Source organism: Molothrus aeneus, chromosome 2 (genome assembly GCF_037042795.1).
Source record: "Molothrus aeneus isolate 106 chromosome 2, BPBGC_Maene_1.0, whole genome shotgun sequence".
Lineage (NCBI taxonomy): Eukaryota > Metazoa > Chordata > Aves > Passeriformes > Icteridae > Molothrus > Molothrus aeneus.
Window position 1 is genome coordinate 10331412 of NC_089647.1, and position 72089 is coordinate 10403500.

Genomic DNA, 72089 nt, shown 5'->3' on the forward strand with positions numbered 1-72089 from the left:
CCCATGGTTCATGCATGATGCTAATTCCAGCTGAATGAATAAATGTGTTTACCTAGGCATAACAGGACAAGTGCTGTTCATCAACTAAAGGATTCCCCAAGGAACGCCTTTATGTTTTTCCTGGACTTCCATCATTTTTCTGAACAGTTACAACTCTGCACCAATAGCCTGCATCATGGGGTTCTAAGACACTCTTGGATAGGATTGGAAATGTTGCTAGCTTTACATTCAAGGAGTCCAAACTCAATGCGGCTTATAAAAGGCACCAAGTTCTATAAATATTAATTACAAAAAGATTTTTCTTTTTAAAATTTTTCTATGTGAAGACTAGCAGGTCAAAAGACTAGCAACTCAAGTGGACTGAACCAGGAGAGCTTCAGAGCACAGCTGAATGATGCATTTACTACATGTGAGAATAAAATGAGCCTCCCCACATGTGGATGTGTGCCAACTCCTAAGTTACACCAAGAAGCAGCACAGGTAGGAATAGGACTCCATTTTTCAGTTTCTCCTCCCTGCAGAAGAGAAATTCTGCAACTAGGACACCAGGAAGTAATTAATCACTTTTAGTGTGTCTTTAGCTAATACATCTTCTAAACCAGCTTCTACCCAAAAGCACTATAGTCCTGCCTTGGCTGCACCTGTAGTTACAGTGACAAAGAGGGATCTCCAGTTTCTACCTTGGATACAAGAATTTTTCAAGTCTAGTCTCCTCCTGTATATTACATTCTGGTTTTTCATTGATTTTTATGCCAATATGTTTAAAGGCTCAGATTCACCATTAAGTTACACAGGAATGTATGGGAGCAGCCACATTGAGGTCTTTGGAAAAAGTAACATTGACAATCAGCATCAGCCAGGGAATTTGTCAGCATACTTCAATGTGGACATCAGATGCAGATAAATGATATTTAAATGCCTTTCACACTCCCAACACAAGTGACCCAAGGAGCTGAGCTAAGCAACTCTTCTGTTCTGTGAGGAAAAAGCAGGGTAAACACTATGCTGTGCTCTCTGAAGGCAAAATTCAGGTTAGTGTAAACCCTCTTCAGCTGATCTCATCTTAGACTTTGATTCTAACACAAGATCTAAACACAAGACTCCTTTTTTCAGGTTGGGCCTAAATTAACTTATTGAAAAAATAGCCCATGTCAGCATGCTGCTATTAGTGCTTTAAAAGTCAGTTCACCAAACCACTTTTTAATGAAGGCGAAGTGCATTCAAAGAAGTGCATAACAATTGGATATCAGGCATTCAAGAACAATTTCCTAATGCATAATAATTAATTTATTCAGGCTGCAATTTCAGTATAGTTACCTGAAAAATGAGTTCCAGACACTGGTGAATATTCCCTTGCTATACAAAGGGACACCACAAGCATTCAGGAAAAAACCAAATAGTCCAATAGTCTGTTTAGGAGACAGATCCCATTCCCAGTGAGCATGCTCTTTTCCAGACTCACATAAAGGGCCATGACACAGCAGCTTCTCATCTCTTCTTGTGTACCAGGCTGAGACTGCTCATGTGCCAAGAATAAATTTAGTTAAAACCCAGACCATTTTACATCTACTACACCATAGCTTTTAATACTCAGTCGTGCTTAAATACAAAAAAATCAATTAAAAAAAGAACAACAAATCAAAAAAGCAGGGATTTTTGTTGTTGTTTGTGTGGTTTGGGATTTTTTCCTGGTGGGAGTGTTTTTGCTTTTGTGTTTGGGTTTGTTTGTCTTCCTCCCAACCATATGAAATGTATGCTAGATCTCTGAATCCATCTTCACACACCTACTAACTACAACAGAACTAAGCTCCAAAACCAATGAAAGAAAGATTTAGAAGCAGGTATATCAGAAATAACTGTGGCTGGTGTTCTGGCCTCACTTTAGATAAATTCTTCTCTTTTTCTGGATAGCAGGCATGGCACTAGGATGCATCCAGTTATTATCAGCTTTTTCTGTGATCTGAACAGACCTCCTGGTATCACTCATTTGCCAGGCTATAAACCTCAAGGTTCTTTTAAAATGTTTCCTGCTAACATTTTGGAGAACTCTTCAGAGTTAGTTTCTTTTTCAAGTCATTTTTCCATCCTTTACTATTATATTTTTTAATTAAATGAATTATATTAATCAGAGCTATAAAGTGTTCTTTGAAGAGTTTTATGACCTCTTCAATCATCAAATTATGTCCTTCATTTAACAGCAAGGTTTCTCCCAACAGTCTTACATTTTTATATTGTTCTTACTATTTAAGTGTTTGCTAAACAATGTTTGCAGCCTATGTGCCCAAAATTTCTCTCAACAAAGCAGAGCCTAGGCTGCACCGATTGTTCTGTGCTTTTCTAGAAAACCCTTTTCCTTTTTATAACTTGAGGACCTAGGAGGGAGAAAGTGCCCAAGGTTTAAAATATGATTTTCCTTGCATCAAACCATTCATAACCCCACCCAGGAAGAACATGATGCAAATCTCTGTGGTACAAGAAGCAATTCCTCTGAACACTTTGCAACAGACCATTTCCCTGGGGTCTGTTTCAGAAGGCAAACCAAAACTTTCCTCCATGTCTCTAAAAGTCACCTTGAGCAGAGCTCAAGCTGGATAATAGCATTCCCCACTATTACCTGCTGCTCCTCCACTTTTCTTCAGCCCCCACTCCCACCTGCCTCTGCCAATACACCACTGAGATTTTGACTCATGCCATTTTTGTTCCCTCTTCCTACACATGGTCTTGATTTTTAAGTCACTTGCTTAATTTTCTAAGGCACTTCCAGATACATTTGATCTAGAAAACAGTAGTCATTAAGGGGTTTGATATTCTTGGTTTTTTTAGGGTTGAGGTTTTGTGGCTTTTTAAACTGGTTTTGGTAGGTTTTTCGTTTTCTGTGAGGTATTTTTTTGGAGATGGTTTTTTTGGTGGGGTTTTGTTGCTAGTATTGGTGCTTTTTAGCAGGTTAAGTTCCAAAACAGAAGGGTATTTCACCTGAGGCCTCAACAAACAGAAAAGCACAACAGTTGCCTGCTATCCATACAGGTCCATCTGTCTAAACAACCACCAAGAGAAGCTGCCTCCATTGCTTCCTGATGCACAAGTGTTGCAATCAAAACAATCCAAGCCCCATTCCTGTGACACAGTTGCCTAAAGAGTTATTTCCCATTTGATTTTCAAACAAGAGTCACGTGAAGTGACAGATAGTAAAACATAGTATGGTATCTTCACCTGGCCCCACTTTAAATTTTGAATCTACAGAGAATTAAGAATGAAATTTAGATGTCAAAGTATGTATCTTAGAAAACAAAAGGGTTTGTGAACTCCTGAAGACAGAAAACCCACTGAATATAAGGTATTTAAAAGAATTATTCACTTTATAAGTCTACATTTGGAAGTATAATTCAAGATGTAGAGGAAGCACTAAACAGAATATATCAAAATAATTCTAAAACACTTTAAAATTTCAGATATATTCTTTTTATTTACTTGAACTGTTTCCAAATGCCAAATGTTTGACAAACTTAAGGAAGTTTCACTATTCCTAAATCTAAAACTGAGCTTGCCCCTAGAAATCCTTACAAATTCTTCCAACTTCAAAAAACCTTCTTCTATCTTTCATGAGGAGCTTTGCAACAGGAAGGAATCTTGCACCAAGCCACTCTGGGATGGGTCAGAAGGGAGTATGACCCTGTATCTCAAATGACAAGTCATTTTTCCTTCACCAAGGCTGAAACAACACTTATCTGTTGGAGCAGCATGCACCATTCTGCCTCAGCCTGCCAGGTCTGAAAGGATTACCTTTAAATATAATTTTACATTCAGAAAGACTGAAATGCCATGGTTTTTGGGGCAATTGAAAGATTTCAACTTGGTTAACATCAGCTTAGATTTGAGTATGCTGTAACATCATTTCAGAATCACATACTATTATTTTATTCTTTTGGTAAGGACCTGAAAAATTTTACTAATTTTTAGATTTCCAAGTTACTCAGTTTCCCCAGAATACCACCTTTTTGGATGTCTGTCTCAGCACCCTGACACCGAGCACTTAAATACAAAGAAGCAATTGCACTCTCAGTAACAAGAAAATCTAAATCCCGTGAGAATGAGACTTCATCTTCTGCACAATTTACTTGTAACATGAAAAATGCAATAAAAAGAAGCAAAATTATTTTCAAGTCGAGTTACAACTGACTTCATATGACAGAAAAACACCATCAATAGTATTTCACAGAGCAGCAGAAAGTCTATTCCTTTCTATCTGAAGTACTAAATCATGAAAGCTAAGGTTTTGGTTTAAGACAATTTAAGAGGGACACTAAAATGAGTTACCTACCGTTTAGTTTAACCAATCCCTTTCTACCAAAATGGAAAAAAACCACAAGTAATGATAAGGGAAAAAATAGCAGTTTACAAAAAAAAAGTAAGTAATTTTTAGATTACTTTGGATTTTTAGACCAAGTTTTTAAATGTTATTAACTCCCTGGGGAAAAAAGGAAAAAACGGTGGGGAGTAAGTGAAGTTCCTCAGTCAAGGGCTCGAATTCCACTCGCTCTGCCCCGGTTCCATTTTCCAGCCACAAAGCCCTTAGGGAGAGAGCCACAGTTTGGAGCACAGACAGATATGGAATGCAACAACATTTTGGGGTACCCAGGATGGCAAACATCCCCTCAAGCCCACGTCTGCTGCTCCCCTGTGTCCGTGGAGCCTGTTGTTCCCCCAAAAAGGGCCCTGCTGTTCCACAGGCGTGGTGGAAGGCACAGTGTACTTGGCAATGAGGGTGCTGAGCAACAACACCTCCCAAATTTAGCTGTGCTAGTGGAAGACATTATCACATTATCGCCTTCAGCTGTCTTTTCTTGCCACCCTTCTGCAAGAGGTTGCTGCCCCCACAGCATAAGCCAGGGAAGGGAGCACGCTGCTCGCCTTGCCCACACACGGGTGCCAAACTGGAGCTGCTGCCAGCTCCCACTCATGGGTGTAGCCTCCAAAATCTGCACTGCAGCAGAAGAGGTGCAGCTCCAGATCCCCAAGAGGTTGGGGGTGCTGAGCTGTCCCTGTCAGTGCTGCTGGTGTGGCTGTCTCTACTCTGTGACAACTTGCAAGGGCAAAGAAGACAAGCTTTAACACGTCTTCCACCCGCAGACCTTCCTCATGAAACAGGAATCAAGGACTTTCTGTTTCTGTGAACATCCTCTAGCTAAACACTTCTTTTTCTAACTGGTCATGTCAACAAAAAGGCAAGATGGAGGGATTTTGAGGCTAGTAACTTTTTAGTGTAAGTTGGCATTTGTATGGGTATTTCCTTAGCACCAAATAAAGCCTAATGAAATCAGAGCTAATCAAATCTGAGTTTCATTTGTGATCCTCAAAACTCCAGTAGGCTTCCTCTATTGTATTACACAATGCAATACTATAACTATGATAAATTATATGCTCCTACAACAGTCCATACCTGATAAAAAGAAACATCTGTAAATATAGTAGAAATTTCTGTTTTTCTAATGCAAACTAAAACCTAAGTTTTCCCATTGATACTTAAATTTTAAAGACTTCTGTCCCTTTTCCTACTCAAATAGATTTTATTAAACTGGAGCAAGGTCAGCTGCTGCATGAAATACACAGTAGTGTTTCCTCTAAAATATGTATCACAAAAAGAAAACTCGAATGAAGACTTACTTAGAAGATATCTTGTCAGATATGCATGTTATATTAAAGAAGCACTGTAGCATAAACTTAATTAGTGACTGTTAAACAACAAACAGATATAGTCACTCCAATTTTGCAGGTGGGTTTTTCAGTAACTTTCCTCCTGAACGACCTGTGGTACCTGCCCTGTCCCCTACACACATAAATGGTATCAACAGCAGAGCAATGACTATGAGTTAGGTGGCTACTTATTTATTTTCCTTAACTACTCACAAATGCAGTAATGGCATGGAAAAATCAAATGAGAGTAAACCACACTTTTCATAAAAATCTGATTTTTGTCTCTTTAAAAATAGCCTCCCTCTCTTCCTGGAAGAACAAATTTGTAGATCAGTTTTTAATAAGACATTGTATCTAGTTGGTTGGATCCTGGAAGCAGCCAAAAGACTGCAGCTGTAAGAGATTCCCCTGAAGCTCATTTTGAAATTGAAAATATTTACCAGAGAATTGAAATAATATAATGGGGCTGAAAGAGATTTATCTATTATGTCTAAAGGATGCAATCCTAAGTAGACCTTTATTTATTTCCCATCAGTCATGTTGCTTTATCACTCTGAGAGACGCAGAATAAACTTATTTTTAAAAATCTCAGTCTCCCACCCTCCAACTATGCTTTCAAGAAAGCAGTCTAGTACATACATATTGATCAACTAAAATTGTATTGTTCTTGTCTAGCAAGTTTGAGACTGACTAGTCCCAAATTTTCATTTGGAGATGGAGGGATGAGTTTTTCCTGCTGTTCTCAGAGAGGAGACGGAGAAATGTACCACAAGTAACTAAAAAAGTTCCACCATGCTGTGTGAAAACCCAGATCTGCTAATAGGCAGGGAGAGGAAGGCATGACTGCCTTTTTCCAGGCTGTGATTCCCTGGCAGCCACAGGCAGGCTCCCAGCCACTACTGTGATCCTTTCTATCCCCAGCACTTATCTGCCAGGAGCTCTTTGAGTCTGCTAAGCCAAGCTCCTGACACAAAACCCTGAGTTCAGGTTTGCTTTCTGCTCACTCAGTGAACTGAAATGACTTATTCAGGGTCAAAGAGGACAGAGTGAAAGGAGCAGAGGCTGCATTAAAGGTCAGTGCTTATTCTTGGCTTGTGCCATTTGTGGGGTGATGGTCACATCCTAAGCGAGCACAGATAGCAAGGGGTGACACAGGATGGGGGAGCCCATGGCACAGCACACATGACATAATGCACCCCAACATTGCTGCTCCCCAGATATGCTTTTGTTCATATTTCTTGTTACGCTCTCTTGTTTTCTTTTAAACAAACAAAAAAACCCCAACAAAACAAACAAACAAACAAAAACCACAAAAAACGCAAGCAAAAATGGGGGGGGGAAAGAAAAAAATGTAGGTGCAAAAATTTCAGCAACACCCCTCACATCAGAATGTGATCTCCCAATCTGATGCTCAAGGCACAGCTCAATACATTTTTAAATAGTATGTAGCTAAGTGTAAGTACATGGTCCATGAGGTTACTACAAATGTGTCTTGGATTTTTTTATTTCCTCATTCTGTAAATGCCCTTTCCTTCCAGAACTGGTTGAACTTTTGCTAGGCATGAAGGAACACACACCTAAAAGAAATCAGTTGAAAGCATAGATGTCATCCCCCAGACTCCAGGGACGTTGTGTTGAACCTAACTCCCTACAGAGAGAGGTTACCAATAAATTCAGATATTGTGTTTGTGATGTATCCACACTGAGCAAGCTTCCTTCACCTCCACTACTAAAAACATTACTGCACTGCAGGAAAGATTATTTTGAAAATCTAAAAAAGGTTGTGCTGCTTTTGTCCTACCACGACTTCTGTTTGCAGACACTCCGGGTTACTCATGGCATCCCAACAGCAATCCCCAAAGGCTCAAAGCAAAATGCACTTGGGCCACACCCACAGGAACATGCATCCATGCTCTGCAGCCCCCTGCAGCATCTCTCGTGTCCCCTGCACTGAGGTCCCTGTCCCAAGGCACAGGAGCAGCAGCCAGGCTGGCCCCAGGCTGTGCCATCCCCCCAGGAATGCTCAGGCACCGCTGGGAAAGCATCCAATGGTTTGGTGTGGAGAGGACCTTAAAGCTCACCTAGTGCCAAGCCCATTGTGCCAAGGACAGGGACACCTTCCACAAGAGCTACTTCCAGCTTCATCTTGGACACTCCCAGGCATGGGGCTCAGACCAAAATCATGCCATGGATCATCCTCTCAGTTAATAAAGTGAACAAATCAAATGCCACTTCTCAAACTATAATTAAACCATATTTTTTTGCTAATAAAGACATATCTTGATGCCCACATAATAACAGCAAAGTCCACTTTGGTGAGTTAAGTTTGGGGTTTCTTTTTCCTTCTTGCTCCTCCTCTTAAGATTTAAAAATGCTTTTCCACATTTTAGCCATCTTCAAGGCCTGATAGTTAAAGGCAGAGATATCCCAGATATTTACAGCTGAAGAGCACCCAGTTAAGTTCCCTCCATATTTTATTTAATTCATTCCAGGTGAGTATGATTCAGACAGGGCAGGGAAAACAATAGGACTGAATCTGGTGCTTTTATCTGCAGCATAATTAGGGCTTTCATGGTACACAGGAGTGAAAAGCACTGATGTCTCACCAAAACCCTGCAAGCACTCAGCAGTCAATTCAGGAGCTGGTGCACTGGGTGGATTTTATTGCCAACAATTAAAAGCACACCAATAGCTACTTTCAAGTAGGTGCTTTGAAGAAACACACACGGGCCTCTCAACTATTGTTGGCTTTGATTCCCTGCTAGATACAGCCTTAACTCCCATGTGTGGAAATCTTAGAGCTTCCTTTGCTGAAAATGGAGATCAATATCAAACTACCACTTGAGAAGAGGGTTGCACTACAGATAATCATAGAGGAGAAACCAGGAGTTGCAAATGGAATTAAAACCAAGCATTTTACTAAAATGGCTACAGAAAAGTTACCAGTGGGCTACTGGGAGAAAACCATTAGGAATTTTTCATCTTAACTACTTACCCTTCCATTGTATTAAGATTGCCACTTATGGTCTTTGAGAAACTCCCTGCTCTTAAACAAGCTTGGTATTTCTCTTTTGATACCACCAACATACCCCAGAAATTTCAATAGACTGTTTGGAAAAATAATTTAAGATAGTGAGGAAAAAACAGGGGAAGATGAAGACTCTGCAATCTAGTAGCAGGTGTGCTACAAAATGGTATTACTTTCTTGGGGCAGCTCCAGGCTAAAACCCAACCCTCCCCACCTCCCCCTAACATTACTCAGCCCAACATCTTTTCCCTCATCAGGCTTATCCTTATCACCATCAATAATAATTTTCTGCACAGAAGAAGTATCACTAGGCTTGTAATCACTGCCAGGCTCCTCTGGCAGAAAAATCACGCTCTGACTCTAACAGCTTTAGAGAGGCTGTGACAAGCATGGCAGTGATATGTTGACAACCATTTTGAAATGTAAAGAGCTTGTTATGGACATACACTAAAAGAAAAAGCCATTTACTTTTCTGCTTTTCAAGAAATATTATTCCTAGTTAAGTCAGTTAAAAAAAAAAAAAAAGGCTTTCCATCTCTAGCAAAGGAGAGCAGTCACAGAAAATGATGAAATGTGCTGGTAGAGTAGTGTAAAATAATGTGCCTAGAACTAAATGATTTTGGCTACTGCACTGCAGGTCCAGGAGCCAACACAGATTTCAGGAAGGAACTGAGCAGCATCATAGGCTACAACAGTCACTGTTTCTCTGCATATTTCAGACAGAAAAGGCAAAATAAATATTAATTCTATCACAGAGTTGAAATATGGGCCACTACAACATTTTCAGAGTTTCAGAAGCAACACACATCAAGATATGAAGCCGGTATGTCCTTTCATATTTTGGCTAAGAAATCCTAAAAATCTGTCATTTCTTCCAAATGAAGTAAAAGAAAATTTTAAAGCTATACTGAGGCATAAGATCTTATTCTGTCCTGCATGTTGAACATTTAACAACACCAACCATGAGCCCATACCATCAAAACCCTTCAGTAACACTGCAGGTAATTATTTCTGATTTACCACAGTTGGCAGGTCCTTGCTGAGCACAGCAGAGTGTAACTTGGTTTTGGAGAATAATCACTGGGATAGTTATGGGCTTGGGCAGTGCAGAAAATGTGTAAAAACTGGGGAAAAGTATCAAAGGTCCATCAGAGGTGTAGCTATGGCAGAATTCATCTGCAGAGCCAAACACACAGAAGTCTCTTTGTATTTATGTATATTTTGAATAGAAGGCAGTCTACTACCCTTTGTAACTTTCCTTGCAAAATGTTCAGGAAAACAGATTTCCAAATTCTCCAAACATACCCAACCTAAACAATAACAACCTTAGCAAAAGATACTTCTAAAAAATCTGAAAACTATTCTTAAATTCCATTTTCCTTCATTTCAATGATACAACTAACACCAAGCCAGACAGTTTTGTTTTTTTTTCTTTCTTTCTTCTCATTTCTTAAATTTTGGTATCCCAGTGGAAATAGTATTGAACATGCAGAAACTCATTATACCACAATTAAAAAACACTTTCATTACCTATTTCTCGCCATATGTTCAAGTAATTACAATCAGTGTTAAAATCTTGTAATTATAGTTTGCAAAAAATTAACTCTATGACAGACACTTCTTTGCCTCATATTTTAGTAATGCTAGTTATTAATTATTTGCAATTCTGCAATGCCTAAAGGCCATTTCAGTAGGAAAATACATGTAGTAAAAAAGAGAGACCGTGAAGGATCTTTTTTAACAACTGGGCTGTATTTTTCCTAAATCCATCTCATCTAAGATCAGAGACATCAATTACCATAAAGCATTAGTAAAGGGTGAAGTTAGATTCTAATATTTCCACGCTTTGCCACATTTAGTTTGAATTAATTCTCAATTCTCTGACTTTAATACATGAAACATTACAAGGACTTATACCCTTAAGGCTACTTAAACTGCTACATTTCTCTCCTGGCCCTTAACTCTGTTGGGACCTTTTCTTCAAATTAAAGAAAAATGTCAGTTTTCTGCATACATTTCCTCATTTTTTTCTTCTGCTTCTTTAAATTCATATAGTATTTTGTAAGAGCTATAATAAATAGGGGAGGGAAAAAAGCCCAATCTCCTGAATTTGTACCACTTTAGAATCTCAAACAACTACACCTATTCATATATCTAGCACTGCACTATGCCGTATCAACAATTATTTATTATTCCATAAACAAATGGAATTAACTTTCACAGATTCCCTAGCAGAATCAAGAACTCAGTTATATTTTTGCATTCTAAATAGTGATTAAAGAAAAATCTTTAGTGAAGATAAAGCATCAGTGTTTGGTTCTAATGATCAGAGTTTTTACAGAGAAATCCTTGTGACATCTGGATTCATATTTCACTATCTTTGTTTTGTACAGATGTTAACTGGTAATTTTTCATGGTGGACAACATGATTTTTGCAACACAGCAAAAATTATGTCCTCAGAGTTTCTAATTTTCAGCATAGACAAATTGTTCAAGAGAATGAAATCCCCTTCTATTATGTCTGACAGTTTTTCTAATTCTTATCTAATATTTATTTAAAGTATCTGTATTCCCTCCCCCCACACCCTGCCAAAAAGTCAATTAGAAGACTTATTGGCAGGGTGTGGATGTTGTTGTAGTCTTAAATAACAAATGTCCAGGAAGACATTTCTTCTAACTTTTTTCTGAATTATTTAGTAAAATCATCTTAACACAAATGCATAAGAGGGTTAGCAAAAGTTACCATAACACCTCTGCAAGGACCAGATGAAATTTCTCTACAGTTCAAAAAATAAAGTAGCATTTTCCAATCTGCTTAGTCTTAGAAAATTTGTATCCTATGCATTGGCCACATATTGGCATATTCCTGAACACTCTTCTGCTAATTTTCACCACATTTCTAGCAGACATACTCTTAAAGCTGCACATTTACATATGTTAATGTAGTATATAAGGTCCAAACACAACAGAAACGACAATCACTTCAAAAATAAAACATCTTCCAAGTTTTCCATCCTGAAATGAAGAAGTTAACCAAAGCAATATAAATTCAGAAAGACACATTACTACCAAAACCTGTTCTTAATGATGTATGATAATTTTTAGTCATGACCTGATTCTGCAATCCTCCTGAACTCTGAACTCACAGCAGCTCTGGGAACCAATGTTCCTTTTCAGGCTTCACAAAAGATCCCTTGAAAACAGTTTAAAAATTGAAGATCATCAGCTAAAATTTAAATTCTACCCTACGTATCTGTTATCTATGCCTGAAGGGGAGGAAGCAAGATACTCAATCCTTAGCAGACACACCTTAAAGACAGTAAAGACAGCACATTTAAAAGGCACCAGAAATATTTTGTGCATTGCTTCCAAGATGCAGAATACATAAGCCTAGTCTTGTGGTTACCTTATAATGAACTCCAGTTTCACAGTGAAATTAATAATTATTCACTATACCATGCATTTAGGTTTAAAACCTTCACATGCATAAGATTTTACGTATTTCTTTATTAGGTCTAATTTTATTTTCCCTTAGGAGTTAACTTTAGAAGCAGTTATGAGTGTTCAACACCCCAAAATGGGACTCAGGGGACCCTCCTAAAGCAACAAGCTACACTAAAATGAGTACCAAAGAGGAGCAATATTCCAGGGAGGAAAAGAACAATGGTAGGGATACAGCATGGAACAGCACAGCATCACTGCATGGCTTTACTCTGAGATGATCTCCTGCCAGCATGGCCAGGGGTCCACTGCAGCTCTTGGACTGAAACCATTTACTGGGACATTCATTTCCTACAGAGAATTTCTCAAGCACCTCAGTGTCTAGGTTTTGACAGATGAAACTCAGTTCCTGAAGTCAAAGACATCTCTGGAAATTGAAGTCTAGCATAAACCTACCACTGCAGCTCCTGGCACTGCAGACGAAATAAAAATAGGGAGCTGCCTGAAGGTCCCTGTCAGATTCCATGGCTGCCAGGCTTGTCACCTTTAAAGAACAGAATCTGTGATGGGGAATACTGATATTTTGGGCTTTTCCATCTTCTTGCCCTAAGTAGAACTTGCCCTTCAGCTATTTGGTCCTCACCCTCTCAGACAGCAGCAGGATGGTTGGTGACTTTTGTAGATGATTATTGGGTTCTTACATAAGAAAAACTGCACAGACAATCAAAGTGAGAGCTCTGGAGGGCATTTGAATTGGTCCTCCACAGCCAGGTCACCCATTTCAGTGATACCGTAAGGCCAAGGTTAACTGGGCAACAGTGTCAGAAACACCAAATTTGGGTATGGATTTACTAAAACTGGCACCAGTGGGGGAACAGTAATTATGGATAGGTTAACTGGGTGAAAGACAAAGACAAGAAAATACAAACTTGCTGAAAAGAAGAGAAAATGTAAAAAAAAGAAGCAACAGTACAAATGTCCCTGGTAATTAGGGCTATCTGAGGATAAATGTGGCAGCCCTGTGATCCATCCCTGCAGATTTAATGAGCACAATAAACCAAACCTGCAGTTCTGATAATATCACAGGGGCTGAACCCACTTCTGCAGTCAGGAGGAGGATGAGCAGGGCAAGAGGAGATAGAGATACCTTCCCCTGCAAGCACAGGGCAAGCACTCCAGGGGCACTGATGCAGCAACCTGTTGTCCCCTCAAAAGGATCAGTACCCACAGAATCAACATCTTCTCAGCCATTTCCAATACACTGCTGTATCCTGTCCACTTTTATGTTCTATATCTGCTAAAAGTCACATTTCAGGAAGGAGAGTGGTATTACTGTAGTTAAAGCTGTTATGCTGTCACTATTAAAAAAAGTGTAATTAGATTTTCCATTTGACTTCCAGGTTGATTTGACATTCAGAGCATTTTCCTTGCTTTGGTTTATGATGGGATCACACTATATAGAATTGTCACTCAATGAATGACAGATTACTGATTTAGTTTCACGATCTTTTATTGGGTTATATAGTCAGGAACACAGCATGAATTTTATGGCAGCTAATGAACTATCTGGTCTATTAAACAAGATTTCAAATAGCATTTCCAATTATTTAAGACTACACACTTGAATTTACTTTCCATTTACTTTTTTAGTTTAGTCTGTAACTATGGCTACATCTATCTTAAATAGGTTATTCCTATATTTAATGGACAACACCTATGATCTGGACCCTACAGTTTGCATATTCTCCCTGATTAAGCATCCATAGATGTGAACAATCTTCTGACTCGTTTTGCTCAAGATGAAAGGGATTACTTTGTTTTCTGTTGTAGACACTCTCAGGATGACCCTTCCATTGTGGAGTTAACCTGTCTGAATTACCAGCCCATTAAATTAAATGAATTGTCAAAGCTGATTCTGACAATCCTGTACAAAAAGCTATTCATCAAGAGATTTGTAATGCAAGCGAACAATGAGAACTTAAAGTAGCAATATTAAGGTCTGTAAAAGCAGTGCCAATTAGTGCTGTAATATTTCTAATGTCATACTTTTGCAGCTCCTAATAGTGCCATTCATTTAACATGTTCCATAGGACATGGGCTTAACCTGAAAGCTTTATGGCAAACATCATGGGCTTTGATATACTTCAGACTGCAATTTTTCCAGTTTGTATTTTCAAAGATTAGCTAATCCTTCTATAAATTGCATGTTCAAAGATAGCCTCTTAAGTACATGGACAGCAAACTCCCACAGCTGAATTATCCTTCAATATCCAGCCATAATACATGTAATTCCCACACAGCTTTGCAGTAACTCCAGCAGCACATTAACTCTCCCTCTTACTGCCTCTCCCCAGAATGGTTCAGTTAATCCAAAGATGTCTCCAAGACCACTTTGTTTTGTTTGAAACGTGGAAGCTACAAACAAATGGAAGAGAACCCACACCTATATGGTTGCTCTTCACTTCTCTGCATTTCAGATACCAGAAGTAGCTCACCAGCTTACTCCTGATTTTGTTGCCAGCCTCATCCAAAGACTGTTCCTCAGTCCTCCAGGTGCTGGTCTGAAGTCCTCAGCACTCACACAGTGCATTCTGCTGGGAGTCAGCCCCAGCATCTTTAGGGTTTGGGCACCACAACCTTTCCACAAGGCCGTGGGCATGGTACCTGGGAACTGCCTCTCTAAACACCAGTATTCTCACCTTCAGTACTGCTTCCACATCTTTTTGTCCCTCAGGAAACTCAAAGCTCTAGATACCAAGTGTTAGAATACAGTTCTAGCTAACAAAGAATGAGGCTATAGCATTGAGTGCAGAAATCTCACTTCTGTTGATAACTCACTCTAAGACCATGGATGTTTCAAAGAGTTTCTTAAGAGGAACTGAACCACAAGAGAATGATCCTAACCATGCTCTGCATGTACCTGTGCATGGAAACAATGCTAGTGACACAAACTACAAAAAATTCTCACCCAACTTACTTGAGCAACAACAGTCTAAAACTTCCTAAAAAAGAAGTCAGCACAAGAATCAGTGGCCCTCTCTTGATGAACTTCAAGGATGATACACTGTGTGATTGAACACACAGGAACAGGAAAATGTTTAAGATTCAATCAGGCCACAGTTCCCTTCCTGAGATTGGTTTGTTAACCTCTGCATCTCTTCAAAGCCATCACAGCAGGATTTGTCTTCTCAGCTGTTTATTTTTTTAAAGACCAAAGAAAGATATAAATCATCATTTTCTTTTTCCCTCCTCCAAGTTTTCTAGAATATTTATAGGTTCTTCTAGATCAGGCAGTGTGTCCCATAATCACTGAAGATATGTAAACTAAAAATAAAGTCTTCCTATTAAACTTTTGCCTCTACACATCAGGAAGCTGCTTTGGTAAGATCAAAAGAAAACAAGATAAGAATAAAGTGCATTGGTCCATTATATAAACAACAGAAAACTTTGTTTCAAAAATTCTAAAAATTTCAGCAATATTTTTCAGGTTTTTCTTCTTTTTCATTCTGAGAAAGAAAAAACATTTAATTTTGTGTAAGAGAAAATAAAAAGATTCATAAAGAACTCATGAAAATACCAAATAGAAATTCCACAAAACTTTTTCTCTGCTGGGTTCCCCAAAGACTTAAACATAAGCTAATGGAATGATTAATAGAAATATTGAGTATGACTTTTTAAAAAAATCATCAGCAAAAGCAAACTTCCTCCTTTAATTCATATTACAGGAAACAGTATACTTATTTAGTGTTGCTATAATTTTTTGTCATTAAAAATTGCCATTTGATTTCCTCTATTTCTTGGTTTGTTTAGTGAACAAAAAAGAAATACAGAAATTATTTTTCATTTCAATAAATCAGCTAAAAACTTGCTGACTTTCTGCATAATTTAATATAGAATATTTATAGCTTCAAATGAATTAATCACACAGGCAAATTACAGACATCATTAGTCAATTATGCATACCACCACAGGGCGTGCAAATGCAAGACTCCATCATACAAGATGTCTTCAAGTGTTCCTGAAAACAGCATTAAAGCCATGGGCTAAAGTCATACTTGTCAAATATCTGAAATTCCTTGAAGTTTACAGTATTTCCCTCCAGTGGAATGAAACAATTTACCCACTTTACCTCTTAGCTTTTTGATAATTTCATTTCTAACCAATCTGATCTGTTTGTAGAACGTAAATACAATTAACTCCTCAAACACAGATTGTTTGGGGGGTTTGGGCACCAGAAGCTTTAGCTGCATATTTGATTAAATAATTATTTCCTTCACCTGCTGCACAGTGCAATGGCAGTTCTTTGGAGAAAAGGGGGTTTTGTGTCAGAAAAGATTCTTTAGGATACCCAGTAGAGCCAAGAACTCATGTTTAGTTGTCTGTAATTAAAATCTTTATCTAAAGGAAATAATAAAAAGTTTTGTTACTACAACGTTCAATTTAAAAGTTATGTACACAAGACACTTAACTTTGCAGCATCACTACACCAACTACAAGTGCTGTATTCCACCATAAATAACCAATCAACTGGGCTCAGCAATTCCTTCCTTGCTTTATGGTGTTAAAATATCACAGCAATCAGACCCCAAGGCTGCAGTGCAGAGGTGGCACATCCAGTTTGGAGCAGGGTGGCACAGCAGCACCACACCAGGGCACAGACCTGAGGCCACTTGTTCCAGTGCAGCCTCACACTGATGCAGATCTACTGCTTCTGAGTCTGATTTTATTGCAGTCAAATGATTTATTTTGTATGTGCTGGTCTGGGCATGATGCCCCACTGTCCTGCCACAGCACCTCACCTGGGGGAGTAACACCCACACCTTGCACAGCAGGGAATTCTGGCACACAGAGCCTCCTAAAAGGCTGGGAATGGAAATGTCCAGACCTTCACAAAGCACATTATGTGCAAGAATGAACTACCTCAAAAGCAAGGAAATACAACCAACCTCTGCAGAAAAAAAGGAAATATCAGAACAAAAGCTGTGTTTGGCAGTACAGCAGAAGTACAAAAAGATGAAAGAGTAAATTCTGATTCACAACTGACACTACAGAACTTAGACTAAATTAATTTCATAACTTTTTTCCACAGTTGACTTTGTTGCCATCATCTTCACCCTCACAAAAACACCATTACATCTTTTGTGTCTTTAAGTGATCAAAACACCTCTCCATGGAAAAGGTTGTAGAATCACAGAGTCATTGAGGTTAGGAAAGACCTTTAAGATCATCAAGTCTAATTAATGCTGCACCCAGAGACAGAAAACGCACAAAAGTAAGCTGAGATAGTCAGGTTGGCACTGGTGCTGATTCTCTAAGCTCTGAGACAAAACTAATTCTTCATGTTTTTCCTTAAGGTGTTTACCTCAATATCTTCATAAATCATGCACTTATTGAGCAAAATACTGATTTGTCTTAACTTGTCTGGAGAAAGACAGATCTGCATTTGTGGAAAATTCCTATTATAGTCTTCTTTTAGTTATTCCTCAAATCCTCTCCTGTCACCACAGAAATACTTCATAGTTTTTCAGTGAGGTTAAGGTCAAAACACCACAAAGCCACTCTGTCCTAATTCATTCTAAAAATTACACTTTTAACCTTTTTATTTTGCTTCTACTACTCAAACTCAGCTGAGTTTTAAAACAATGATGTGGTCTTCTGTCTGTGGCAATAATATAGTTATATTGAATCTAGAGCACAGAAACCCTCAATGAGATGAAGTCCAGTTCTGCATTTAATCAGGTTCACATGGAACAGATCTTTACCATAATTTTACTTGTTCTTTTCTCCCTATTATTTATATTATCAGCTATTTTCCCAGTCATATATCTAAATGTACTAAGATAAAACAGTGAAATTTGTGGCTGTCTGCCCAGTTCAGCTTTTGTATGAGATAGAATCATAAAGATTGGTTTCCTTGTGTGCCTTTGCATTAACATCTAGAAAAGCAACTAAGCATCACAAGTAACCTCCTCTGGTTACTTCTCTCTGTGCACAGACTCTTTCAGGTGTTTCATACTGACTAGACAAATGTCAATTTTTTTTTTACGTAAACTTGCCAACAGAACGTAACTCTGACTCCTGAATTTGAAAACAATACTAGAAAGAGTATTTCAAACTTTTCTCCTCTCATTTCATGCGTGAGCCAATAAAATCACTTAACATTAAAAATTAGTCCACCTAACTATCCTGCAAAGGAAGACACTAAATACCACTGCAACAGTAAGTGTAAAAAATGAACTTGTTAAAAGTTCACAGGAACAAGAAACTGAAGGTTGATAGCAGTGCTAGTGTGCACTGAGACCTGCACACATCCACCATCCTAGAGCACAGCTTAAAAGAGGCTATGTGTAAAAAAAAAAATAGTGTTAGAACTGTAAATTAATTATTTTATGAAGTGTTTTCACATTCTGTATTCAAGATGAGATAAATCTACTAAGAAGACAAGGAGAAAGAGGGAGGATGTCTTTGGTTAGCATAATGTATCACTACAGCCTTTGAGAAAAAACTACAAAATTACCTGTTTCATACAAATTTTCTCAGTTTTGACATGTTTTAGGCATGCTTGAAAGCACACAGATATCAAATAGCTTTTCATTGCATCCATTCAGAGTGGTGGAGTTCACTATGAAGCCAAAAGTCACTTAATTACAAAATAGGAACATGAACAAATTAACAAGGAAATTCAACAAGCTCATATTCCAATTTGACAAATTTTACCATTCTGACATTTCTTTAAGCACAATTTTTGATAGAATGATAAAAGGGAATAGGTTCATTGGTTGGGGAAGAAGAAAAAAAATTACTAGAAATGGTAAACTCACTTGGGAAAGGTCCTATAAGGCATCAAGTAGCCTTCATATTTACAATTACAAATTAATTTTTTTTTAATAAAAAATTCAATTTCAAAATCTTGAAATGCATATATTCAGAGGGAAGGTACCTGCCCTAATACTTCTAGTAAAGTTTGTCCTATTAAAAAAAACGGAAGAACAAAAAACATTCTTTCATGCTAAACTCAATTTAATCTCATCAAAACGCCACCCTGTGAAATAACTAGGGGTCTATATCGCAAGCTGAAGTGTTTGGGAATTTTAAGCTCAGCTTTAGCAATGAAGACCTTGAAAATCTTCTGTAATACCAGCTTGAATTTTCGAGCCCGCTATTTAATTTAACTATCGACCAGGAGATGGCAGCAGTTCCCACTGAATTTATTTACATTGCTATGAACTTACAGCGTATTAAATCCCAGACAAATATGAAGCATATGCAAATTATAAATATGAAATCATAAATCTTACAGGTGCTCTTAAAACATAATTCTTCATCAGGGAACTGTATTATATGTGTATTTCTATTTTACTTGCACGGTGATCTTTTGCTTCTGGGTCACCTTCAGAAATGAATTAAAAATTGATGTATTTTCATATGTGGTGGCATATTCTTTGCCAGTCAGAAACCAATGATTTATTCCCTTATTTATAGATTCAGTAATAACACAGGGCAGAGCACGGAATGATTTGTGGGTAGTGGTGGATAGAACTTCTGAAGTGTGATTTACTGCTCTAAGGAAACATCCACAAGGCAAGGATAAAGGCAGGATCCGAGTCCCAGCTATCAGGGTGTTACCAGCCCAAAGGAGCTGGACTGGGGGGCAATAGGGACAAACAGAACTGCACTACTGGAAATAAGGAGCAGAGATCTGGACAAAGTGCGAGGAGACCAAAACACAGGACAAGGGAGGAATCTCTCTAAAAGCCCAAATAAATCCCAAAAAGCTGCTTCAAATCATGACCAGTGTGCAAAAACGTAAACAAGAAGTACAATTACCCCACAAAACTTGGGCCAGCAGACTTCATTGTGCTTTTACTTTTCCACCTGTGTAGAAAGGTTGGCACACAGTCCAGCTGGAGCAGAAGCACACCTGCAGCTCTGTGACAGAAGGAGCATGAACCAAAAGGCAGCCTCTGTTCCCTTGTGATGGAAGAGCAGGATCACAACTGACCCAAGGCCTTTTTCTTCTCCTTGCCCTAGACAAATAGCTCTGTTTTCACTCTCACGCTGGCTGTTTGAAGGCAAAGAGCTCTGTGGAACAGAGGTAAAGCCTCCCAAGAAAAATGATCTTGCCTTTCAGCACTGGTGCAGTGCAAAGGCAGCCCCCAGCTCACAGAGCCAGGACTGCTTCCACTGGTTCCTCATGGATAACTCTGCTTTTGCATACCCAAAGCATCTGCAACTCTGATAATTCTGTACGTGATTGCTCAAAACACGCCTTGGTATCAGCCTCTCACTGACCTAGATTTGCTGCCATCATGTTCAGTCTTTTCTTGGTTAGAGCAGCTCTCTCAATGCGCCAAATTTATGAATTGTAGAGGGGGAAAAAACCCCAAAACAACCAGGAAACAACATTCTTTGTTACAAGCTGAATCCTAGAGAACACTAGACTGTAGAGCTTGTCTGCTACTTGTAGAAACCACCAAAAAAAGGTAAATTACCAGATAATCCTTCCCTTCTGGCTGATACAGTCTTTTATGGCTACTTAATTTAAGAAACTACTAAAATATTAACAAATGAGAACATAGAAGTCAACCTGTAACAACTGAATGACCTCATCTTTCAAACTGTAGGCAGCAAGATAATTGTGTCTCACACAGCTTGAACAGTTTAGCTGTACTTGCAGATGGTATCTTGCGGTAGCCGTGACTTTGAAAGCCCCGCCTGCGCCGCCGTCCCCGCCTGCCAGCAGACGGAGCGGGAGCAATCCGCGGTTCCTCGCCTCGGCGGGCGGGAGCCGCTCCGTCCTCAGGGACGTGCCGGATCGGCGTTCAGCTCTGCCAGAGGCGGCCAAAAGGCACGGAACCACAGACAGGGAATGGGAGAGCGTCCCCCCGACCGGGGCCAGTCCAGGTTTTATTCCAGAACGCGGAGCAACACCCAGGGGAAGCCGCCGGACCGAAGGGCCGCGGGGGCACGGAATACATGTGTTATATAGGAGAGACGGGAGGGGGAGAGCTCAGACAGGCAGCGAATGGGAGCCCACAGGGAGCGCGGGCTTTTCAGAGTGACAGGACGGGTGGCCAACCGAGAGAGCTCAAAGGTGGGACCCCGGTCCCCGGCCCAATAATTCCACGTATAGCACCGAAGTTTCTGGATAAAAGAGCGGCATTTGGGGGTGACAGAAAGGGCGCGAGTTTCCAGGTAACTGGTGATTGACAGGTAACTGGGAAAGAGGGGGAATTCCACACAGAACCATTATACAGAAAAGGGGGTAACGGAACATTCCAGCTTAAACCGGGGGAGCATAATAACACAATACAACAGTATCTGATGAAAATTTATGTCTTAAGGATGATAAATCAGCAGTCACCTGCATTTTCTAAGAGTGCTAGACCTTCAAAAACTGCAGAATAAAAAAAAAATATTAATTCTTCCACATCCTGATGTCTAGATTTTTAAAATCTCTTTATTTTTAAATCTGAGAGCGCCCAATCTGTCCTACCTGATGAGGCTTGTTACATTACTCCTTTACTAGTTAAATGTAGCAAACAAATGAAGAGCCTGTTATAACATAGGCTAGAAAACCATCAATAATCTGCCAAGAACAAATTTTTAAGACCTCTTTGGCCTCAAAAGGAGACACTTCATTATTCTGGCAGAAAGAGAGGCCAAAAAAAGACAATTGGCTGACACAGAGTGCTGATAACAAGAGGGTCACACTGTGTGGACAGGTGGAAGAAGGAACAGAGCTTACAAACATCACTTGTTCATGTGGACATCTCTGTGCATCTCTCAGTTTCTGTGGTGCCCTCCTAGCCACACCAATGTATACAACTATGAAATCTTACATTTACAAGGCAGAAACATCAGATGATTTGTTTTGAGATTGATCAGCTGCAGCATGCTCAGGACAAGCCATGAATCCTGCTCAGAACTCCAGGCGGGAGGAGCAGGAGCAGCGTCACAGACAGAGCTGCAGCTCTGCAAGTGAGTTACAACAGAAATTAAAGCTCACAATTGCACACCATGAATCAACAAGGGGCTGTTGATACCTGCTTTATCACCAGAGATAGAGTTGGCTAGTTTTTCTCAGATTGTCAAAATTTTCCTCCCTCTGAACGGGGTTTTTTTCCATCTCCCTGCCCCCAAATTTACACAACACCGGAATTTAAAATTATCTTATACACCAACACTGAGAAGAATTAAGAACTCTGAGAACTTTTGCACTGTTATTTTCTTGCCAGAAATAAGAGTTTTTAAAGTAAAGCTAATTTTCTGTAATGCATTTCACAATGTTCTCATCAGGGGTTTATAATTACATGATCTGACACCTGCTGTTATTTGACTTCTGAGGTCAATATTTTCCATTTATAACTCTTTACTGAAACAACAAAATGAAAATTTGTCTTCTACCAAAATATTTTGACAGTTTATTAGGCTAAAAAAGTGACTTCAACAGACCCTAAGAGACTTTTAAAAGTTCCTCTATTTGTTTTCTTGAAAGACAAAATATGTTACATTAACATTTCCTCACTCTTGACTACTTGATAACAAGAAAAATCTACTACACATTATTGATATTAACCGGGGCTGAGGCACAGAAAATTTTGATAGTTTATAAGTTTGTATTTTTCAAACTTTATGATAAACTCCTGTGGTGGATGCAGTGGCCTACCAAAGTCACTCTGTCACTCCCCTCCTCAGCTGGAAAGGGGAGAAAAAAAATTAAGAAAGGCTCCTTCTCCAGTCATCATCACAGGCAAAACAAAGTCAACTTGGAAAAAAATTATGTAAATTTATTACCAGCAGGAAATAAAACCAAAGCTTCAATACAACCTACCCTTTTGCCCCCAGCCCTCGTTCCTAAGCTCAATTTCACTCAGAATTTTCTCTGCCTCCTCCCCAGAGGCACAGGAGGACAGACAGGCTGTGGTCCAGTTCATTGCCTCTCTGTTGCTCCTCCTTCTTATACCATTCCCCTGCTCCAGCATGGAATCCCTCCCACAGGAGACAGTCCTCCACAAACTTTTTATAATAATATGCAAATACCCAATTTCCATGTCTGGGCACTTAAATTTTAGAACAACAAAAACCAGATGCTTTAACTTTAACTTCCATCTTGAAAACAACACTTCTTTCCTTCCATCATTCTCCTGTCAATAATGAACAAGGATCTTCAGCAGGATTTGCTTCCAGCACCCTGATGTAAGGAGCCCAAGACCACAGAGATACTCAAATGTGTAAAATAATTCCACCAAAACCTTAGGACATCAATAGCCAGTTGTTTGCTTTCCTTAAGTAAAATGGCAGTATCTCATTTATTCAAATGCAACAGGTAAACGATAAGGGAAAATGTTTGTGGTGAAACACATCAAGAGCATTCTTTGCTGGGAGGCAACTGCAGATACAAAAAAGTGACTCAGCCACCTGCTAAAAATGCTATTTCCATCCCTGCTTTTCAAAAGAAGGCTTTTGTACAAAATCCACACATCATTCAGCTTTACTGAAATGAAAAATAGATGCCCACTGTCACACAGCTATATCGATTATGAGTGAAAACGTGATCATTTTGCATTAACATGCCCACAGCACTGGAGTTGCATCAAAGCATCAGAAGGAAATTAATGCTTTCATATAGAGCCTAAGAAAAATATGAGATGTTGCTCACTTTGCCCTCTAGACAAAGAGGTATATGCCAGTAGCTGAGAGGTAATAGCTTTCAGAAGAAAACATGAACTCTAGACTTTTATTAAAATCATTATTTTATGTGCAAAAAATAATGAAGCCACAGCCTTGGCATTTAAAACAGCAATTTGTAGTCATTACATCTTAGATCATGAGGCTTATTTTGTAAAAAGCCAGTCTTTCTCAAATTAAAAATTCATCATCAACTCCCACAGATTATGTAGTTCTTTAAATGATGCCATTTCATACAGATTTATTCCAGCTAAACAAAGAGCCAGTAAAGTGGCACACATAAAACATCAATTTCACTGCTCTCTAGAAAGACCTTTCTACTCCTTAGACTGTTAAAAAATCTCACAGAAGGGTTGACTAATGCATGGATATTTTAGTAATTTCACCTTCCAGGGACATTTTATATCTTAATTTGTCATTCTCCTTACCCCCACTGTAGATTGAACTGTAAAAAATAACCTTCAACAGAAGGTTTCTTTCTTCTCTTTTCATACTTAGAATGCCAGTCCACAAAGTGAATGACAGTAAGAAGACATCAACTAGCCTAAGTGATCCCTCTAACTGATGAGCATTTAATCCATTATGAATATTAGATTTTTGATGGGAAAAATAAGCAGTTAAAACTTGTTCCTCTACAGTAAAAATCCTGTTAAGAACTTGCATAGAAGATGATGCAGCCCTACATAACTGACATGTAATTAATTCTGTTTGATTTTTCTCTAGGCACAAAGTGATTTTTATTAGATAAATCCTTTGGTCTGAAAAGAACTTGCAAGATCACACACACTATGCCTTACTAGTGGAAGATTTTACTCAGTAACTTGCAGAGGTGTAAATGAGATTTACATGTGTACCAGCAAGAGAATAAAAATGCACCGCACGTTTTCTCTCTTTCCTGCTTCAAGACTTCCTTTAATTACCATTTGAGCTATAACAGTGTCAAGAAGTTAGGATGTCTTTTGAAAAGAACATTGAAAGAGTCAGTCCCTCCCACAAATTATTTTAACATGGACCTGAATCAGCACACAACACCACCTATAATTTAATTTTTGTGTTGAACAGGCAATGCTGATTTCAATCCCACTCCTCTTTTCAGCAGAAACAATACATTGAAATTAACGTGTTCCAGAGTACGTCCTCTACTGTCTTCAAATGTCTACTCAAAACACCTCTCCCACAGATGGCAATGCAGCTTCCTCTACACCTTTCTGCAAACTCTACACCTACCAGATAAGATTTTAATTAGGGGCTAAGCAAGGGGCTAACAATGTTTTATCAGGGGACTACAACATTTCATTTGTTTCCACACTTTCTGTCTAACTAAACGGCTTCCTCTTCAGCTCTATCTGCCAACAGCTCTATCCTAGACTTACCTCCAAATGCCTGGGGCATAAACTTCCTGTTAACCCTAGAGAAAAATTTTTACTCAAGTTTTGCAAAATCCTAAAATGTTGCCCGAAGCTACACAAAAGACCAAAATTACATTGCAAAGCCAACAGAGCCCACATTCACCAAACTGTTCCTTCCCTGAGATTTATACAAAATGATGTAATTCCAGTTGGAAATTAATTTTTCAATGAAGAGAGAAGAGTGTGGCAATCTGGAGTAGGACTGCAATATATGCAGCCTGCATGATGTAAAAATATGATTTGAAACATGTTCTGCTGAAGAAGCAGGCTGGTGTACTTCTCATAACAACCATTTCAGGAAGTTTAAAAAAAAGGAAAGACCATCATGACAGATGGCTGAAAAATAATAAAATTAGGACTCTGATAAGTTCCTATAATCAAATTATGCCAATACTCATCCAAAACCAGAGTCTAAAAATCTCCTTGAGATACTTAATGAAATATACCACTTAAAGGAAAAGTGAAAATTAAGAAATTTAATCAATGCTGCCAATTGGAAAGATATAATCTCGTGGTTACTCACAATACTTCAGTTTGAACAGTTTCAGAGTGAAGTTGACAGAACCCTGCACAATTCTCAGAATGCTACTCCACAGGCAGCAATGAAATTTAGCTCCATGCTTTAATAATGTTACCAATGAATCCTAGCAACTTTAAAGGAAATAGGAATATCAAAAATTTGTATCCAAAAAGTCAATCATAGGGAAATTATGAAAATAATCAGTGCCTTTATTCAGGAAATTCTATCCTTAAGAGTTTGCTTAAAACCTAGAAGCCTAAAGTTTCTCTCTCCAAATTGTTCTCAACAATTTTGACACTAATGGAAGCTTCACCTTCCTGTATTTAACTGCAGAGCTGAAAATATATAATGAATATTGACACAGTCTGTAGGATAAAAAAAGTCACCTCCTTTGGAAGAGCCTGCTGTCTTGGCAGGGGAGACTGGCAAGCTTGCCCCACTCTCAGAATGGTTTAGCTTGTTCCTTACCCCTACACCAAAATGTTATCAAAAAAACCCTAGAAATCAAAGCACCTCTCCTGAATATATCTAACAGAGTGCTGAATCCTCCTAGATGAGCCTCTATTTAAGGATTTTACATGCTGTTCCTCATACACACCTCCTAATTACCTCCAGTTATATCACCACAGACTAAGGCAGGCAGTTGTACAAGAAGGCTGCTGCTCATTTTTTGAAAGAAACATCTTTACATGTAATCTGAACAGCAAACAGATAAAATTCTCCTTTCATACTGCATATGGCTTTTTGGGTAATATTGCTATGAACTTTAACATTTAAATTCCAGCAAAAATATTAAAAATCAGTCTCTTTTCATATAGGAAGATCTATTGTGGGATTTTTAAGCATATAAACACGAATAGCATTAATCGATTCATAGTGTTTTTTAAAAAATGAAATTTTTTTTTTAGAACCATAAAAAATGGCTTATTCATTAAAAGTAAAGAGACTGAACTGGTCAGGCAGGCTTTTCTTTTCAGTATATTCTTTCTACATTGAGCTCACCTTTTCCCCTCAAACCCAGCAAAAACATTTGAAATTATTATGTATTCAAGAACAGTGTATTTGCTGAAAGACAGACAAATACTTTTTTAGCTTGGAACTCAATTTGTGGTTGAGTGATTAATGTCACCTAGGTCTTGCAATTACACGAGTTTGGATGTCACCCAGGGGGTTCAGGTTGTCATGCCAGAAGAAGCACCTATATTTCTTCTCAGTTCAGGGCACGTTCCCCTAGATGGAGTACAGGCTCCCTCTATAGTTCCAGCCTCACAGCCTGCATTCCCTGGACCTACTGCTTCAATCTAAATTCCTGTCTCTCCACAGCAAAGCAAAAACATGAGCAGCCATTCCTGCATAATCTCTGTTGTATCACCTGCCTTCCAATTATTCCTCTCTGATTCCCATCACAATTATTTTCTCAGAGGTAGTTGCTAAATACAATCCAAAAATACACCACAATAAAAAGTGATTAATCAAATACAGAGTTTATATTTAGTAACTTCGATCAAGTCTTGCTTCACATTAACATTTCAGATGAACCCTTCTTTTATGGGAGATTCATTAATATTCTCTTAATATCATCAGTCTCAATTAACAAGCAGTACATACCTTTTATTCTCTTCCCCACAGTTTATTTTCTGCATTTGTGTTTTCACAAAGTGGGCAAGATACTATTTGCATCTCCTGTAGGAATCATGTGAAAACCTGTCACCTCACTAATCTATTAGTCTGTCCTGGGCCAGGATACCCAAAACCAACATCTGGCCACTCTAGACCAGGTGTTTTCTCTGCTGCCAGGCTCTGACTGCTAAGAGTGGCTGTGTTTCTAAGCTCAGTTTAAAAGTTCAAGTGCAGAGTAACCTGCCTTAGCCTGGCTATTTTCCAGAGGGATGAGTTTCCTGCCCACATTTAACTTTCTGACCTCTTGACTTGAAGTTCCTCTTACCATGCCAAGCAGGTGAGTAGAAGTGGTGGATTTGCAGGTGCTCATGCCAGCTGTGTTTGCAATGAGCGATGGGCAAAGGGACTGCAAGCAACACTGAAGAAAAATTTCTTCATCTATATCTCATCTGCCCTTTACAGCATGAGTGCTTCAGTCCACTTGAATGCCAAGTCCCACATGCCAGGTTAAACCCCTTCTGACAGTTGTTGGTCTTTGCTCCAAGGCAAAAATGGAAGCACATGCTCGGTTAGGGACAGCTACAAAGGTGTTGCAGACAACTCCCAGTTGTGAGCAACCACAGGTGCCCTGGGAGCCCTGGGGAGAATGTTATGAAGTCCTCCCATGATAACGAGATCAGACCGCTAAATAACTTCCTTGGCTTTGTCCTGCAGAGGCCTTCAAGTATCAAATACCAATTTACCAGATCTCCAAGAGACACAAAAAGCTCTCCTGCACACAAGAGGAGAAACTTGGATTCCCTCAGCTCCTCTCTCTCTCCCAGCTGGTAGCAGGAGTTGGACACCCATGCATATTCTCTGCCAAAATAAATCCACCCCAATTATCAAGCACCTCTTGCTAAGGCACCTCTCACATTTTGGGTGCAGAGGAAGTCCAACACCAAGTCACAGCCCAGGAAGCTGGTAAAGAACCTCTGGGGCCACGCCTAAAATAACACATCCCTCTGCAACACCCCAGTATTGTATTTGTAGGGACCCTCATGGCAGGGAGGAATGATGCATCTGACTCCATGTTCTCAGAAGCCTAAATTATTACTTTCCAATACTATATTATATTAAAGAATACTATTGTATACTAAAGAATACAGAAAGGATACTTACAGAATGCTAAAAAGTTAATAATGAAAACTTGTGACTCTTTCCAGAGTCTCAACACAGCTTGGCCCCAACTGGCCAGAGAGTCAAAGCAATTCATACCAGAATCCAGTGAAACAATCACCTATGAGTAAACAATCTCCAAACACATCCACATGTGACCACAACACAAGAAAAGCAAAAAAGCAAATGAGATAAGAATTGTTTTCTTTTTTCTCTGAGGCTTCTCAGATTCCCAAGAGAAAAATCTTGAGCAAAGAGATTTTTCCAGAAGATATAAATGCCACACCCCAGAGCCTTGCAAACCCTCCTCACTGCCTCACAAAAACCCTCCTGTACCACCATGGCTTTTACCCATTTGCTCTCCTTTGTCAGCTGCCAGGTGAGCCACTAAAGTGCTTCCACACAGTCTCAGCACAGATATCTGAGCAGACCCCTCCTTGCTTGGCAGGTTTTTATAGCTGAAGCACCTCCAGCAGCATATCCATAAGAAACAACTTTAGGCTCTGCTGAAGTTTTCAGTCCTATCTCCAATGCTTATCAGTAAGAAACTCTTCATACCCTGATTAACCCTCTCAAATTATCTTTCTGTGCTTTCAGGAACACCACTGACACAAACATGCATGTGCAGGCAGAGGAATAAGCAGTAAAAGGTTTTGGTACCCCAGCAATAAAGAGAAGACTGAACATAATAAATAAAATTGTTTGCAATTGCCTTTTTATTTGCTTCCTTCACAGTGAGGTAGAAATAATAATATTTAAAACATCAATTTTAAGATTACAGAAGGGCCAGGTTTGGAAGGGACCCTAAATATCAAACAAATACAAGCCCAGTGCCATGGACAGGGACATCTTCCACTAGACCAGGTTGCTCAGAGCCCCCTCCAAGCTGGCCTGGAACACTTCCAGGGATGGGGCAAGCACAGATTCTCTGGGAAATCTATTCCAGCATCCTCACCACCATCCCAGCAAAGAATCTTTTCCTCCCTTCAGGCACAGGAAGGCCTCCATTAGGTGCTAAGAGCTATCCTGTGTTTACTGTGTGCCCATTTCACTGAAGCCTGCTTACTTTTATTGGATAGTGCAAACATTAACAAGAGTTGTAAATTTGCCTGTTCCAGTCCCCCTTCCCATCCAAGAAAAATCAAGCTCCTTAAAGGCAATTCATTAATTTCTTAACAATGGTAGGATTTCAGCTGCTGCAGAATCTTAACTCCCTGCAGAAACTGGAAGCATAACCTACTTGCTATTCATTTATGCTGTAATTACCTTTAAAATTAATATTGAAATAAAACCTAAATACACTACCACTAACAATAACAAATACCCAAGTGAAGAAAATATGATTTAGGAATGCTGATGTGGGCAATGGATCATCAGCTACAACAAACACAATCAGTTTAATTTTATGACCATCATTCATAAGACATCAAATAGTCACCAAAAAACTTTGGGAATGACCATAATGATATATTCATTTTTATTGCAAAATGTCTAGTGAAAAAAAAGGCAAAAAAATATTTATAGCTGGCATCCAACTATTCTAAAAACCAAGAGCTCAGCAGCAGTCTCAGCCTCAGGGTTGTTTCTATTCATGATTTCTGCATAGTGACAAAAGTTTCATCTTCACACACAAAGCATGACATTTCTGCAGATAACACAAAACTGGGGAAGTGGCTGATTCACCAGAGGCTCGCGCTGCCATCCAGGAGGACCTCAACAGGCTGGAGAAATCTGCTGACAGGAACGGTACCAATGGGAAATGCAAAGAATCTGACCCATGTGTGTTCATACCAGATGGGGGAAGCAAGGAAGAGGCAGCCAGGCTCTTGTCAGGGGTGCTCAGTGACAGGAAAACAGGAGATAAAAATTAACTAAAATAGAAGCAATTTCACCTAAGCAAGGAAAACACCTTCCTCGTGCAAAAGTGGTCAAACACCGGTAGAGAAGTTGTGGAGTCTCTGCCTCTGGAGATACTCAAAACCCAGTGAGAAATACCTCTGGAGCAGGGGGTTAGATTATACAGTCTCCAGAGGTGCCTTCCTGCCTCAAAAATCACTCAATAAATTGTCATCTATCTCAGTTTACTCTTTTTACTGTCCTGACAATAGTCACCAACTGAAGGAAAATAGACATGCACACACCACCACCACAGAGGAAAACAAAAACAAACAAACAAAAACAGAAAAACCCCAAAGTAATAAAACAAACAAAAAAGCCCTGAAACAAACAAACCAAAAAAAAAACCAAACTAAAACCAACCAAAAAACCCCAACTAAAATGAAGGTAAAATCCATTGAAATTCAAGCAATCTTGTCAATTAACTTTTCTGTTCAAGGACTGTAACTACTACAATTAGCCCACTCATCATTTACACCTTTGAAAAGCCAATATAAGCAAGCAAAAGGTATTTTCCCTATTGAACAAAATCAGTCCTTTTTTCCTTTCAGTTTTCTACAATTACAGCAGTTGATCCAGCTCAAGAACAAAAAGACTTACAGAAGATCTCTCTCTTACCACTTCAAGGAAGAATGAACACTATTAGCAGCTAAACATAAGCCATAAAACCTACCAAGCCATCCAATAAAGAAAGACTATTCTTGCTGTACACATCACTTGCCTTGGGAACTTCCCCTACTGAAGCCAACCATAAAACAGACCTAATACCTAAAATTAGCCAACTGAGAATTTCTTCCTCCCAAAGCAATAAATTGGTTTTTTACTCAAAACCAGAGAAAGAGTTGTTTCATTATTTGAACCTCTACTCTTAATATTTTCCTGTTTGCTTGGTGGGTTTTCTACTTCATTCTTGATTTCTGTTTGCTGACAAAGGCTGCAGAATCAGATCCGTCCATGTGTTGATATCAGTAAGAATTCCTAGCTGATCCAAAACAATATTTCTCAATAATGACAATACAAACAAACCTTAGGAATTTGGGGGTTTTTAAACAACATGCTCAAACCAAATGCCCTGTTTCCAAAGCACTGGCATCTAAAAGCATGGTTGAAAAAAAGATGAAATTAAATACTTTTACCTGCCATCAAAAGCAGTTTAATAATCGGAAGAGAGGAAAGGTAGTCCAAACCTCATCAGCACCCCCCTAGGTGGTAGGTTTGTTCACTACCTGCAGGTACACAGCCTGGAGTAAAACTCTACAGGCAATCCATGATTATTCACCTGCTAGATATAAAAATCCCCTCTTCCTTGTAGTATAACATTGCTGAAATATTGTTTGCTGCTAATACCAAACACTTTTAATAATATGCTGTACTGAGGAAACAATCTCATGACAGCAAAAGCAATGATAATAATATATTCACTCTCTCAGACTTATCACCTTAAGTCACCTAGAAAACTTCATCTGCAAGATATATGTTGTTATCAGCATACAACAAAGACAAGAACTCCCTAAAAATGCATAGAGCATTGCAGCAAACAGGTGGAAGGTGCATTTGACAGAAGAAATATTGGCTGTTCCTGTGTCTGGAAATGCATTCAGTAATCTTCCTCAATGATTAATACATCCCACGTGTGAAAGCCTGCATAAAGACCAAGAAACAGCTGTAATTTACTGAAGGAGGTAGGACAGCTCAGCAGTAGAAGCCATCCAAGCTGTAAAATGACAGTGTATTAGTAGTTCCCATCCATTTAATTACAGTTTAAACTTTCCAATATGACACAGTAATAAATTGAAAAATGCTGCATTACTGGCTATTTTTTTCTTTCAGACAGATGTTGTACATGGTATATTGTGGACCTTTTCCATCTCTTCCTTTCTGGCTGGTTATTGCCTGGCTAACAGGATGTTTCATTTTAATGAAAAATACATTACTGCATTAAGATAAGGTCATCAGTTCTTAAGTTAAATGCAATTTCTGTAATAAAATTAATTGCATAACCTACATAAAAATTTTTTATGCGGGTTAAACACTTTTAATTACTACCTAAATTTTGTTCAACTGAACATTTAAATGGAGTATTCACCTATAAAAAGAATGTATATACTGTGAAATGCCTCTGCAGTTCTTTACAGCATGCCTTCTACATGCTCTACTGTAATACAGAATGTTGCCAGCCTTGTTAAAATCAACTCTTGAGCAAAGCTGAGGGGAAAGAGGCAGAGAAAAAAAACCCAAAACCTGCCAGTCTATGAAGTGTGAAAACTGGCTTTGAGACTGGACCTGATTTCTCAGGGCCGTGTCCAGTTGGCTTTGGGGTATTTTAAGGATGGAAGCCTCACAACCTGTCCAAGTACCCTCAAATACAACATTATAAAGAATCAAAGAATATCCTGAGTTGGAAGAGAACCACAAGGATCAAAACCCAACTCCTGGCCCTGCTCAGGACCCAGAATCACACCATGAGTGGTTATTTGTAAATCCTGTTTTGTTCCCATAAATAGCAATTATTTGATACAGTTATCAAAATGCACTGCAATAGGAACTAGAGCTCAGACAGAAACAATCTTTGCTTATAAAACCCGATATTTTCCCAGTCATGTTTGTACACTTAGCACAAAGATGAACAGCTCTCATGCGAAAGACAGCATTAGAAGGACTTTATCCCACTAAAAATGTTACAAAGTTCTTCTGACATGTGAAACAAAACGCTAAAAAATTCTCCATTATATTAAAAAAACAGAAATATAACCCTGCATCATTTATGCCTTGGATGACTTAGATGGCTGTTACCTGAAACAACAGTCCCTTTTTAAAGTCCTTAAAACACAGATTTGTATAGGCTAAAAGATTTTTTTTCCTCTGAAAAATAAAAAGGCTCTTAAGATAACTTTGTTTCAGTCAGGATTAAACTCAATATTTATTTTCTTTTTTTTAATTCAACTCCTGAACCTCCAAAACAATAACCAGGTATTAATTCACTTCTAAATCAGATAACACTGAACTGTGTAATGATGTGTCCTGGGACACGAAGAATGGATTTATGGGTTAATTTACCCATTACTTTTTCCTAGGATATTTTTAATTTTATGCCTATAACTCAATGCATATTATTCAACCAATTGATTTATGAAAATACTCCCATATAAACTTAAATGTGGTTCCATACTTCAGAATCAGATTAAATTTGACATGTAATGTTCTCTTCAATTTAACTGAACTGCATTTTGTCAATAGAAAAAAAAACCTATCTTAGACAGAAAAATAAATTTTTCAGAATGTTTTCATTATAAGCAGCTTTGGAAATACTTTCCTTTTATACCATCAAACTTAATAAATTGGTAGCTTAACTAATTGAATGTATAATATTCTATGGCAGAGAAATGGATACAAGCCTCTTTACAGTATTCCTCATGGCACTAAGTGAATTCTAGGTATTACAAAAAAAAAAAAAAAAAGAAAAAAGAAAAAACAGCCCCAACTCAAAGACAGCAGGAAATCTGGTTTCCTAATCCTACTCAGTCTGTAATGAAAACCCTATTCTAGGAAATACACCTCACACATATCCTAAAACCAGCAGCAAACAAGCAAAAGCAATTATTGGATTTTTCAATCAATTAAACCCATGTCTTCTTTCTTCTAACTTCAAGGCATTTTAAAGTTTTTATACTTTTGTTATACCTAGAAAATATTTTTTAAATGTAAAACTAATGCATTTTCCTTACAATCTGAAATTTGTGATTACCTTTGACACACTGAATGCAAATTTGCAGTCAATTGTCTTGAAAACAGGTTTCAAATTGTTTTTTAAGAATCACTTCTTTTGAGCTCCTTCTTCCTTTGCTTTTCTCTCAATCACTTAAATCAAATCAAAGTAGAATACACAAGTTTCAAGTAATGCTTTTGAAATTTTAACTAAATTACTAAGTTGGAAACTAATTAAATAAAAGCTTATAGCAGCAGACAGTACTGCAAATTATTAGCTATCTCACAAATATTAGTCCTACATGATTTTATTAAGTTGTTAAAACTCAATAAATGTTTTAAAAATTGCTTATAAATATCATATTTAATAAGAGAAGTTTAAAGAGATTGCTATTCATTCAAAGGATTTAAAAAAGTGCACCCAAATCCTTTTGGCTACAATACATTCTCATTCCCTTATCAAATTGTCCCTTGGCTACTTTGTTTTGGCCCAGAATAATCTATCCATCAAATGAAATTTCACAGGTGCAAGACTCATAATGAAAAACAGATTTCAGGCATTTCTAAACATATACAAACCTTCTCTCCACAAAGTTTTTGATTTAATAAAAAAGTTTGTATCCCCATACATTTCTTGCTTAAGCTCTGATTTTTTTTTTGGCCAAGTAGTTAGACCAATTTCTCTTCTCCTCAGATTGCTCTTATTTTATTGAAGACACTGACCCCTCTTTTCCAAACAGAAACATTTCAAGGCATTGCAACTCAGCTTCACAGGGGAGGGCAACATAATCAATATGAATGACGTTATATTTAAAGCACAACTACCCTTGATTTCACATATATCCCTGTGGAAATTGTACCCTCTGAAGATCTGCAAAATTTCCAAGAACTGTGCCCAACACTTAATCCTCAAGCTTGCCAGGCTTGCTTTGCTTAAATTTGCCTTCACTTGTGTGAAGCTTTGTTTCCACTCACTTCAAATATAAATTACTGCTGAGATGGTTACAGTTAGTTTGTTTTACTTGTGCATGGCAGAATTGGTTTTCCAGGGAAACAAAGAAATCCAAGCACAGTTTATCTAATGTGCATTAAAATGCAGTAGAAAGAGTGAGTTTGATTGCAAAGAGAGCTGCAAAACAAACGGAAGGAAAAGTGTAAAATACATAAAAATGACCAAGTGGCTCCCCAAGTGGGGATCCCACCCAGTGCCAGAGCAACCTGATTTCCCACATACCCAGGGAAATTTGCTCCAGGTGTCACATCAGCTACACTGAAAGGTGAGGAAACAAGAAATCCTGAGAGAAGATCTATTTTCATCAGTGCCATGAATTCCAAGAGTATCTGTTTCCTTGGGTACCAGTGCCCAGCTAGCAGGGATATTCCAGATATAAAGCTGCAGGGCTTTGGAGACAGAGGGTCTGCACACTGTGCTTCCAGCAGGTACAAATACTCCAGCAGAACAACTCCTGAAGAGAAATTCCAGCTGATCCCATCCTGGAGCTGATCTCACTGACCTGACACACCAAGTATAAGCTGATATATTAGTTCTTAAAGAAGGTAATAGTTTTCTCTAGAGATATGACAAATTGTCCTCTTCTTTAACTGCCCATATATTTATGAACATATTTGTTCAGGACAGGACTACAAATCTAAGTTTACAAGGGACTGGTTTAATTTCCCCAGTCTCCAAAGAGCAGCAAAGCTGGCAAACCTGATTGGTCTGTCTTTGATCTTCTTTACTTGTAGACAAGCTGTAAGAGATTAAGCTCTTTTGCCATTACTTAATCATTTAAACTGATACTCTATGATTCCCAGGGGTAAATGCATTAGGCTACTGATCAGTCTAGGAACTTCAGAAAAAAATAAATTGTAAGATTTATAAAATACTGTTAGCTTATGCAGTTTGGATTAGACTTTCAGAAACCTTTTGATAATTTAGGGGGATAACTCCTATTTAAACCAACATCTAGGGGGAATTCAAATGGCTACTTTTTAATATCATGTAAACTGCTTTCTTAAAATGACTATTCTTTCTTCCTCTATCATGTATGTACTTACTTTAAGGCCACATGAAAATGTATGTACAATCTGCTAAGGGAAGAATCAGAATCAAAATAAAATCCTTGAATACTGCTGTGCCGTAAAACAACAGTTTAAGGTTTGCAAAAGTTGTACCACTTCCCTATATACTTCACATCCATGGTATTCCAGATCCAAATACAGGAAGCCCTAGGAAATTACTGAATCCTTAAGGAAACTACCTGAACAGCTCCCAAGTTGTATATACATTTTTCAACTTAACTGCATTTATATCCTTCCAAAACCATTAAAATGCCCCCAAGGGAGCCACAGGAAGGCAAAGGAAGCCTTGCAAAGGAAGGAGGGTTTTTGCCCAATGCTAGACACGGTGACAACTGTACAATATAATGATGGCAAATATATGGGATTGCTGCCAGACTCTCATCCAAGACACACTGATGTCTTCATCTAGTCAAATATGTTCTCCAAATAAAATTCTATTATGCAGAGCAAAATGAATGCTATATTATGGATTTTGGCATGAAACCACAGTGATTTTTAACTCAGTTGTCTGCCATGAATCAGGATATTAATTGGCATATAAATTGTACAGATGTACATTCTGCATTATGTGACCTTTTTCTTTCAAGGTCTTGCAGAATAATTTGTCTCTAAAATGGCCACTGTGAAAATAAAAAAACCCCTCAAATCAGTACTGCTTAGATTACAAATACCTGTACAACTTACTCTCTTTGAAGTATTCAAGCATTTCCAATGGCCTTTCAAATAGATCTTAATTTAATGCAAGAGAAACTTAGTTTTTACAATTCTGATTACACCACCAAAATGTCCTCTTTCAAAGGTATAAGCAGATAATTATTAAAATGTGCACCTATAAATTCCAGGTTTAGTGCTTGCAGTGGAAGCTGACACAGTTATTTGCCTTTCTGGCTCCCTTGGGAGAACAGAATCATTTAGGAACCACTGCCTTCATCCTTTGTAAATTCAGCAATCAAATTGTAAGATTTCACTAATGATTGTTCATATTTCTTCATCTGAACTTGAAATTCAGCCATACCTACAAAATCCTTTAGAACAACCCAAGACACTTTAAGCCATATCATTATTATTCACTTATGTGTCATAATTTCCAGTGGCACTACAATGTTCAAAATATAAAGCCATACCTAATACATGTTTATCTTCTACAGCATTGAATGTCTCTCTCAATGAAGTCTTTGGTGAGGGAGAAAATGTATAGTCTTTATGGTAAATTTTAGAACTGAGAGTTCCTCTATTTCTAATAAATTAGTGCTTCCACATCTCATTCATGCCCACACAAGGAAAAATGTGTGGAAATGACAACTGACAACTGCATCAGAAGGGAGTCACCAAGTTATTATCCATTTGCTCTTCAAGAGGGAGCAAGAGGAAACCAAAACTATGCCAACTTAAGGTAAATAAAACACATGGACAGTGAGCAACCTTACCTTCAAAGGCCGGATGTGTAATATTTTAAAAATGGAGAAAAGCAATAGTAATACCAAAGTCATGCAAACTTCCAAAGTCCAAGTAAACTTATAGCTCTGCTCCTATTTCTAAAAAAAATTGAGCAGTCCTTGTGCCAGATATTTCTATCAAAGTACCACAAATATCTATCTGTGCGATCTCTCTGATTTTACAAAAAAACCCAAAAACTATTTCAAAACACAACACTAAACTTTCAAGGAAAGATGATCAACATCATTCAAATGTGACCTAGAGCTGAAGGCTTGTTTTCTCTGCTGATTCTCTATCAAGTCCACTGGAAGCCCCTCTCCATATCCAAAAGTCATGCCAACTCTTTTACCCTGCTTCCAAAGCACCAGTGAGGGAAAGATGGGGAGCACTGGTGGAAAAAAAGCCCACTTCAAAAGCTGGGGCTCTGGGTCAGCACCTGGACACAGCAGCCTAGAGAAAGCAGCAGCTAAAAGCAAGTGTGTGAGCTCACACTCCTGAAGTCCTTGTACTCATTCAACAGCAGGTTTAAAATTGCTATACCCTTTAAATCACTTGATTTTCCACAAAAAATCCTGGCCTGACATGTGATATAGGAGAGGTTTTGATTGTCTGACATACTTTGTGAGTTTGTTGGAGGTAGAGTTGGTTTGAAGGCAAATTAAACATTCTGGAAAATTAAAAGCAGTCAGCAGAAACACAAACACATTCATTCACAAAGTGTTTGCAGCAATTGAAAAAAAAAAATCACAGAAAAGGTCAGGTTGGAAGATACCATCAGCCTTTCCCCCAAACTTTCATGGAAACTGCCAAGTACCTACCAAGATGACAGAATAATGCCAGGAAAAAAAATAAAAAGGCAGGGCAGAGAGGGGGAAGGGAAAATAAAATACTTTCAAGATGGACCAAGCTAGATAATCTCCTAATTAAGACTAGGTTAGATGAAAAATAATTTTTTTTTCTGCAAAATCCCTATCATTTTTATTCCACTTTGTGGATTTCAATAGTTTCCAGAAAGGGACAGTTAGACCTCATCTCTGCTCTGCCTAGACCAAGATCCCAGGCTGAGATGCATTTCCCACAATGTCTGTTCAAATAGAAATAAAAAGCTGTATTTCATGGAAGTCACACACCTGCACCCACTGACAGAACACTTGCCACACATGCAGAACAGTGTGAAGGAAAAAAGCAGCACACATTCCAGAGGCAGAGATAGTTTCAAGTAGAACTGAACTGCAACAACACGATTCTCCTTCAGTTCCATACACAAGAGAGCAAATGTTTCATTTTGACAATGCCTGGAAGTTGAACTCGCCTGAGATGTCGAAGATGTACACGGATAGGAAGATATTATATTGAATTATGAAAGCAAAAGACATTTTGATTTTTAAACCCAGGCTACCACAGAAGTCACAATTATTACTCTGGCCACTCAGGTGTCTACCCTTAATAAAAGGCAAAACTGGAGTCTCTCTCTGTATTTTTGTTAGAAAAAGAGAACACTGTGTATTATGCTCAGATGACATCCTGTATGCACTCACAAGATCAATCTTAATATAATTCTTATGTTCCTTAAAATTCTACTTCTGTGTCTGAGAAACTTTAATATAATAAGGCTTCTGATGGCCTGAGTCAAATAGATATTGTTGTTTAATTATATCTTTTACTCTCATCTGTCTTCATCCTTTCCTTTTCTCCCCACATACTTAGCAGACAATGCATGTCAAGGATCTGCATCAGAGGTGTCTGGAGTATTTCTGCATGTAGATAATTCTCACCACACTGGTGTCCTGCTCCCTGATTTGGATTATTTGGTTTACAAAAGTCCATAAAAGCAGTAACTGCAATTTTAGAATTAACCACAGCATCACTCTGGAATGAATCAGTGTATGGAGTGGAGGAGGCTGGACAAATACAAAACATATTTCAAATATAAAAAAAATCATAACCTGGAGGATCAATATCTAGTGACTGCTTTTGTCATTAATTTCAGCTTTTTATTTCCCTTTCTTTTACTATGTTCTTCTCTTGTAACTTAACAACTGTCAGTGTGTAATTACAGGTACAGAGGAATAGTTGTATTTCACACAGCCCAGTTCTCCTTGGGGCCTCACAGATATCTTGAATTAGCAACTGGTCCCTTCAAAAGGCAGTTGAGACAAAAAGAAGTGGTTGTTACAAATTGCTTTGCTCTCTCTTCCTCTACTCTCCTTGCTGCTCTTTCACTTCTAGGAACTACCTCACTTCTATCAAGCAAATTAGAAGAAAATCAGCATCAGACAGGACCCAGCTCAGCTAAGAGCCTCAAGTGAGCCTCCATTCTCTGCTCCCAAGTTCAGTCTATTCCACAAGACAAGCCATTGCTTGAATACTCTTTTAACAAGTTACATCAGCAGCTACCAGATAACAGCTTGAGAGATTTTTGATCAAGACCCAAACCAGTCAACTATATTTCATGATAATAAGCTTCACTTTTCAGAGGAGATCTTATTATGCTTGGATCTAGAATGTTAAGACAATACAATCTTAACACTTGCTAAAACGTGATTGATTTATTGTTCTGCCACATTATTTTTTGGGTAATACGATAAATTCAATTCATCACATTATCCTATAAATATTGCAACAAATTATTAAAGCAATAAAACCTCATGGCAGAAGTTTAATGAGTTCATGTCACATTTGTGTTTAAGCCAAGTGATGAATTGCAACATCTGCAGGGGATGTCACCACCTTAAAAGGGAAAGTCTGCACATTCTCCTAGCACAATGTAGAAATTTAAATCTTTCATTGGAGCTACAAGACAGAAAAAACACAACAAAATATTAAACATAAATGTTTAGTCACGCACTACTCTTCCTTCTAGCAATGTGGACCAATCCTGTCTGGATGCCAATTTAGTATGAAATTCAAATATATGAAAATTTGATACTATAGGGTAGGGTATATTTACCCTACAGAGATTTATTTACAAATTTATTGGGTGACTTCTTCGTTTAACAGGTTTAAAATTACTTATTTGGCAAATAATACTTTTTTAGTATTACTGCTCCTTAATTTTCTTCTGCCAGATAAAACCAATGGAAAAGCCACTGGAAAAGCTAATGACTTAGCATTTATTGTTATGCAAGTCAAAATTAAAAAAAAAAAACCAAAACAAACAAAATAAACCCCACAAAAAACCTCCCCAAAACCCATGGAAAATATGTAGAATAAAATCCACACTATTTACTTACAAGTTTGGAAGGAATTTATAGTTTTATGTATTATATTAGATGACAGATGATGGAATTGCTTAATGGGTCTGGCTACCTTTTGTGTAGATGTGTTCACATGCAAGCACACTTGCTTCAGATGTGCTTAACAATAAACTGATATCAATTCTGACATGCAGCTGCTATTTTTCCCCTCTTTCTCAGTTTTTTGTGAGCAAAGGTAGATTGTATGTCAGTTTTATTGAAATGCTTTAATAAATGAAAGAAGATGATTTAATAGGTCTTACCACTATTCAGCCTGAGTACTAAATCTTTTACTATTAAATGTTCTCCTAATTGTCTCCTGGAGGAGTTCAAAGTTCCAGTGAGTCATTCAGAATCTCTTCCTACTTATTAAGAATCAAGTCCAGTAAAGGAGCTGAGAGGAAACCCTAAGAATTAGAAACCCAATTCTCCACTGACAAATCTCCTTTTGAGAAACAGCTTACAGTCCATTCATTGGTTAAACAACAAGGCTAAATTCACCTCCTCAGCCTGCTTTAATTGATTAGACTATTAGAATAGAAAACTATTAAACTTCTGTAAACTGATTTCTAAACTTGACCGTAGAGCCTGCATTTATAAGCATACTGCAACACTCTACATTGCAAGCAGCTGGTAATTTTACATACCTCAAGAAACAAGCTTTTTTTGAAGTCTCAAGTGCTTTAAAAAGCTAGCATTCAGAAAAAAACCACAAAGCAGTGGTGAAGTGGCAGTACACAAGAAATTGTGCATTTAAAATTCTATTTTACATATTGGTCATACTAGAAAGAAAACATTCAAATGTTTTCATTTTAATACACAATTGAGAATTCTAAAAATCAATTTTTCTGCTACCTTTATTAATTGTACTAAATCTAAATTTCCAGATGAGCACTAATACTAGCAGCAGGTTGGCTCTTTTTCCTATTCTTTTATCCAGCTAAGACTGCAGCATACTTTTGTGCATCACACTGACTACCAGCCAGCCCTGTCCTCAATGCTTTCAACAGAGCAGTAACTCCTCTACTCAAGAATAAAACATCACCACCCATCACAACAATTTTTGGATGAGAGCAGAGACTGACAAACGTTTCATTTCAAACTGAGTTTCTCTTCCTACATGCCTAAGTGAAGTCAGAAATGGCAACCATGATGTCCTAAGCTGTGGAAGTTGATGAAAAACTGCAAAGCTGGGACATATCCTCAGGCACACCCGCTCATACACGCCCTCTGCCTAAAATCTACACAACCCAACATTCAACCTCACCCGTGGATCTGTAGCTCATACTCTGGGGTTTCATTTTTTAATGTTGCCACCCTGTGGTCATTGATGGCAAAGACAAAGTTGTTCTCGACGAAAAACGTGGAAAAATATGCTGGGATTTAAAGAACCCTTCAGAGCTGAACAAGACGAAAGATAAAGCTTTATCAAAATGTTATGTGAGCTAACCCATAATATAAGAACAGTAATCTTCTTTAGTTCTGTAGGGATGTTACACCATGACTCCAGCCAAGCCAGAGGCTTCTGCTTGTTCATCTTAGCTACAGCCCAAGTTATTCACTGAAACAGAACTTGTGACACCGAGTTTGTTGTATTACTTGTCAGTTTTGCCATCAAATTTATTAACAGGTATAAATTAACTAATAAAACTTCCTTTTACTTAACTTGTCATCTCCCAAGAAAACTGAATCTATTTCGACACTTTGATTTCTTTCACTCTTTCAAACTAAAATTGCTTACTACAAAATTTCAGCCATGAACTCTTCATGGACATGCTTCTTTCCCTTTCTGTATGCAAAGAGAATTGACATTCGGTCCTGTTTTAATAATTAAAGAAAATATCAAAAAGAAACAATTCAATTTCTAATCAATCTAGCTATCAGTTTTATTTTACAGCTTTTTGCAAAAACCTAGAGAGGGACAAACATTCATTTAAGAGCTGTAGCTAATGATTATTTTGTTAAGCTCAAAAAAAGTCTACTCAATCCTTATCTTTATAGTAGTTCACATCAAGTTATTTACTGTTATTATAGGCTTGCTTTTGCAAGTTTAACTTTCAAGATACTTGTTTCCAGCTGCTGAGCTACCTGATTGCAACAGGAAGGAGGGGAAAAATGCCCCACAAAAGCTGGCACCCACAGTTCATTCCCACACCAGTGTACCCACCAGGAATAAACTAAACCAGCAACATCCTTTTCACCCTCCTGATCTCCCTAAAAAGGCCTAATGGAGAAAGATTATTTCAATAATTCTATTCTGCTCTCTTGTAGTTTTGAAGTCTTCTTCAAGTGCAGTCATTAAGAAAACGAGCTCCCTGACATCCAGCACACTCCTCCTAAGCATGGGAGCAGGAACAGCCCTAAAACAGCCACTCTGTGGTCCCTTCCAACCTGACCCATTTTGGGATTTTGTTTTTCTCTGAAATTTGAAGCAACATACCACCATATCAGGACTAAGGTTCCTGGGGGTGTGAAAAGGACAGCTGTGAATATTCTCTGCTGGTTCCTTTGTCACAAGTTCTACAGAGTGACGTGAAGGATTGCCTGCCATATTTAATTTGTAAATCTCTGTATGAGGATGTGGATCATTAAACCAAAAGATCAAATGTCAGATACTTCCCTTTCTTCATTAACACAAAAAACACCTAATTCCATCTGCGTAGGTAGACCAATTGAGTATCCTACATTCTGCAACATCAAGAGTTCACACAATTTTAGGAAATTTGCATAGAAAGAAGAATACAGTGAGCTTTTTACAAATCAGAAGGACTCTTAATATCACAAAAGTAATAGCAGGTTTCTTTTTAGCTGAAATCAGGTTAATAACTGGATCTCCTCTCATGCATTTTTATCAACTGTAAGTTTTTAAATATCTTCCTAATCCCCCAGTCATCAGGAAGGTGCACTGACCCTCAGCTTTACCAAGCTGTAACTTCAATTACACTAGTCTGTGACAAAGTTAATTAGAATATAATTCCACAGCAGTAGAATATAGTGGCAATATAAATGAGAACATAGAAAAATGAGATCATGTGACAGTAAAAAGGACTTTAAGAATTAATTAATCTGAAAATGACACAAAACAATCCATCATTGTTACAATATCAAATCCCTAAAATTTCCATTATTTATTTCTGTAATGTCACCAGTAAACAGTCTCCTGATACTCAAACTCAGCTGTGTCTTGGAATTTATTTAGCACATTGCATTCACATCATTCATTCTTTATTTCCACCTATTTATCAGCCATTCTCACTGATATAGAATAGAAACCCTCATTCAAAACACTAAGGAAGGATACCTATCATGTACAGCTGATTAAGCTGATTGCTGAATCCAAATGAACAGCCAGGCAAAGCTCTGCTCCACAGAACTGGATGAATTGGATACACTGGGAAAAGGAGGGTGCATGAGTAAAAGCTTTGGGGATTTGAACCTCTGGACTCAGGTGGTCTGAATTCAATTGTGTTGCCAGCAGATTAAGGATAACAGATTTATCAAAAATATTAGACATGCCTGAAACACTATGGTTACAAATTTCTACAAAATACTATCAATGTTGCAGATGTTACCATATAATTTACAGAACTCCAGAAGTGTGCTTTAATAGTCATTTCACAAATTTTGACAACAGGTAACTGTAGTCATTTTATGCCTCCCCTTCCCCTTTTCTTTCTAAAATAGTTTTTTTTCCCTTCTCATAACAGTGCATTTGTCTCAGGCTAGCACTGTACTTTCACACAATAGGACTGCATTTTAGAAATTACTTGTTTCATTAATTAATGGTTTTGCCAGTGTATATATACAGTACAAAGTAATATGATGGATGCCTAATATGATAGATGCCCTATCCAGAACCCAGCTACACTATTAAATGTACAACATGGTGATATCAACAACTTTGGAACAAACAGGCAGCTGAAAGCAAAATGGAAGAAAAAAGGAGCAAAAAGCATCTGGTGGATTGAGCAGGCAATGAGACAAACGACAGAGGTTTAGTGTTCCCAGCAAAAACATTTTAAAAGAAAGCTATCAAATTGAATTGTTACTTCAGCAAGGAGAGGAGAAAAGCAAAGGACACTTGGTGAGCATTAGCAAAAAATCTGGCTTTAGTGGTGGACGACAGTGATCTACAGTTCTGCATAATAGGCTCTTCGCTCTATAAATCTGCTCCACTCCACAGCACTTGCCCAAGTAGGTGATATATTTCTAAAAAGTTCCATCTAAATGTCACCCTGAAAGCTTGCCAGGCTGAGGACCATTCTAAATGTCAGAACAGTCTCATGTGACCTATGACAGAATTTAGGATTAGTCTGTGCCACATCTTCCTAAAACGAATTTCTAAGACTAAGTTATGCCTTTGGAATTTGGATTCTGATCTGTGCTGTTATTCAGTCTCCTTGCCTTCCAAAGTACAGACTATTTTTCAGTTTATCTCAGTTTTCAAGGCTCAATACACTTGGAAAAAGCAATGAGGAATTTTACAGTAGAACACATTCATGTGATATCCTTTAAAAGAATTAATGTGAATCATGGCTGCATTTTGGATTTTAATCTTTGCACAAACACCAATTTTTACGTAATGCAGAGAAAAATAAATTCCATTAGCTCCACTGGACACACAATTGAACATGAAGAGATACAAAAAGGCTGGGTCCTTATAGCTATCATAACACAATAATCAGAATCAGACACAAAATTTAAATATCCTGTAAGAAAAAAGTGAGTGAAACTCATTAGACATTTAAGTTCGACCAAACCAAGACAGAGAGGCATTAAAATGAAGGGACTAGTATATAATAGGGAAAAAAAAAATCACAGAAAACATGAAATTAAAAACTTTCAGCGTTCATATTCACATGAAGGACACACAAGCATTAATTTATAGGAGACCACCACCTGATTTTCAATGGATTTATAAAATGATTCACATTACATTCACATTTTAAGGCTCCATTATCATTACCCATTTATTCTTCAGCATCAACTCATTTTATGTCAGTTATTGGAGAAGCAAAGTAGGGAGAGCCATTGACAGAGGAATGATTCTTGCTGCATATATAGGATTCAAACTCTAAAGGATTTCTGTGGTTTGGTGCATTCAAAAATATTTTTTGATTGATTGAGTGGGTTTTCGTAAGATGTAAGCTTTAGCTGAAGCTTCACCTTGGAGAAAATTGATGCCCTTTTACAAAATATTTTCACATAACTTGTAAGACACTCACAGCAAAAGTACTATTATCCAGAAGGACAACTTAAGTTTAAAAGGAAAAATATATCATTAATGAAAATGACAGATTAAAAAAAATGCCTTCTAAGCCACATTGCACAAAAATTTCTATAGACTACAAGAATGTTGTATTATATAACAAAACCATATAATCCAAGGATAAATCCAATGCACATCTCAAGAAGCACAATTGGAGATTATGCAATAGGCAGCTTCAGCTGCAGCAGCATCTGGCCCATGACTACAAAACTATACAAGCATAAAGCACGTGGTTTCCTGTAGTATTGTCCTTTTCTTGGAAAAAGTCCTTCAATCTGGGCAAAACTAATACAATAATCTAGTCAGTGCTTCATTATTATACAAGATATTATAAATAAAACATCAAGCTCAGGCTTAAGTAGGACTTGAGGGAATCATAAGCCATATGCTGGCCCTCTGAACAAAAATTAATTTCATCTTAAAGACTACATAGGTCATTGTCATAACAGTTTGGATGAGAAAATTGAATTGGGGACCAGTATTCATCTCATACTGCTAATAGTAGTCCTTATCACTTATTGCTGTAATAAAAGGTAGCCCACAAACTAGAGAGGGTATATGAAAGAGGTTAATAGCACAGTCATCTAAATGTACACTTAGTACTCTGCCAGATTCACTGCATCAGATTTTATTTAGTGTTACTCTACTCCATCCTGCATTACCAAGCGTAAAATAAATTGCATTTTTACAGCACACTGTAACTATTTTATGACTTCTATTTATTAGAAATACTTTCACTGTTTTCAGATAAAATATATAGAAATACTCAAAAAAATGCATGCGTTATTCTGTCATTTTTGTTATTAAATACTTAAAAACTACTTTGAAAATCTTTAAAATTTACTTTGCTTGTTCTGCTGCATATGTGGACTGGGTTAAAGTGATAGGTAATTCCACAAATTTTACCTGGAAATTTCATTGTGTTTCTACAGAAATGCTGCCTGTGATGTTTCACAAAGCTTTCAAGATTTCATTTCTGTACTAAACCATCAAGTGGCTGTGCTTTACACACTGTCATTCAGTGTACCTGATGGATTAAAAAGCTCCACCATCCCAGCTCACCTTAAACACATTAAGCTTGAAGAGAAGCTAAAAGCAGCATTTGTGTTTATGCTCAAAGACACCCCAAGGACATCTCAGTCACTGGTCAGAGCCAGCACAGATTTGTGAGAATCTTAAAAAACTGAATTTCCTCTTATGATGAGGTGCACTGGGTAACCCGCCCAGTGATCAAGGGAAGATGGTTGATGAAATTTCTGGATTTCAGTAAATATTGTTCAATTTTTGATACTGTCTCTCCCAGGATCCTTCTGGATAAAAGGTCCATCCCAGAGCTGGACAAACAGAGCATGGGATGGGTGACAGCTGGCTCATGGGTTGGGCACAAAGGGTTACAATGACAAGGGGGACATCAGGCTGGTGACCTGTCCCCAGTGGGAGTCTGCAGGGCTCCATCCTCAGCCCTGTGCTCTTCAACATCTTCATAAATGGCCTGGACTCAGGACAGGGAGACTAAATTTGCCAATGATACTAAACTGGGAGGAGCTGCTGACTCCCTCAAACAAAGTCAAGTGCTGGATTCTGCCCCTGGGATGGGACAACCCTGGATTTGCACACACAGTGAAGGAGGAGAGGGTGGAAAGCACCAGTGGCAAGTTGAATCTGAGACAGCAGTGCCCTGGCAGCTGTGTTTGGGGCATTCTATTTATTGCTTTGATTTCTGGCAAATCTCAGCCATCACACTTCAGTAGCCCTTTTCAGTAGGGGGTGGACCCATGCAGAAACAGAGGGAGAGCAGGTTGCAACACAAGCAGCCAGCATCCCACTCAATCCTATGCTTTCTTCTCTTAAAATCACAATCCATGTTTCTTCTAGGATACTGTTAGCATAGGCACCTACACATTAACAAGGATACAAATCAAATGGGAGGAAAAATAAATCTTTTTGTCTTTGCTCCTTTAACAGTGCCACAAACGAATTCTAGCAGCAGAGGACTACAGCCATGAAAAAGTACATAGAAAGTAAGAAGCTAAAAAAAAAGCTCTCAAAAAAATTGACATAAAGCTTGTAGACACTTTCACTGGGATTAGTTCATTTTCAGATATTACTTGACCCTCCTGATGCTCTCTGGGTGTTATGTGACAAGACACACACAGAACTACTCTAACCTGTCAAGTTTAACTTGGGAAGATGTTACTGAAATGTCCCTGCTCATCAATCCATGGCATTCATCTACCTGGGGACCCAAAGTCTGAGAGTTACAGGTCACATTACTATACATGAGCACATGATCCATGCAGTGGAAAACGTGCAGCCAAACTACTGGAAAATAACCTCCTCCTACCTCCAAGAGAAAAACTCCAAACAAGTGACAGATAACTGACAGTCCAGATCATGTACCATATATTTTATGCAACTTACCATATATTTTATGCAACTTCTTTTTGTTGTTGTTGGATCAGTATGCAGGTTTCAAGTATTTGCAGGTAAAATCTCAGATATTTTGGAAAGGGAACAGCTAAAAGAAACAGGAATCCTTGCAAAGTAAATCTTCCATATGGTGTAACAGGAGCCATACAACAACTGATCTGGGGTCACCCAAAACTGCCTTTCTTTTTGAACATTAGGTGAACAGAACATACACACCAGATGACTGCACACTTCTGTTCCAAGCAGCAATTTCAATCTCACTGCCCCAACACAAGCCACACTGGTCAAGATATGGGCTGTAGTCATTACTTGCCCCCTCACACCACTCCCCAGGTTTTTCTGTGAAAAAATCTGTCTCACTCAGATAAGGAAATAATCTTTTAAAATATACTGATTTGCACCACAAGGTTTTCCCTTACTAAATCACTGTATTTTCTATTGAATTTTAAATTCCCAGCTGGTTTGGGGGCAGAGGGGTACATTTGAACTCAGCACTTGGATTTGCAGGAAAATATTTGAATGCTAAATTAAAGACGGGATTAGGAAGAGCTGGGGAGGGTCTGGTTTTGTTGGGTTTTTCCCCTGCAGGAGCTGCCAAGACTTGGAGAGCCAGAAGACTCATCTCAGGTCTCTATTCCATCACCTGTTTTCAAATCCAAGAAACTCCAGTACTTAAGAGAGATATTTTTACTGAAGAAAAAAGGAGAAAATCCATGCTGTTTTCAACCAAGGAAGCAGAAAATCTCTTCTACAGAGGCTGATGTTTGAGGAGTAGTGACTGCATTTTCCTGAGAGGCTAAATGCTGCCTACTGGCCATGCTCCTGGCAAAGCAGCAACTCCAGCTTACTCAAGGAAAAACCCAAACTGTGCCAAGATACCAAAAATTGCAAAGTGGAGGCAGGTAACTCAAATGAGGGGGAAAATTTTCCCAGTAGCAGGAGTGGGAGGACCAGAAAGGCAAAGCTGAGCCTGGGAAGGGATTGTGCTCTTCCTTTCCCTGCAGGACATGACTGCTCCCATTCCTGACAGGCAAGGCCATTCTCAGGGGGCACCCCAGCCTCACACTGGGGCACCCCAGGCCTGTTCCTGCCCTGCTGGGAATTTCAGGATTTCCAAGGAGAGAAAAGCACCTTTCCTGCCTGTGCAAAAAAAGTGATTTCATCTCAAACTCTTTCTTTAAAATAAGTGTGATCTTTTTTAAAGATCTCTTTGCTTTTCTCATCAATTTTTATATTCCCTTAACTTCTTTCTATATTCCTCCCAGGATTTTCTTAAATCTTTTCATCGCACATATTTTGCTCCCCTTTTATCTGCAATTTTTCATGGACTTGTTCATCCCCCTTGGCTTTTTTTCCCCCTGCCTTCCTACTCATACTGTAGTTACAGCTTCATAACACACATCACCAGTGGGCAACCATTAACTCATATTTCAATGCTTTGTTTCCCTTCGGTGACCTTTCTTTATATTCAATGTCCACCCAACATTTCACTCTTGAACTTCATCTGTCTAGTTCTTCATATAGCTAAAAAATGCCCAAACCAGGTTTTGGTTACCACTCCAGTGCATTCCTTGTCCTACAAAACACTGGGGTGACGTTTCACTGTGCTCACTGCCTGATCAGGTGCCTGCAGGAGCAAACTTCTCCCCACCATCTCTTGCAATGAAAAGGAGATTCTGCACTGGCAAATAAAAGAGCCCAAGAAAGCAAAGAAAGGAAAAATGTATAACAGTGAATATAAAGAACAAAATGGAAAGGCAAGAAATACAAAATAACAGGCCTAGCAATATTACCCTACAAGCAGGACACATTTCCACATTAAAGCAGAAACAAAAACCACCAGAAAAACCAAAAAGAACCCACACCCCAACTACATATGTAAAAGCAAAATGTAAAAAACTTCATTGTAAAAATTATTAATTCAAAAGCATTTTTCTATCTTTACAATTTAGTTGTAACACCACTGAATGTGTGTCCTGCCAAGCTACCGCAGCACCTCATGCTGATGACAACTGGGTGTCTGTCGGAACCCAGGACATTCCTCTGGCTGCCCTGGAGGACTCGAGACCTTGGCACAGAGTCAAAGACACCTGTGCCTTTGATTTTAACCCATGGAAACAATTACCAATTCTGTGTGAAGATTTACAAGCCACAAAGGTTTGAGCAGAATGATAGTTAATTTGTCACAGGGTGAAAAAGGAGAACTTTGGGGATTTAGAATGGGGTTCAAGAGGCAAGATGGAGGAATCCGGGCATGTTCTGTCTTTCTCCTTCTTCTTCTTGTTCTCCATCCTCTGCTGTGATGGTGGCACTTCTGGATTGGTTTAGAGTAGAGATAAACTGTCTAACATAGGTGATAGGTATTGGACAATTATTCTAAATAAAGTACATGTAGTTTGTAGTATAAAAAGACAACACCGCCCCGAGGGCGGTCAGTGTGCCTCAACCCAGCCTGTCAGGTCAGAGAAACAATGTTATAGATAACAGAAAATAAACAACCTTGAGAACCAGAGCTGAGGAATCCCAACTTTTTTGGTCACAGGGCTGGGAAAAAAGACCCTTTAATACCTTGGGAGCCATTTCAGCAACACAAAACCTGAGAGTGTTTGGACCTCTTCCCATGTTATGCGTTTTTTATACTCCGCGAGCTCTGCCCATTGGATGTCTCTGACCAGCCAAGGGGCTCTGGCCTTTCCTGCCACCAGCCTTGAGCATCACCACAGCTGTCACCCCTCCATGGCAGCTGAGCTGACCCAACCACAAGGTCCTTCTCAGCAGCCAAAAGTGAAAACCAATCAGCTCTGGCTCTCCTTTCCAGTGCTATGCAAACTATAGATGAACTAAAGAGTCTTCTATACCAATTCAGACATTGCCTTTTTGGGTAGAGCTTGGTCATATACTCAGATGCCAACCAAGCTTCCAATGTCCAGCAGCTCATACTTGATTCCTATTGTTGAGACAGGGAGGAGCAATGAAAAACTGAGTATTCCATCAAATCAATTAGATAAGTACTCTGGTTTTGCACCTGCCTACTTCTAATTATCCCAGTCTGCCAATGTTGCCAGTGTCAGCACAGCTTCACATACCAGATCATGATAATTAGCAGCACAAACTTCTGATCTCTGATGTAGGAATTTCCACCAATTAACAAGTTAACAGTTAATTAGGCTTAAACCAAGAAAAAAAATCTCATCATCTGGTGCTTGTGCCGCCTGAAATTCTCAATTACACTGCAGCAGTTTAGTTGCAAAGAGCAAGGCAGGTGAGGAGCTGTGAAGCCAGGCAGATTGGGAACCCCAGCATCTGGGAGGTGCTGTGAAACAACAGGCAGATGCTGGCTTCACAGCTGATAATGACACCACAGAACTAATTTTCCCTTTCCTTAAAGGAAAGCTCCATCCAGGGTTAGCATTCCAACTGTATTCTGTGTTTTGTTCTATTGATTAAATCAACATCATCTGAAAGAGCAAGCCATCTAAACCATAAGACATGTAAGACAGTTCTTCCCAATCAGAAGTTATTTAGCTGGAGATACCTCAAAATACCAAGTATCTACAGTGAAATGTTTAAGCTGCTATGCATTTTTGCAGCAAAAGTCAGAGTAGGGCTAAATGAATGCAAGTGGCAAACATTATAAAAAGGCTAATTTATCAAAAGAAATGAGATGATTTTGGTTTTACTTATAACTTGAAGAGCCACATTCATCAAATATTTGAAAAACAAGGCCATTCTTCTTACTTTGTGAAATCTATCCTCTTAAAAAAAAAAAAAATCAATTACCAGACAACTACTAAGGTGAGTGAAGAACAGCTCTACTAGCCAAGTCATGATAAAGGAGACAAAGCAGCAGGCTTAGTCAATCCAGTCTGGGAAACAGCTGTTCTCTGGTGGGTTTTAGCAATATGAAAAGACAGACAAACCATGAAGCAAATAGCTTGCTCTAGCTGTTTCTTTCCTTCCTGAAGCAATTTTGACATGTCCTTCCCTGATAATCACTAGATTTCCTCCATATTCAGAAGACTGCCTCTCAGGCACTCTTTCCTCCCCTTTCACAAGAAATAATGGGTTTACATATTTAGCCTAACTTTGGTGTCACTTGACAGGTTTGGAAACTCCACAGCACAAGCAGAATTTCTGTAGTTCACATGCAGATCATCAGAGCCACCCCACTGGTAAACCCTGGCACCATGTGCAAAGGGTCCTCAGCTTGAACAGGACTGCAGTCACCTTCTGAACTTCTGTTTGGGCTCCTCAAGTCCTCTTGCTGTGCTGGTAGAAAGGCTATGAGGACTCCTACATTTTCAGAGTCTGTTTTTCCTGTGCTGTTCGGCCTTAAACAGGTATTAGTAGTCAGCCTTAAAAGTATAAACTACTCAAAAAACAGTTCTTATTGTATGGTATAATTTATGACTCTCTTTCTCTCCTTAAATAAAGAGCTGAATATCCCATGCTTCACAAGGTACTACAGGCACTGAGGCTTTGTTCCTTTTTTTTTTCCAAACTACAAATAGGACAAAAAAGGAGGAAAGATCTCTGCATGTAATCCCTGCTCCATGCCAGCTGCTAACCACCCATGAATGTGGTGTCCCTCTGTAGCACCTCCTGACACACATGTGAGACAAATGAATATTCCAGGACTCCAGTGTGAGTGCACAGAGCTTGGGCTGCAATGAGATCTGCCTGCTGTCACTGCCTAGGGGATGATGCAACAATGAGCTTCTATTAGCATAGTTTCATCTTCAAGAGGGGTCTGGCTTGAGGCAATACACAGACATTTATGATTTTTCTTTTAACAACTGCCTTGTTAGCAAATTACAAAAGTAGCTTTCTACTGTAAACATTTGTGGCTATCATCACACAAAGAGTGTGAAGGTAGATGAATTAATTCAAATTGTTAAAGTTTCCAAATATAGGAACTAGTTCTTTAAATTCAAGCTGCTGATCAACTGAAATGTTCATCCCTGGAGGTCCCACAGTATTATGACAGCAGCTATCATGTCCATCCAGTCAAAATGAAAGGCAGGAGAAAATAAACCCCATAATCTTAGCTCCAAATTAACTTTCAACTTCATTTGGAGGGGAAAAAATAGGGAAGAACTTCTCCCTTAATTACAGACTTTCTTTCTTTCTAATTAACCAGAATAATTGAAGCATGACTTCTTAAAAGCCTCTTGCCTAACATCTCCCACAGTGGAAGCTTTTTTGCTATCTGCCAAACAGTATTAAGTCTTGAAAAACTTCTGGCTGGATAATCTGCTGGCTAATACTACTGCACAGGGTACATAGTATCTTTCTTAAAAGCCCTCGTGACTTGAAAAAGTATAATTAAAGTTCTGTTGGTTTTTCAACTCTGATTCTTCCAAATAGAATAACTAGAGATTGCAAAAGAGAAAATTTTGTCTCTTGATAATTTGAGATTCATAGAAGTACTATTTAAAATCTGCTCTCTTTATGGCTTTTATACTTTTTTTTTTAAATCAAATATTAATGGTAATGCTTTTATTTAATAAAAGCTTTTTTTTTTTTTTTTTTTTTTTTAGGAACACATATTTCAGTCTCAGCATGGTTTTGCATCATTCTGTTAAGTAAAATGTAATAGTTCCATCCAGTGGTCTTCCCCAGCATTGCAGGACTGGGATCAGAAAGTAAAATGAGACATCTTTGCACCAAACTAATTGCAAAAATGACCTCAATGTCAATGGGAAGGGCAGAAGTGACTTACTGAACTCACACAGTGAGTGCTTAGTATTGTATCAGCATGATCAGATCACAGGTATAATAGCTTTTATTTGTACAACACATCTGAAAGCAAATTTACCCAGTTACGAGTACTTCAAAATCACAATGCAAAATAAAAAAATTCACTTAATTTTATTAATAAGTATAAAAATTTCTACTTCCATGGTGTGAGATTATTAAGTAACTCAATGTCAAAAACCTATCTTCTCTTTTCTAATTTTCATAACATTCACCATCCAGAGGATCCAACTCACTATGCTAGAAAACACAAAAGCACAGACAAAGAGGCTCTCTCCTAGGAGCTCTCAGCATTGTTTATGTCCCTCAAATGTTTCAGCTGGAAGTGTCAATTCCAGATGTATTGGTCACAGTTGACTGACAGTAACTTCTGTAGCTCAGATACAACTGGGGGGAAAAAAAAAAGCAAAACCTTTTCTTATTGTCTGTCTGACCCACTGTTCCTTCAGCACTTGGGAAAAAAATGAACAAACATGTCAGTGGAGTCCACTTGGCATCTTAAATGACAGGGAAAATGTTTGTCATGTGAGTGCACACACAATGGTCACAGAAAGCATCAATGAATTTTACCAAATTGCCTACAAATGAGAAAGGCAGAGCAGGAGCTGGCAATAAGGTTCAGGTAGCACACTGCACATTTTGGTGTTGTGTTAGCAACTTTCACCACTGCATTCATAAATATTAATTCTGTTAACTCTTTCTGGTGTTCTGGGTAACCTTCCTCTGACAGTGATGGTTTCTGCTCGCCCTGTTCCAGGTCATTAACATCAGTCAAATTCACAAGACAGAGATCTTGACCTTGTCAGATCCAGTCATTCAAAAGACAGCTTCAGTTTGGGAAAAGCAGAATGTGAGCTGCTATTTTCACGTTCCCTATGCACTATGACAGGCACAGAGTCTTTGTTATTAAATAAGCATTATACTCCCACCCACAACTGGGCTTCTCTCCTCCAGCAGCCCATATGGTGCTGCTCATCTTTCCTCCCTCTCCTCCTCTTTTGTGCTGCTTCAAAATACTCAAGATCCAAGCACAGGATGCAGTATGAACAAAGCTTTCTTCACTTTCCTTTCTCCATATCATCTCCAAGCACAGGATGAATTATGAACAAAGATTTCTTCACATTCCTTTCTCTATATAAGCCCTGCCACTAACTTAGAAGCCATTTCCCTATTCAAAGATCAGCAAGCAAAGTTCCCCAAGCAGCCTAACCCTGGCAGTGTTGCTTTCATATCAGGAGCAGTGACAGCAGCTGCTTGGCTTATAGGGCTGCAAACAATTCTCTTTCAGAAGAGAACCATCAAATGAACAGCACAGTCTGCCCCTGGATGCTCACTGCACCCCAGAGGCTTGCCACCATCCAAGATTTTACACTGGGGGTACAGCAAACTAAAACAAGGTAATATTCAAGGCTGCTTGAAGTTCAGTGCAACTTTTTTTGGTTTGAAAAATGTAGATCTGCCAAGTTCAGCCACTGGGAGGAGTGTATCAGTGCAGGCTTGAGCAGCAGGGAAATGGGCAAAGAGGCTGAATTGCTGAAGGAAAAACTGTACCACAAAAGCCATTAAAAATGGCTAACTGTTGTCTTCTCTAGAGTGGTCTGATTAAGATTTAAATAAATAAAAAACTATACCTATACCAACAAATCCCTATCAACAAGGTGGAGCAGGTGGATTCTTGAAATTCAGAATTGCAGGAAGAACACCTTAGGACCTAAATTGTCCTAGCTGAAGTAGCTTCCCATGGGCTCAAAACTCCATTTCTTAGTTCATTCCAAACCCCTGGGGTCCCACAGCTCTGGGATCCAGGCACCAAGCAGCCTTTGCATTTCTCATCTTTGTGCATCCCTAGCCCAGTATTCTGGGCATTTGATGCTCTCACAACTACCTGTGACAGAAATAGCTCTGCCAAGCAGAGTATTAGGCACAGAGATATTAAAGTGACACCCACAAAGGGCACATTCATTAAAATGCTCAGAGCTGCCAAGTCTAAGTGTTTAATCACCTAGACACAGCCCTGAAGATGGTCAAAAAGCAACAGAGACTTCAGCAAGCACTTGTCTGAGCAGGATTTTACCAGGAACCTCTAGTAAATGTGTTTGACCCCTCCAGATGTCAGCTTGCACATCTGTTTCAGCAACACTGCCCTACAGAAGTGAGCCTTTACCCGTAACCATGGACCTGTCTGTAAAACAAGGCACACAAACACCTCAAAAGCTTAGAAAGCATGAAGCCTTTAAACAGAGCAGGGGGAAGAAAGGGGACACACACACTTGCTAAATACTACCACTATCACTGGATGCAATTCAATAAAAATGAACTAAACTTGGAACTAAACTTGAAACAGAGATTAAAGCTGAGTATGTTTTAATTTGAAAAAGCCCCAAACCATAAAGCTCACTATCTTTACTCAAGCTCACAGGCCAATGTGTATTTTTCAAATTCCTTTATATAAAAAGCACAACAGCTTTCATAGGCCTAACAGAGGGGGAAGCCAAAGGGCTTTCCTGAAGCAGCACCCTGGGAATAAGTGTAGGTGCACACAAGTAATAACAGGGGAGGAAAACCCTGGGCTCCAGCTGGCAAGACCAGCAAGCTTGCAGCTTCACCAGTTAGGATGCTGCATATAAATGTTGATGGTTTCATTTTAAATTTAACTTGCTACATTTTGGTAAATTTATCTAAATGCTTCCAAATATGATTTTTGTTGATAATTCAATAATGAATGAGCACTGTAAGGCAAAAAGCTGTATCAGGCAATGAGAATCACAGAGGAAGGTACCATTTTATCCAGGGTAGACCAGGTATTCCAAGATGCTCTTGGAATTCAGTGGGTTGAGCAGTTAACCTTTCTGTAACAAGCACCATAAATTAATTTTTTTCCTTGGATTTAAAAAAAATTCTTCCTGTCAACATCATGAAAAGTATTTTTGCAACAAATTCTCTCTGCATACTCAGGACTACTTCTAGACAGTTGCTCTAGTTATGACACTGAAAATTAATTTCTATTCATACTGATGTTTTGTGTTGATGCCTTAATTGTTTCATTTAACTAGTTCAGAAAAACTAAAAGTTTCACAGATCATTTTTTTACCTTCTTATCAAAACCTGAGTGAGCAGCCTACAAAAGATTAGAAATTGCCAGTGTGCTGTATTATAAATACATTGACATATAAATATCTACAAATTCATAACCTACTAGATTTGGGGAGCACTCATTTTTATTCCCTTTGAAAATGTGAAAGTCTAGATTATTTTCTTCTTTAAACAAAATTGAACATAACTAGTGTTAATAAACCCAAACAATAGTACACCAAAAACTATTACTTGAACCTGAGTTTATCCCTTCCACACCAAACAAGCAAGCACTAAAATTAGGAAACAAAAGTCCAAAATTTAATGTTGTGTACCTCAAAAGAACAAAAAAAAAAACCTGACAATTCTGACAGTGTCTTGGATGTCTCAGACTTGGCACTCTGGAAAGAGATGAAATATCTCATCTTGATCTCATTTCTCCTTTATTGCTTGCTTGTAAAAATAGATAAAACTTGCACAGCTCAAGGGTGTTGTGAAGGTAAATTAATTATTTTGAGAGCAGCTATTCAGATATTACAGTGATGAGCATCATGAAAAGCCCCTGAGGAAAAGAATCATTTTTTCATGGTAAGGGTCTGAATAAAATGCAGGAAATGAGGCCTGAGGCCTCATGTTGTACAAAACAGTGAACATCTGTTCATTAAACAAACTCTGTCCATCCAAAAATCTGAATAAGGCAAGAATAGTTTGGAACAAAAATAGCATGGGATAACATAATTAACAATGACTGTACAGCATGCAACTGGAGGCAAACTTCTGTTGCAAGAATCATTAACCATCCTTAGACTATAAACTCCTCGTTTCTCTGTGAATAATATTTTCATTACATGCAACATCCTTGTTTACTTCTTCAGAATTAAAACCAAATTCCACTTCCTTCACAACCAGTTTGTCCATTTATAAATGTTTGAAACTCTTGTACAACAAACAGATTGGGGGAGTAAATGGCAGCAGTTGCTGCCCTATGGGTTTTTGGGACAGAATTGGCCGGAATATTTTCACACATTTGCTGACAAAAAGAGTCAAGAATGGGGAGCATTGCTGTGGGAAACCAACATGCTCTTGTGGCAACAGACTTGTCAAACTACTCAACTCCCCCAAATCAACTTTGCCTTCTACCGCAAATCTCTATCAGTCCTAATTTTTTTACCCCCCGCCTCTCAAATCACAGTTTTCCAACCCTATGCACCCTATTAAAAGTTCAGGATCTCCTTCCAGTCTAAGCCTATCCCAGTCTTTTGACCTACTTAAGTTCTGAATCTTAAGGTTCATAGTTCCTCTCCTGCATTCTTCAGGCTAGACACCGCATGTTCACCACTCTAACCTCCAGCAATAGCTGGGATTTTTTTCTAAGCCCCAGCTCACTTTGGTGCTTGCTCTGAGAATCAACACTCCTAGCCTCAGTCACCAAGTGTTTCCATTTATCCACCTTGAAATCAAGACATGTTTTCTGTTTCCCCCCAAGTCCTGTGCCACCTGTGCCTGCATTACCTCCTTATCTCTTATGTCATCTGGCTGCCACTGTTTATTTCTATGTAGGATCTAATTCAGGATCTAATCCATTTCAAATTCATTTCCAACTCAGCTTTTCTTATCCCCTCTCTGGATGTTTCCTCCAGTTGGTATTTATATGGAAAACTCACACAAGTTTTAAAGATAAACATCTTCCACCTCAGTGCTGAATCAACAATCACTGCACTATCTTCAATATTTATTAAAATATTTAACTTCATCTCTGAACTAACAAAAGAACAGAAAAAAATTTCTCCCCTTCTAAACATCTAGAAATACAAAATTAAGCTAAGAAGTTAAGCTTTCACAATGGAAACACGTTCAAATTCATGGGACTGTTTTACCAATACATATAAACCTGGATTTTGCTGATAGTTTTTAATGAGCAAATACAGACAATAAAGTGATGCTATCCCAAATGTGGCTGGAAATGTCAGAGCAGCAGGATTCACAGTACCTTATCCTTGCATGATGCTAAGCCAGGCCTGAGAAGGAAGATGCTGCAGCATCTCCCCAGGTGTGCACTGCTGTCACTGAACCCCTGACCATGTGCAAGCTGCCTCGAGGAGCTTCATGGGAGCAGCCAGCCCAGGTGAGAGCACCCTGCTCTACCTGGATGGGCACAGGCACTAGGCACTGTGCCAGGACCTCTTGCTAAAGCACACAAAGCTCAGTGCTAAAAGCTGGTGGGAGCAGCAGGTTTTGAACTCAGCAGGCAGTGAGAAGGTCCCAGGAGGTCCCGGCCCTACGCTGACCCTCCCCCGTCCATCCTTCACTTCCCCAGTGCCTAAAGCCCATTTTCCAAATGAAACACCTCATCTCTTTGAGTGGAAAAGCCTCCAGGAATCCACTCCAGGAGACAGCTGTACCTTCTCTATGCCCCTGCCTGGGGAAGGGGGGAAAATTCCTGCTGCTCATCATTGTCACACAGCTGTGACAGCCAGCAGCTCCCAAACAGAGCCCTGGGGAAAAACCAGAGCTCCCAGAGGAGTTTCAGAAGGTGCAGCAGAGGAGTGTTGATAGGGCATGGCAATGCCAGCTGCTGTCCTGCAGAAGCAACAGCAAGCACCACCTCCAGCAAACTCCTTCAGCTCTTCCTGAGCATTCCTGGATTTCGGAGGACTTAATCCGTGGTAGCATCGGGCATGACTAAATCAGATGAATATTGTGCTTCAGAGCATTCTAGCATCTGGCAAACAAACTTTGCACCTTTTAGAAGAAGAACCCAAATAATTCTTAAGTTATTTAAAGCATGACTTGGTACAGAAAATGAAGTCAAATTTGGTAAGTAGATTTTACATTCTGCAACTCATACAAGTAAGGTGTTTCTGTCTTTAAATAATATAAAGGATTAATTTTTCAACTCAGATGCATTAATCCCACATTTCTTTTCAGGATCTCAAGCCAAAACTTTTAAAAATACTCTTTTGTACTTGTGGAAATCAGCTTCAAGTGACCAAGTAATTTTGGTCAGGCATTTAACAGGACAGTGTGAAATGCAGGCAGATAGAGAAAAGTTTCAACAGGAGAAATTAAGAAGAAAGACTGGGTTCACACAGCTTGCACTCAAAGTCCACAGAGACTTCTTTTATCACAAAATCAGTCCCCATGAAACAAAAATCTGAACCTCAATTTATATAGCAAGTTTTTACAGCAACAACCTCAATTTTCATAACTCCAGACTTGGGTGGGTTTGGTCCTTTCCCCCTCCTCCTGGAGAAGTATTCCTTTTCTAAAAAAAACTGGCTGAGAAAGCTGTCCTAATTAATATTCAGTTCAGTGATTAAGCACTCTCCCAAGTGACCTATATGTGTAATAGCATCAAGTACCACCTGCTCAAACTGTTGTTTTGCAGGGAAATATTAATCCCTTGTACCTTCTGTTACCAAGCTTGGATGCTGTCTGAAACTCAAACAGAATGATTCATTGCAGATGATTTGTAAACTCACTGAAATTTGTATAAAAATGTAGCAATCATGGACAAATAATTTGAAATAATGCACTGCAAAAGGCAGGTTACAGAACTTTAGATAACTTCTCCCAGTTGAAGTTCATTTCATATTATGTGATGTATAAAGTACAAATTATTTTTAAGTGGAAAACCATTTTTTCAGTTTTTTCTTTAAAGCAAACATTGCATATTTTCTACCAACAAGTGTAAAGAATAATAGTTCAATCAAATTGTGTCTGTTCTAAAAGGTGTCAAGATATTTCATAAAAACCTATTGTTTCAAGAGTGCTCATATAGAAAGCTGCACTTTATGTGTTTGAATTTGTAGCTAAAATACATGAATAATTATAGCATATATTCTATATGCACTGGGTAGAAAAAATCCTCATATTTCTGCCAACATCATACCTCTCGTGCAAGCAAAATCTCATACTTCAAACATGCTTATGCTCTTGATGGCACACAAGTGGAAGGGAGAAAAGAAACAGATTCAGATAATTGGCAGCTCAACAAATCCAAAGGTCAACATCTGACTTCACTGACTTCAATTGGGAGTCTTCCTATTTCACACAAGTGTTTATTTTAAAAAAAGATCCTCACATCCTTTCTGTCTTTTGTCTACATATCTAAGAAACCTCTAGACCTCAGCTTGAGTAAATGTTGGTAAGCAACAGATCTTACAGAAGATCTGAAGGCAGGAAGTGAAACAGTTATGAGTAAAAAGGAAATTTTGCAAACAACCTAAGGAGTTCATAATGTAGAGAAAAAATATTGTCACTTCTTCAAAAGTATTCTTCATGTATTCCTAAATATTTGTGCAACAAAAAAGCTTTCCCTTGTCCTGTGTAAGCTGGGGGTCAAACAGAGGCAAATTAACTGTACCTAAATTATACATTAACAGAATTTTCCAGACCACAAGTTCTGAATATAGACTGAACAAATTCACAGCATAAAGCAACATATTCTAGAGTAAGAGAACATTTATTGCAATTAAATTAAAAAAAATAATAGCACCATAATTTCTAAGATGACTCTTAACATAATGAGAGGGGGCTGCGGGGCTCAAAAAAACCCCAGGCTATCCAGGGGACCTTGCAGGAGGGCTCAGTTTTGGGCTTAGAACTGCCAACAGCACCAATGTACCACAATAGGGAATACAGGCTCCTAAAATCTGTACCAATATCACTTCAGGTTCTCAGTTCACCTCTCCAAAATGGGGTGCACTGTACTTTGCCACCTTATGGGACAAAGCCTTAAATGTTTGTGATTGATTTTGGCATTACAGCATTGCATGCAGTGTAAGTACCTAAGCCTTGCTAATACCAGAGGACATGCTTTCTTTTCACAGCTTTATCTTTAAACAGCTAACCTTTGGGAATTGCTGATCAAAGCCAAACACCAAAATCTTGAAAAGCAGAACAAAAAAAAAAAAGCAAAGATTCTATGAATGCCTTAACTAACATTATCCTCCCACCATCCAACTAATGCATATTGACTTTTATGCTCATAGGGCTCTAAATTTGTGTGACTTTCATAGAAAAATATTGCAGCCTAGTTGCAAAACACACACACAATAAAATTGCCCAACAGATTTTTTGGAGCCATGCATTCAAATCCATTTTTATCATTTTGAACAGAAGCAACTGAATCAAATTAATGAGATGTATAAAGACTTCTTTTTGAAAGACATGAATGGGAACTACATAGACAGCTCTCAAAGGTTAATTGTAGCTAATTCTTTAACTATTCTGCCTTTTCTGACTCTGAATGGTGTAAAAGTATAAGGAAAGGCTCCCCCTTGCCAACATGGCAGAGGTAACTGATGGGATGAATTCTCTCAGCCATCCCCACTCCTTGCTGAGCAAATGGACAAACAGCTCATGAAATAACACTCATTTTTTCACTTTTGCTTATACCTGAGGCATTCAAGGTGAATCATGCCAGCTTCAGTTCAGCTAAATAGTATGTTTTAAACCACAGGTTAAAAAAAGTGGAGAAAAGGAAAAAAAAAAAAAGAGAAAAGGTTTAAAAAGAGACAATAAGATCCCTTACTGCCCCCAGTCATTCCTGCAAAAGGGACAGTGAGACCCAAATTTGTTCCAAGATACACTAAGATGTGGAGTTTAGGAATGCATTTCCTGTCATCTCAAAATAGACTTATTTTTGTGGATTTTTTTGCCCCTGAATAGTAGTAAAATATCCTCCAGCTACAGAAACAATAGACATTCTGATTTCTGTATTAATAGCTAGGCAAGTTTATACTCCAAGCAAATAACACCACAATATTTGAAGTCTCCAGGCAGTACCAGCTTATGGAAAAGGAGGAAGTCTTGATCTGAAGAAGCCTCCAAACAAATCACTATTGGAATATACTTTACCAATTGATTACCCATATCAACTGAAACTAAAGTACAAGAGAAATAAAAGTATTAATTATTTTTTCAGTCAGTTAAAATTAATTTTCTTCCCAAGGTACATAAAATATCTACTTTGAACTTTCAAACCTATTTCAGTAAAAATTAGAATTTGCAAAGTATGTATTTGATAGAACAGGATGAAAAGAGATGAAAAAGAAAAAGATCAGTTCTTATGTATCAGTTCATGCTGCTGCATTCCTAAAGAGTTTTGTCTGAAAAACTTATTACAACTCATAGTTACTAGCTATCTGCTAGTTTTTATCAATACTAATTCAAACAAAAGGTTTTCCTTTGAATTACATTTTCCCTTCTCTGTACATTTCAAAGAGCCAAAATACAAGTAGTTCAGTTCTCAAATAAATCTTGAATGCTAAAATGGAAATTCCTGGAATATTTGCCACTGCTGATAACAAGACGGTTCTGCTCAAATATTTCTAGTGGCTCACCAGTTGTCACCAGGTGTATGAAAACCATTGCAGCTATTTAAAGGTCCATTACCTTATTCTTGTCCAATGCAGTTATTTATACATTTGCATTACCCACTGGAAAAGTACTGGCCTCTCTTAGGGATCACACTAAAAGCATCAAACTATACAACCAATTTTATCATTCTGAAGTACAATTTTGTTCCTATTCCAGTTTTAACAATGACTGTGGTAGAAGTATTTTTTATGATTGAGTCTATTCTACTGCTAGTATCAACCTTTCCAATCCAGTAGTGAAATCTGAGCAAAGCACTCAATAATGAAGTAACAAAAAAGCTTTTCCTCGCTCTCTGGCTTTCGTGGAATGCTGCAAACATTTTAGGAAAATAAGTGGTGCCATGAGAGTATTTCCCAAATGCAACCTGACACTGCAGAGCTGTATCAAACCCAACTGTGACTGCCTTGAATAAAAGCTGAAACTTCTTCAAAGCTCTCTACATTAAGAGGGGAAAGGAAAAAAAGAAGTCTGACAGTCACTAGCTGCTGTGAAGATACTACAAACATCATGTAGGACACAAGCTTAGAAGCACTGAAGAATGCTCCTTTCCTTACAGTTAATGCATGACAGCTGAATCTACCTGAAACCACAGCATATATTGCATATACAGGATATATGGAGCTGCACAAAGATGGATACACTCTAATGTTCCTCATGTTCCTAGTGCCTCACAACAAAGACTACAAAGTTTAGATATGTAGACTTCACATAATATTTTCCTGTACAAAAAATTAATCCAATAAGAGGTCTTGAATTAAAAAACATATATAAAATAATTCCCCTGCAAAAAAATATCCAATGCCTCAGGAATACCTCCCCTGCCACAGGGCTTGTGCTTTAGTGCCACTGACATGGGTCAGCCACAAAACTGGTTGCTCTATTTCATCTATAAGCCTGCAATTTGAATTCATTTTATGCTGATAAATCCTAAGCTTTAATATGCTAAATCATGTACATTAAATGCAAGGGAAGCCACTGTGACAATCTATCAAAATTCTTTCAAATCAAGGCCACAAAAGTAACCCCATTTTCATACTGTAATAACTTTACAGTGACTCTGAGTGACTATTAACTAAGTGAAGTCAACAAAAGGACTCAATTTCATGGTATGTTTCCATACCTGACAGAGAATCATTAGGATCTTTCAATAAAGTGGTTATCCCTTATTCCTCCCTTTTGTAAAAGGAGGTCTTGAAAATAAAAATGACTCAGTTGCTTCAGTTTCATGATTGTAAATAAAAAATTATCAGGTTGAAACAAAAAATAATAAACTTATAGGAAAACATTTTGGTATGAAGACATCTATTTTTAGCTTTCCCTCCAGTTCCTACCCCTTTGTAATGCACCATTTTCATAACATTTTTTTACTTTCCAAGCACTGGAACACATATAACTATGACAAAAATGAAGGTAAAACAAACATTCAGTGTTCAGCTTTTTCCACCAGAAACACACCAGAACACAAAGAGAAGAGGTAGCTTCCAGACAAATATATTCATGCAGTAACCCACAGTATAACATGGCACTTGCCAGTTAATAGAACCTCCCTCCGTGCCTTATTTCAACTCTACATTCATTTCATGAAGTCCATATCTAATTCAGTAAATGAAGAGCCCAAATAATGCATCACCTTTCCTTGCTGACAATCAGTTTTCATTTCCCAAATTGTCTGGACCACTTGCTGTGCAGCGAATGCTGCTGACTTTTTCCATTTTCCCTCTTTCTGCAAAGGAAGCAAAAACTCCTCCTCCAGCATCAGGAGGAACCAGTGCATCACAACATTGAGCACTCAGCTGCTACAGATCCCTTTTTTCATCAAGTGTCAGGAGAAAACTGTTTGCCTGAGACAGGAGAACTAATTCAAGCCAGCATAAGCCATTTTACAATCAATTAGCCTGCACAGTTGGATTTATGCAGCTATTTCTCTCAGGGCTTCTAAACATTTAGCCACCACTTCAGTCTGACACCTGCCCCTATAAAACCAACAACACCTGAGCAGTGCAGGGGTCCCAGAGCCACATTTACTGTGTGACTGCAGTGGACCAGCCACTCACTCAGAGGCACCAAACCCTGCTCATCATGTTTACTATTAGCAGCACAATTTGGTTTGACCTCACCAGAGCAGGGGTCAAAGCAGGTGCTGTGCAAACTTCCCAGCACCCAAGGTGATCTTCAGAGGATGTGCTTTTAAATTGCAAAGTATTTTGATCACAACACACACTAAATGGAACAAGTTTTATCATTCCTAAAGCAACCCTGGAGCATCACTCATCACAGCTATAAAGACCCATTTTCCACTTTAATCTAAAATTCCAGGTAATGCACATATTAGAAGTGCATTAAAATGCTCTTAACCTGATTGGATTTTTAAAGGGGATGCAAGGTGAATAAAGGGGTAAAATGTGTTACAAAGAAGTCTGAAAATTCAAATTCCAGTTTTTGAATTATTTATGGAAAGTAGTACAGCAAATAAGTGGAGTAGCATTTCTTTCAGCAAATAAGTGGAGTAGCATTTCTTTCTAACTTGCAAAATTCATCTCATTGGCAATTTTCACAACTCAAGTCCAAGCCTACCTTTCCATCAAAGCAACTCTTGACACAAACTTCCCATGGCTCTGATGCTGAACAAAAGACCATATCTCACACAAAACAACGTCCTTTTGTTTTGCATTAGAGTTGGGGAAAAGGGGAAAGAGGTCCCCTACATTACAACCAAGGCCAGAGGCTGCATCACTACAGTCACCAAAAGAGAAAACCCCAAGAGGTATCACAGGCCACTGGGGAAGGCGAATTCCCTAAAAATCCTTGGGGGTTTATGTCAGGTGCAATAGTTTCTAGCAGAGCTTTCAAGGCCTCCACTTGCTCTGCTGATGAAAATTAAGAATTAGTATTGCTAGAAATTATTTCAGCCTTTTTCAAAAACTGGATCTTTCTGGTTTCTGAAATAATACTTATGTAACACCTCTCTAGAAAAACAATTTTAAGCAACTTACTACCTAAAAATACCATTATTCATTTAAAGAAAAAAAAAAGGCCTTGCTTAAAATTTACTTTATAACACCATACTTAGTATTTATTGCAAAAAAAGTTTTGTAAAGCTCTTTATCTGGAAAAGTAGGCACACAAACTAAGTTCTGCATTTTGCTCCCAAGACATGTAAAGCCTTTCTTTGGAAAAAGGACACATTAAAAAAATGGATTAAAATTGTGTTAATTTTTTCATCAAGTAACATAATAAACTCCCTTTAAGCTATATTTAAATGCAAGTACAACCAGGTCCTCAGATATTTAAGATTTTTTTAAGTTCACTGCAGCCATATTCTGAATTGATCATGAGTTGAGTCCTTTTCCATTAGTTTCTGCTATCAGCTCCAGTCTCCTAAGACCACATTATAGCTACTAAAACAAGCTTTACATAGCATGATACCTCAGGATTCAATGTGTGGAGAGAGAATAAGTGGAAAAATAATACAAGATACGAGATATATGGATTCAATTCTCCTCAACAATAGTTTTTGTTCTGCTCAAAGATAAGAAACTCCACTGTACTGTTTTATTGTACACTTGTATGCATAGAAGACCATTTTCTACTGTATTTCAAACAGAAAGGATCTATGGACCACAGCAAGAGAGAGAGGACACCCCAGGGAAATGCTTTAGAAATTACTGTGTATTATCAGTTAGTGCAACAAGCTAAGTAAAAGCTGAGTTAAATAAATGGATTTTCAATGTTTGTGGCTAGAGGCTTCTGAATCAGAATACCTCAGTAATTAGCTCAGATGAAATTTAATTACTCTTAGAATTACCAATGTCTTCATTAGTAACTGGCCCTTTGGTATGGATTATCACATAAATCTTTTCCCATACCATCTCTAATTGAAAGTAAACAAAGCAAAGCCTGGTGTAAACCCAGTCAACATACACAAATTAGGGCAGTATTTATGCTAGATCTCATTTTCTCTGAGCTCCAATACCCATTTCCAGTGCCTCACAAAGAATCAAACATGACAGTAATGCTTGGCTGGTCCCCTGCCAAAAGCCTCCACGGTGACTCCCTGCCCAACTTCAGGATATAAATGGATAGAGCAGATCCTCCCTCTCTGAACCTGAGGCAGCCACTTTGCCCTAATCACAGGCTTTGTATTATGAATTAAACATCAAGACACGTTTGCCTGTGACCAAGAGAGCTTGGGAAGCTCCAGGGTGGAGCCGTGGTACAGGTGTGTCCCTGCCCTAGAGTGCCACAGCCCAAGGGAAAGCTCAGGCACAGGGAGATGTCCTGCTGGGAAGCTGGTCACCCTGGCAGCTAAGGCACACAGCATTGATCTCCTCATGGAGTGGAGTTTCACACTGCTGACACATGGATGTTGCTGTACTGGAGCAAAAAAATCTTCTGTTACCTCAAAATGAGCACAAAACCCACAGAGGGAAGAAAGGAGGGGAGCCCCATGCAGTGGTTGGAGATGCCAGGTGCAGGAAGTGACAGTGACATCCCAGTCTCAGAAGGCAAGCAGCAAGGTGCTTCTGCTCCAGGAGAGTGTTCTAAGCACCCAAGGCCAGGAGTCACTACTTACAGACTGATTTGGTTCCAGGGCCTGGGGACAAACAAATGCTGTGCCTTATTCACAACTTGGCCAAGCTGATAAAACAGCAGCTTAGGCAATGGCATTGCTCCAGGCTCTACTAACACTGTACACTAATATTCAGGAAACAGGACAGAGCATTTGGTATCTTCTTAGAACTACAGGATCATTTCTAGGACTCTAACTTCCTTGAAACACAAGTACACTTTCTTACCCCTCTATTGAAATAATATGCACATCCTGTCCAATGCATCCTACACATTGCACATTAATGGAGGAAGACAGACACATAAAAAATTTATATTAATAGTATTTAAATGATGAAATTCTTCCTGTTCATGGAGCTATCAATACCATTTATACATATGTGCAATGCAATAAAGTGAACATTGTTTTATTATACGTGCAATTTCTCAAAAGGAAAAGTTCCCCTGGAGAAGGGGCCTGCAGCCAACCTCAAAATAGAGCCATAGAATGGTTTGGGCTAAAGGGGCCTTAAATATCATCCAGTTCCAACCTCCCTGTCATGGGCAGGGGCACCTTTCACTAGACCAGGTTGCTCAGAACCCACCCAGCCTGGCCCTGGACACTTCCAGGGATGGGGCATCAATGATTTCTCATGGGAATTTATGCCACTACTTGTTTCAGTTTATAATCCAAACATTACTCTTAATGCAAACCATATTACCATACTCACAGATTTCCTTTTGCCCTCTAAAGAAAGGAAAACCCCCAAGCAGTTCCTTGCACAGCATAGAGAAATATGATATTAGCAGAACATACTGGCTGCCTCCATGCACATGAACGCAAAGCTTGTGTACTTCCACAAACAAACATCTAAGATGGTGAAAAAAGTATTAAAATACCCATCACCATCCTTTCTATGTATTTCTACTACAAATCTGACTAACTTGTGTCTTGATTTACTTACCAAGTACTTGCAGCATCCTTTGATATCAATTTGATTTTCTTTTTTTACCTCCTTACCCTTGGAGGAAAGTCATTATTACCTCTCAACAAGCTAAGCTAACCTAATACAAGTGCTCTAATGGAAATATCTGTTTTAACCTATGACAGTTATTACTGTGAAAACAAGAAGAATTAGAGCCATTTGTTTTCATGCTCTTACAGTGAGAGGAGACTGCTGCCTTCAGCAAGCTTGTAGAGCATCCTCAGTGAAATGCTTTCTGGATTTTTCTGTGGAACTTAATTAGAATGCATTACTCCCCAGCACCACCTCAGCAAGAGCCACCTCTTCTAACAACTGCTCAGTAACATTTTCACAGTATTAATGTATTTAGATGATCTGTATCCAGCCTTAGCACAAAGTCCCACACTGCAAGTTCCATACACTTTGAAATACAGACTCTCTTGAACAGGTGTGCTAGAGAAGCTAATATTTTATGCTGATTCTAGAAGTGCTCCATGTATCAGATTTAGAAAACACTGAGGAATATGTAGAGTTTCTTCTTTTTAAGATGAAAAATTGTTCATTCAAAGACACACAGCTTGTTATCAGAAATTCACAGGCCTTTTCAGTGGCTGGCCTTGTAAAGGACAAAGGACTTTATTAACAGCATTCAAAAAAGGTAAGATTTAGGAGCCAGCTGGGGTAGACAAAATAAATCACTGCCTTCCCTAAGAGCTGATGTCAAGAAAGACTGTACACAACAGAGGGCCCAAAAGTGGTCAAATGCATTGCTATTGAATTATATTCTGATCAGAATTGTAGCAAACTTTACATATTTAGGCTCTGTTAATAAAAGTGTAGCTGTCCATCTTATTTGAGGGCTTCCAAAGTTACATCTTGCAGGTGCTCACTTACACATGGCCTGTGTGCACGACACCCTTTCATCACATTTACCCTGCATGTCACTCATTTTCAGCTTGAAAACAGTCATAAAATTAGCTCTTTGGAAGGGTTTGGGTGAAGGAAAGAAGAATTTCTGTTGTAAAAAGATAGCACAAAAATCAAGGAGGTAAAATGATAAAGCAATTTTTCATAGAAGACATGGATGCATCAACTGCACACAACTATTGAAGGCAGATTTAATACTTAAACTGTTAAAATCAGTAACAACACAAAGTCACATGCAATAAATTGAGAAGACACCTTTTGCATACAATTTAATTTTTCTGACTGGTGGCTGTAAAGCTTTTTATGAGCAAGCTAAAATTCCATCAGATAGGGGGCCAGCTTGGCAAAACATTCTCAGCTTCAGAGATTTGAACAGAGCTAGAACACCAACTTGCCTGTTTAGCTGCATGTGCTGTGAATTCACAATGTCTAAGCACACTGGAAGCTAAAACAAAGGATTCCTCACAACAAATACCTCACTCCAAACACGGAGTCTACAAAAGACAAAGATTTGGAGGAGTGGGGGATTCTAAGGCTTCCACTGCGTTTCAAGTCAGAGATAATGACAGTGACCTGCCAGATGAAGTTAGCAGTTTCACAGGAAGCCTGTCATGCTTGTGTTTATTTTTCTTAACAGACACATATGAGCCCATGCTGTGTACAGTGGCACTTCAAACACAGCATCTGCCTCCTGATCTGTGCAAGAATGAACATATTTGTTAAGCTCATTCTGCCGTTGATGGACAGCCCAGTGAAACAATCACAGTTTGCCTGTCACACACATGCATAAATTAATATGCAAAGTTACATTTAGAATTGCAAATGCCCTCCCCCTCATATTTTTAAGATAGTATAGAGAGCAATAACAATTCTAGTTCTCCCAAATATTTGTATTGCAGAGGGATCTGCACAGGTTCCTGAGCTGCCTCTGCTAGCTGAGCCTGCTTTGGGCAGGGAGCTTAGCACACGAATGACCTTTACAACCTCAGCCATTGGGAGAACACCTTACCACTTTCTACACACTGTTCAAAATCTCACCTTTACCGCTTCAACTGAGATTTTAAGGAAAAAAAAAAATGAAATGACTTTACACAAGACACGTGTAGATTTAGATTCAAGTGGACAGTGCTGAGTATAAACATTCTGAAACCTGAGGCCCCATGTTTCTCAAAGTTCTCTTGGGAACTTTATACTAGTCTAAATCAAAACATCTAAATGTTTTATAGCATGTGATTTATGAGTCTTAGCATTGAAGACAAATTTTCAAAGTGCATTTCATGAACAGAACTCTCGTGTCAATGGGGTTATTCGTTCGTTTCAAATTAATAAATAATAAAATCTTGTAGCAAATCAAGCCAGCAGGAAAGTGCTTGGCACATACACATCTATCTGTATCTGCAATCTTACAATATACATGAAAAAGGATTGCCCTAGGCTACTTTTCAATAACAGGGAAATATCAGAGGTTTTATTACTGGTAATGATCAATGCCAGAGTTTTTGAAAGAAACAGATTTCAGAAAGATCATAAAGAGCATGGCATGATTTTTACTCTATGCAACACAGTATTTCTTTTCAGTGAAATAAAACTTCAGCTCATTGCAATAAGGTGTTGCTTTTATGGTTGAAGCATTTCTGTATTTTTTGCCTGGAATTAGCAACAACAACAAAAAAACTATCACATGTTATTCTTCAACTATCACATTATTATACCCTACTTTTTACACAGGCTGAGAAAATTGAAAATATTCATTTTCACAGTGATAGGTCTAAACAGATAAGAAATAATCTGCATTTTCTACTACATATTAGAATAATGGAAAC